The 72,089-nt window shown below is 44.2% G+C and overlaps 1 protein-coding gene, 1 long non-coding RNA gene and 1 pseudogene across 8 annotated transcripts; 2 read left to right on the top strand and 1 right to left on the bottom strand.

Annotated features, from left to right (window-relative positions):
* Positions 1 to 24,710: 24,710 nt before the first annotated feature.
* LOC125520587 (uncharacterized) lies at positions 24,711 to 46,326 on the top strand. 7 transcript variants are annotated; one of them, XR_015612272.1, is made up of 5 exons: positions 24,711 to 25,229; positions 26,064 to 26,610; positions 26,975 to 27,165; positions 27,266 to 27,380; positions 45,819 to 46,326. It is a non-coding gene; the product is annotated as an uncharacterized LOC125520587 (long non-coding RNA). The 7 variants fall into 7 exon arrangements; XR_015612274.1 differs by lacking the exon at positions 45,819 to 46,326 and adding an exon at positions 36,925 to 38,129; XR_015612273.1 differs by lacking the exon at positions 45,819 to 46,326 and adding an exon at positions 34,147 to 34,165.
* A 7,320-nt stretch (positions 46,327 to 53,646) lies between these two features.
* LOC125521104 (polyadenylate-binding protein 2) lies at positions 53,647 to 62,647 on the bottom strand. Its single transcript, XM_048686153.2, has 9 exons — positions 62,168 to 62,647; positions 60,580 to 60,698; positions 59,837 to 60,496; positions 59,678 to 59,755; positions 59,510 to 59,599; positions 59,204 to 59,338; positions 54,421 to 54,591; positions 54,124 to 54,330; positions 53,647 to 54,045 (listed from the first exon to the last, which is right to left on the bottom strand). The coding sequence occupies exons 1-9, from the start codon at positions 62,451 to 62,453 to the stop codon at positions 53,800 to 53,802; spliced, it is 1,992 nt and encodes a 663-aa protein (XP_048542110.1). The 5' UTR covers positions 62,454 to 62,647; the 3' UTR covers positions 53,647 to 53,799.
* LOC147959613 (uncharacterized) lies at positions 54,906 to 56,597 on the top strand (annotated as a pseudogene).
* Positions 62,648 to 72,089: the final 9,442 nt, after the last annotated feature.

The following is a 72,089-nucleotide window of genomic DNA, read 5'->3' as shown; positions in this document are numbered from 1 at the left end:
GAGCCACTGGTCGTCCGGTACCTGCCTGTGCGCAGCCGTGGGCCTTTGGCCTTGTACCCCTCTCCCACTTACCCTTCGTGGCTAAGACTATAAATAGACCACCTCCACCTCCTTTCTAAGGTCAGCGTTGTGTTAGCTCATTTGTGAGATAGAGCTTCGCTCATCCATATCGGATCTACTCCTTGAGAGAGACCGCGCCCCCTCTTCAGAGAAGATCCACCTTGGATTCAAGACCCCTTTACGGGAAGATCCCCATGTGGATTCAAGACCTCCTCACGGAGAAGAATCGGCTACCCTTTCTATCGTCCCTTGTTGGATTTGGATCGTGTATCTCTTTGTGTTTCTAGGATCTAGCATATGTGTGACCATATCTTGTTGGTTTTAGTGTTTCTCTCGTGTTTCCCCTCGTGATTCCCCTCGTTTTTCTCCTCGTGTTCTTCATGTTCTTCGCAGGATCTGCTCCTTCATGAAAGATCAGCCACATAGGGTTCTACCCTACATCATCTTGGTATCTAGAGCCACGTTGATCACGATTTCGGAGCCTCCCCTCTTCGTTTTCTAGCTTGATTTTGTTGTGTTCTTCCCTAAATTCAAAAATCCCCACCAAAATAGCCCCAATTTTTTTTGGGATTTGTTGGTTTGAGGAAGTTTTGTTGATTTTGATCCATGGATTTTCTTGGTTTCAAGTGCATCTAGCATCTCCCCAAGTTTCCCCATCTTTCATCCATGAAATCTCATCAATTCTGACCCCAAAATCATCAAATTCCGCCTAAAATTGCGTCCCGGATCTCAAATCCCGTGTTGACCCCGATACACTAAAAAACCGACGTTTTACGGATGTCCGACCTTTTTCGGACATCCGGAACCCCTAACCCAAGCCAAATTTACGGATTTCTGAGCCTGCCCGGATGTCCGGCCCCTGGACATCCGTCCTTTTACGGACGTCCGTAACTTGTAGATATCACCTTCGGCTGATTTTTGCTTCGGCCATAACTAATTCATCCGGAGTCCGATTTTCGCGTTCTTTAGCTCGTTGGAAATCTCTTGACATCCTCCTTCCCACAAAAATACCACCAACATCTTTTGACTCTATCAAATATTTGGAATTTTGGCATCTTTGCCTAGGGCCTCCACTACATCATCCGCTACACCACCACCGACTTCTGCAACCTAACCAATTTTGTTCCCCTTCGCATTAGTAGTTGTTTGAGTTGTGATTTGAGTCTCCTAAGGTGTTTAGGCTATTTAGGGACGGTTGCTTCTTCATCAACCACCACCACCACTACCGCATAGGCTTACCCACCATACACTTCCGCCACACCGACTTAACCCAATTTTGTTTGTGTTGTGAGTAGTTTCTCCTAAGGTGTTTCGGCTACTTAGGGACCGTGATTCCAACTCCGACACCGTGTATAGTACACCAACATACCCTCCACTTACGCATTGCCTACTCGCACAACCCATCATTGCCATTCCGCAATTCCATTGAGCTTCTGCAACATCACCACCACATCCCACTACCACCATTTGACATTTGACATTTGAGATTTTGAGTTCGTGGTTTTGCCGTTTCCTAAGGTGCTTCGGCTACTTAGGGACGAGTCTCCATCATCTTGGTATCTCCATCAAGATCACCGCCACTCATCATCGCCAAGTACGATAACCTCCATTTCATCTTGGTGTCGTGGTATCCCTCCATTGTATATTCCCTTGACATTGCATTGATAACCCCTAGCCCATTTTACGTCACTTGCCTATCGATACTAGCCATTTGAGTATTGTCGGCCACGTTACTTGTGCACATTAGTGATTTACACCATACATTGCATACATACCATATCATATTGGTATCATCATATCATCTCTTGTGCCTCAAGTTTGTTCTCGCATATATACAATTGCTATCTTGGTTTATGCATTGTGCAAAAGTGGCCATACACAAAAAAATAATAAGCTTTTAAGCAAAAGAGAAAGAGCAAAGAAGCTTGTAAGCAAGAGCCATAGCATCATACCACATTGCATATAATATTTTCATATCCGATCATCTTGGATCATACCACCAGAACATAATACATAGCATACTTGGGATAGAAAGTCGATACATATTGCATATCATAGGTTGTGCACAAGTGTTGTATCCGCCTATTGAGCAATCATGCTAGCGTCTCTCTTGAGTTGTGAAACACGAGAATTTTCCGTGGATTCCACATTTTGTGCTCACTCCTTTGTTGCACGACCCCATTTATCTATCTGTGTGTGTTTTCGTGTGCCATTCATTGTTATTGGTCTACTTGTTTCACTTGCGAATTTGGGAATCTCTTTCAACTTTATTGACTCTTGCTAACATATTGCATCAAATTTGTGTGCCACTATCCTCACCTAGCTCCACTATAAGCCTTATTTGTGTAGGTGTGAGAAATCGACAAGATCGGTACCAATTGTGCTATTTCCTCGTTACACTATTGAGTGATCATTGATCCATCTTCAACATCGGTCAAGGTACATTTGGTATAGTTCTTCTCTTTCTCCCACTCACATTTGCTCGAGTCTTGTGATGGATAGGCAAGGCATTTCATCTTCGGTCTACAACAACAACGACGAGTTCGATGCCACGAACAACTCCAATGAAGCCAAGATGCAAGCTAAATTGGAAGAGATCAAAACCCTCATCAAGTCCTACAAGCGGTCTTCCTCATCTTCGAGAAGACGCTCAAGAGCACATGTCTCCGAGCTACCATCTCCGGCAAAATCACATCGACATCGACACCATCACCAACAAGGACGTGAAGGTCAAGAGCTCAACACCAACAACCGCTCAACGACTTCACCACCTCCCTTGGCATCTTCGCCAAGCGACATCAAGGCATCTTCGCCTACGGACATACGGCATCTTCGCCCACAAGCACCTCAAGAGAAGCTCCCCAAGCTCAAGTCCACGACTTCCATGAGCTACTACAACCTCGACACCGACCACAAGATTCCTTTCTATGGGACTCTAGAACCCGAGGAGTATCTCGACTGGGAGCGGTTGATGGACGACTACCTTAGGCTAAATCAAGTTCCTCCCGAAGATCAAGTGAAGTGCGCCACAAGAAACTTCCACGACTACGCGTCGACATGGTGGCTTCACACACCTTCGGAGACCTACGACATGAGTTGGCCCAAGACGAAGAGAGCTATGCGGCGAGAGTTCGTGCCTCCAACCTACACGGAACAACTTCAACGCCAATTGGAGAACACCATCCAAGGATCCAAGTCCATCGACAAGTACTTCAAGGAGATGAAGATTGCCTTGCGATGAGCTGGCGTGGACGACCCCATTTCGATGAAGTTCCACTTCATGATGGGATTGCACAATGACATCTCCAAGACGATCTTCCTCGAGAACTACAAGTCCCTCGACGACAACTACATTGGTGCTCTCAAGGCGGAACAAGAACTCATGAAGGCTAAAGCTTATCCACCCCAAGCTCACTTCACGATGACCAAGCTCCATGAGAACGAGCATGAGGCTAGTACCACCACGATGTCCAAGCCCGACGAGCTCCAAGATGATGCTCCCAAGTTCGACTTCACCGACATACCTCTTTGTGGCATTGTTGATGTCGAGTCCTCCATGACTCTTCTTCAAGACGGTGCGGCGACAAGTACGACTACGGAGACCCTCAAGGACCAAGCTTTGGAGGCGAGTGACAAGGTGGCGAGCAAGGATGTTGCTTCCATCTTAGGAGGTGAGAGTGATGATGTGCAATCTTCGGCCTTCATCCATGGTGACGGTAATGAGATGGTTGAGCATGGGATTTTCCCTTCGACCATGGCGATGTATGATGACTTGAGTGACTTTTTCCACCATATTGAGAGTGAGAGTGACTTCATCGCTAGCCCCATATATGATGTGTTACCCCAATTCCCATGCGAGGAGAGCCACAACCCCCACCACTTGAGTGAGATGAGTGACTCCACCATATGTGAGATTGGGTGCACCTATTTTGAGGGAGTGAGTGAACCACCCCATAGAGAGAGTGAGATAGTTGATAGGTCATGTGAGGCCACTTTCAATACTAACGACTTAACCTCTACCTCTATTGTGTCTTCTCATTTGGTGCTAGGTCCCATATATGATGACGCGCCGATTCGCGACGACTACGTCCTCCCTTTGGACAAGACGATGGCCATGGTGGAATATGATGCACCCCCCACATGGTTCCATCAAGATGAAGATGACCACCATTTGGTCTTTACCACCTCACCTACACCACTTGAGTGGAATGAAAACGGTAACATAGGTGATGGTGATGCTCTAGTCCCACTAGTGTACATTCTTGACATTGATTGCTTACATGATGTTGATCAACCTATTACCATGCTTCATGCTAGTTCGACTTCCCCATGTGATGATTTGCCCATTTATGATGAGTATGATGATTCCCATGTGGAGTCTATTAGTTGTGATGCCATGTTACATAGTATTTCTTGTGACAATTCTCTAGGTCACATCATGTTTGACAACCCGCTTGCCTTGTCATATGCTATGCATAAGATCAACCATATGTCTTATTTGCAAGCTCTTCATAGTGACTATGCATATGCTATTAAAATTAACCCAATTTGCACATATGGCATAGATGACAAGCCTATGGTTATTGTCATTTGTTTCTCTTGTGATGATATTGACATGCTACCTTTGCATCATTTATCTCATATGACATGCCATAACCACCTAGCTTTGGATATGCATTGTTTTGGATGTTCTCCATTTTCTCCATATGATGTTTCCAATATTGCTCATGAGGAGACCCCCATAGTTTCCTCATACATTTTAGGAGATTTTGATTCATCCCATTCATTGCATGATCCCAATACTTGTGTGCACAATATGCTCCCCATGAATAAAAATGCTATTGTTGTGCCTTATACTTGTATGCTCAATTTGCATCCCCATCATGTTATACACAATAACTATTCTTTCATGATGGATGACATGTTCTTATACCATGCATCAAATTTCTTTGAGTGATGCTTATCTTGTGCTAACTCTCACGTGCACATACACATCGGATGATGTGTACATTTACCACACACACACAATCTCTTTCGTTTGTGTCTCTTTTGTGTAGGTACCCATGAATTCTTGTCAACCTCGCAATCCCATGAGTTGACAAAACGAGCTCTAGAGAGCAATGATGACTTGGGATCCCATGGAGTGTGTTTCCTACCACTCTCTTTGCGCAAAGACTTCATGCATTTCTTCTACATGGCCCTCACTTGGCTATGGGTTCTTGTCCATTATATATCCTTTGCCCATCTTGCCATATTCACTTTGCATGATATGCTCATTCCTATGCTTTCGCCATGCATTTGTGACCCATGCTTTGCATTACACATGATGATTGATTCTCATACTTGTATGTGTATTTGCAAGCTTGGTGGAGATATTGCTTGTTATTGCCATGTTTGCTTTGTGCCCCATGCCTATGATGGTACGTTCATCTTGCTTTGTGTTCGTTCTTGCGATATGTCATGTGCATTGCCTATACCTATTATTTGCTCTCATGACATGATTGCCATGATTTACTCTAGTATGTTGCATCTTCGCACTACTAGCTTGCACGACTTGATTACTATGTTTGCTTGCCTTGTTGCATCACCGATGACTCAACTTGCTCGCTTCATGCGGTTGATGAAAACCATCTACATGCTTTACACATGATTGTTATTGTTTGCTGTCATATATCTTCATATGTTGCCTCTCTCATGCTAGATGATTGCCATGTATTGAGTGCAATTATGCCTTTAGTCTTGATAATGAGTTTGCCCCCATAGCATTCTCGCATATATTTGGAGATTTTGACATTTTTCTTGTGAAGCATGCTTGTCTTGCCTCCTTGCACCATATACCTAGTGCCATGAATATAGCCAATGTTGCATCATATTATTCATGCACTTGTGCTTCTAATGGTTATGTGCAAAAGAAGAGAACCATCATGATGGATGATGTGTTTATCTACCATGTGCATATGTTCTTTGCCTTGTTTTGTGCATGTGTAGGAAACTTGGACCTCGTGTCAACTTCCAAATCATGTCAGTTGACCATTCGAGCTCTTGAGAGCGAACCACCTCCTACCACGATGATCCTACATCGCACTTGCTTGTACTTCGGCATTGTGAAGGATGCATAGTGATATCCTTCTCTTTTGAGAACCCCCAAACCATGAGCATGGATATTGCGGATCATACTAGTGTTGCTTGCACCATGAGACTTATTGTTCATCTTGGACCACTTGATTGCACACTTGTTAGAGATCTTGCTTTCACTTGTCATTTTCACCATTCCATGCATCATGATATATATGCCTTGTGTGTTGCATCCAATTCTTGGATTACTTGCTCCTCCCACATGTTTGGTTGCAATAATGTCATCACTTCACATATGCCATGTCCCATTGATTGCTACATGCTTGCCTTGATTGCCTCACACATGATGAACAATTTCTCTTTCTATTGTGTTGAGTTCCACACGATATTCACTACACCCAATGCACATTATGCTTGGATTGTCTTGCACTTGACCCATGTGTTTAGACACTTCATTTTATTTGGTGTTGTGAATGATTCCTATGCCTACCATAGACCTTTCATTGAGCAATTTGTGAATGCTTGCTATGAACTTGAGGTAGTTGCTTCTTCTCTTGTCACATATATTTGCATCAATACCTCACATTTACATGCTTGTCCCCATGATATCTTTGCCTATGCTCAATTTATGTGCTTATATGCCATATCACAATCCTTTGTCAAACCATATGCTTTGCATGATGACGACACTTGTTTGGTGAATCACCTCTTGAATGCTTGGTTTTGCACTAACGCTAACCACATTTTAATGGTACGGACGACGAGGAGGAGTGCGAGCGCAAGTATACAACTACACCATCCGCGAGGGAAGCGTGGAAGCGAAGATGGAAGAAGGAGATGTGGAGTCTACAGCGACCGGACGATCGGAAGCCAGCGGATGTCCGACACTCTAAAGCGCCAGGACGACCGACGTCCACCGGACGTCCGACGCGACCACGCCAGGACTAGCCAGGAGATCTACAGCGGCCGGATGACCAAAAACCTCCGGACGTCCGACGAGTCCCAGCGCCTGGACGACCGGCGCTGACCGGACGACCAGTGCCACTACACCCGAGAAGAATCAATGAACATCCGACGCGCGCCGGACGTCCGGACCATCCTGAGCAACCGGACGTCCGACCCCCACCGGTCGTCCGGTACCTGCCTGTGCGCAGCCGTGGGCCTTTGGCCTTGTACCCCTCTCCCACTTACCCCTTCATGGCTAGGACTATAAATAGACCACCTCCACCTCCTTTCTAAGGTCAGCGTTGTGTTAGCTCATTTGTGAGATAGAGCTTTGCTCATCCATATCGGATCTACTCCTTGAGAGAGACCGCGGGCCCTCTTTGAAGAAGATCCACCTTGGATTCAAGACCCCTTTACAGAAGATCCCCGTGTGGATTCAAGACCTCCTCACGGAGAAGAACAGGCTACCCTTTGTATCGTCCCTTGTTGGATTTGGATCGTGTATCTCTTTGTGTTTCGAGGATCTAGCATATGTGTGACCATATCTTATTGGTTTTAGTGTTTCTATCGTGTTTCCCCTCGTGATAACCCTCGTTTTCCCCCTCGTGTTCTTTGTGTTCTTCGCGGGATCCGCTCCTTTCTTGAAAGATCGGCCACATAGGGTTCTACCCTACATCAACGTGCCACCGGGATTACCAACTATTCGAGGGATTGAGCATCAAATTGAGTTAATTCTCGGTGCATCATTACCCAACCGTGCACCATACCATACCAATCCAGAGGAGACGAAGATGATTATGCGTCAAGTACAAGAGCTGCTCGACAAAGGATATATACGCGAATCCCTTAGTCCTTGTGTTGTTCCTATCATTTTAGTGTCGAAAAAGGATGGTACGTCGCGTATGTGCGTTGATTGTAGAGGCATTAACAATATTACTATTCGTTATCGTCATCCTACTCCTAGGCTAGATGATATGCTTGATGAATTGAGTGGCTCTACAATATTCTCGAAAGTTGATTTGCGTAGTGGATACCATCAAATTCGTATGAAATTGGGATATGAATGGAAACAACATTTAAAACTAAGTTTGGATTATATGAGTGGTTAGTCATGCCTTTGGGGTTAACTAATGCACCTAGTACTTTCATGAGATTAATGAACGAAGTTTTACGTGCTTTCATTGGACGATTTGTGGTAGTTTACTTTGATGACATATTGATTTATAGCAAATCTTTGGAGGAACATTTACGTGATGTTTCTATTGCTCTACGTGATGCACATTTGTTTGGTAGCCTTAGGAAGTGCACCTTTTGCACCGACCGAGTATCTTTTCTTGGCTATGTTGTTACTCCACAGGGAACTGAAGTTGATAAAGCCAAGATTGAAGCTATTGAGAGTTGGCCACAGCCCAAAATGGTCACACAAGTGAGGAGTTTCCTTGGCCTCGCTGGTTTCTATAGGCGTTTTGTGAGAGATTTTAGCACCATTGCTGCACCTCTCAATGAGCTTACAAAGAAGGATGTGCCTTTTGTTTGAGGTACCACACAGGAAGAAGCCTTCACGGTATTGAAAGATAAGTTGACACATGCTCATTTACTCCAACTTCCTGATTTTAATAAGACTTTTGAGCTTGAATGTGATGCTAGTGGAATTGGATTAGGAGGTGTGTTATTACAAGATGGCAAACCTGCTGCATACTTTACTGAAAAATTGAGTGGGCCTAGTCTAAACTATTCTACTTATGATAAAGAATTATATGCTTTTGTTTGGACCTTAGAAACATGGCAACATTATTTATGGCCCAAGGAATTTGTTATACATTCTGATCATGAATCTTTGAAACACATTAAAAGTCAAGCAAAACTAAACCGTAGACATGCTAAATGGGTTGAATACATTGAGACTTTCCCTTATGTCATTAAACACAAGAAGGGTAAAGAAAATGTTATTGCTCATGCATTGTCTCGTCGTTATACTATGCTTTCACAACTTGACTTTAAAATATTGGGTTTGGAGACCATCAAAGATCAATATGTGTATGATGCTGAATTTAAAGATGTATTGCAGAATTGTAAGGAAGGGAGAACTTGGAACAAGTTCGTCCTTAATGATGGATTTGTGTTTCGTGCTAACAAGCTATGCATTCCAGCTAGAACGTTCGTCTTTTGTTGTTGCAGGAGGCGCATGGAGGAGGATTAATGGGACACTTTGGCGTCAAGAAGACGGAGTATATACTTGCTACACATTTCTTTTGGCCAAAGATGAGACGGGATGTTGAGCGTTTTATTGCTCGCTGCACTACATGTCAAAAAGCTAAGTCACGACTCAATCCTCATGGTTTATATATGCCTTTGCCTGTACCTAGTGTTCCTTGGGAGGACATATCTATGGACTTCGTTTTAGGTTTACCTCGAACAAAGAAGGGGGGATAGCATAATTGTTGTTGTTGATAGATTCTCGAAAATGGCACACTTTATATGTCATAAAAGCGATGATGTTGTTAATGTTGCTGATTTGTTCTTTCATGAAATTATTCGCTTGCACGGTGTGCCAAATACTATTGTTTCAGATCATGATACTAAATTTCTTAGCCACTTTTGGAGATATTTATGGGCTAAATTGGGGACTAAACTGCTTTTTAGTACTACATGTCACCCCCAAACTGATGGACAAACCGAAGTAATCAATAGAACATTGTCTACTATACTTAGGGCTGTTTTGAAGAATAATAAGAAAATGTGGGAAGAATGCTTGCCTCATACTGAATTTTCTTATAATCGTTCATTGCATTCTACTACTAAGATGTGCCCTTTTGAAATTGTGTATGGTTTCCTACCTCGTGCACCTATTGATTTGTTGCCTCTTCCATCTTCGGAGAAGGTTAATTTTGATGCTAAAGAACGTGCTGAATTGATTTTAAAAATGCATGAGTTAACTAAGGAAAACATTGAGCGTATGAATGCTAAATATAAACTTGCTAGAGATAAGGGTAGAAAACATGTTGTGTTTGCACCTGGAGATCTTGTTTGGTTACATTTGCGTAAGGATAGATTTTCTAATTTGCGCAAATCAAAGCTAATGGCACGTGCTGATGGTCCTTTTAAGGTCTTAGAGAAAATAAATGATAATGCATATAAACTTGAGCTGCCTGCAGATTTTGGGGTTAGTCCCACTTTTAACATTGCAGATTTGAAGCCTTATTTGGGTGAGGAAGATGAGCTTCCGTCAAGGACGACTTTATTTCAAGAAGGGGGATGATGAGGACATCAATACCATTGTTACACCCACAGGCCCTGCTGCTATACAAACTGGACCAATTACTAGAGCTCGCGCACGCCAATTAAATTACCAGGTGTTTTCGTTTCTTGGTAACGATTCTAATGTTCATGAGAATATGATGCTACCTAAATTGGATACATTTGTTTTGCTTTCAAATGAAGGGCCTAGCTTGGATAAGAAAGATGAACCTTGGAGCAAGTTCATGCATGGAGATGATGACGTGCGCAAGGGGAACAAGAACGGAGTCACAAGTGATGATTCCAGGACTTTGAAGCCACCATAATGAGTGCATGAAGCCTTGGAAGAAATATACAAGATGGCACTTCATAAATTTCGTCCAGAGGCTATCCTAGGTGCTGCATCACCTTATTTTTGGGCCAGGCCCATGTATTTTCGAATTACTTAAGTATAGGTTGTTTTTAGAGTCCGTATGTATGGGGAAACAAGAGTTAGGGTTGGTTTCAGAGCCCTCCTCCAAGGGCCACGAAATTCCCCCCTCTTCCTCCATATATACAACCCTTAGGGCGTGGTTTAGACTTTGGGTTTTTTTAGATTAAAGTTCGCCATAGCTGCAACTTCGTGTACTTCGTTTGTGTTCAACGACTAGACAAAGGCATCACAGAACCCCACCTTGATCAATAAAGCTTTCCTCTTATATTCGCAATGTCTAGATTGCAATCTCAGTTTCTTGCTTGTTCTTCGTTTGCTTGCAGGAAACAGACCTTCGTGGTCAGGTTGATCGTGCTCCGGCGTGGTCAATAACCTCTCGGAGTTGGTTTAGGGATTGCTAAGGCCCGACGTCCTCGCACGTTCGTAGTCGGATCGTCAAAGTTGACTTCCTCCAAAACGATAGCCACCATCTCATCGAAAGACGAGACACCTTTACCTCTATAAACACCCGAGCCAAATCAGCGGAGGATCCACGGCACCGGACGACCGGCGACTGGACGACCGCCAGCTTCGTGGCGTCCGGTGCCACCTCAACCGAGCTAAAGTGAGCGGAAGTCCGGCGACTACCGGATGTCCGGAAGCCGATGAGCCACCGGACGACCGGTCCCCAGCGGACGTCCGGTACCTGTCTGCGTACAGAGATCGGGCCCATGGCCCATGTATCCCTCTCCCACTTACCCCTTCGTGGACCTAGACTATATATACTCCTCCACCTCCTCCTAGTTAGGGTTAGCGTTGTGTTAGCTCATTTGTGAGATAGAGCTTCGCTCATCCATATCAGATCTACTCCTCGAGAGAGACCACATCCCCTCTTCAGAGAAGATCCACCTTGGATTCAAGACCGCTTTACGGGAAGATCCCCTTGTGGATTCAAGACCTCCTCACGGAGAAGACGGCTACCCTTTGTATCGTCCCTTGTTGGATCTGTATCGTGTATCTCTTTGTGTTTCGAGGATCTAGCACATGTGTGATTGTTCTTGTTGGTTTGAGTGGTTCTCTCATGTTTCCCCTCGTGATTCCCCTCGTGTTCTTCGCAGGATCCGCTCCTTTCGTGAAAGATCGGCCACATAGGGTTCCACTGATGAGGACATCAATACCATTGTTACACCCACAGCCCCTACTGTTACATATACTGGACCAATTACTAGAGCTCGCGCACGCCAATTAAATTACCAGGTACTTTCGTTTCTTGGTAATGATTCTAATGTTCATGAGATTATGATGCTGCCTAAATTGGATACATTTGTTTTGCTTTCAAATGAAGGGCCTAGCTTGGAGAAGGATGAACATTGGAGCAAGAACACGCATGGAGTTGATGGCATGCGCAAGGGGATCAAGAACGGAGTTACAAGTGATGATTTCAGGACTTTGAAGCCGCCATAAGGAGTGCATGAAGCCATGGACGAAATATACAAGATGCCACTTCATAATATTCGTCCATAGGCTATTCTAGGTGTTGCGTCACCTTATTAATGGGCCAGGCCCATGTAATTTCGAAATACTTAAGTATAGGCTATTTTTTGAGTCCGTATGTGTGGGGAAACAAGAGTTAGGGTTGGTTTCGGACCCCACCCTCAAGGGCCACGAAATTCCCCTCTCTTCCTCCATATATACAGCCCTTAGGGCGTCGTTTAGACTTTGGGGTTTTGTTTAGATTAAAAGTTCGCCATAGCTGCAACTTCTCGTACTTCGTTTGTGTCCAACGACCAGACCAAGACGTCACAGAACCCCACCTTGATCAATAAAGCTTTCATCTTATATTCGCAATATCCAGATTGCAATCTCAGTTTCTTGCTTGTTCTTCGTTTGCTCGCAGGAAACAGGCCCTCATGGTCAGGTTGATCGTGCTCCGGCGTGGTCAATAACCCCTCGGAAGTTGGTTTAGCGATTGCTAAGGCGCGACGTCTCGCACGTTCGTAGTCGGATCGTCAAGGTCGACTCCCACAGAAAACGATAGCCACCATCTCATCGAAACATCGGGACACCTTTGCCTCTATCAAGTGGTATCAGATTTCCAGGTTGCTCGGTGAGATTTTTACAGTTTTTCGTAGATTAGATCGAGTCTGTTCTTCATACCTACAGTCCACGAAAAAGCCACAAAAAAAATTAGGGTTAGTTCATCATATCCGAACCAATCTGAGCCTTTGCATAATCTTTTTAGGGTTTTTGCTTTGTTGAATTTGCGGTTGCATCGTCGTGTCAAGTTGCTGGTCTTAGAGTCTAGTCTTTTAGAGTTTCGAGTTCTGGTCATAAGTTGTCACGCCGCCGCCGCACCATCATCATCGCCCATCTACCACCATTGCTTATCCGCCACCGTTCTGAATCCGTATCCGTATACCACCACCAATCCGTATCCATATACCACCACCAATCTGTATCCATATACCACCACCAATCTGTAACCATATATCCACCACCAATCCGAGTTCTTCTCATATTAGGTTTGTTCTTGAGATCAATCTCAATTCCGATTCGTGTTTCCTTGCCTGCGTAGGTCTCGGGAAAAAAGAGTCTGGAGACCCCCGGGCAGTTTTTAGGCCAAAATTTTCACGGGCAAAAATATTTTTTTCCCTATCCTATTTTTAGGTTTTTCTGAGTCTTTTGAGCCACGTGCCATCATAGTGATTTTTTGTCGCACTTTTTCGTCGTCGCTACCCTGATTTCCGAAAAAAAAAGTGAAAAAAAAAATTTCGTGCCCATCCTATCAGTTTGACGAGGGAAGAGTTTTGAGACACTCGCCATTATAGTAATTTTTCGCAAAAAAAAAGAGGAGCGCAAAAAAAAGCGAAAAAAAAGTTCCTGAGTGTGCTTTTCCCTTATTTACGTGCAGCGCCGTGATTTTGTTAGTGTTCTAGGCTCGCGTCTCTAGCACGGTCTAGCCTAGGACCAGCACAGTACCGTCGTTGAGCGTTTATTCAACTTTGCATCTCTGAATTGATTATTGCTGAGCCTTTTTGCTACCATACTATAAGCCTTCCCAGCTCCACATACCTCTACGTCGTGCGTTTGACTCTCCCTGGCAATCGCTCTATCCAAGCTTTTGAGAGTTTTGACTACAACGGTTGCCGATCACCGCCTGCTGCTGGGTAAGCACTGGTAAGAATTTGAGATTTGCTTGACGGATTTGTGACACCCGCCACCACCACCTCTAGTTAGTATTCTGTAGGATCATATTCTTGTGTGTTTTCTATTGTTGCTAACCATGGCAGGATCACAAGCCGACGAGACTGACTGGGAGAACATGACGAATCAGGAGTTGCATGATAAATTTCAGCAAATGATGAATGGACAGGTGCAGGATGTGCTAAACAGATTTGAAGAGGCCATGGAGAAGATAGATGACATGGAGAAGACGTTCGAAACAAAGCTCGATAACAGGTTTAATGAATTGCTCGCGCGTCTTCCACCACCACCACCACCGGCTGCACCTAACGCACCTCTACAACAACAACAACGACGACTACCTACACATCGTGAAACAGCCCTCCGCCGAGCGAGCCGTCTCCCTCTTGCACCTGGCCAAACTGTTGGTGCTGCTGTTGCTACTTCTGTGGCTCCTGCTGCTGATGCGGAGGAGGATGATTTTGCTGGCGATTACGAGGATGAGGTTGATCAAAATCAGAACTACGTGCCACCACCAGCACAGCAACCATCAGGTCGTCCACATGCAAATAATGGCAATGGTAGGGCTCACCCTCAGGTACGAGATCATGACCATCTCCCTAAACTAAAATTGAATATTCCACCATTTGAGGGTAGATATGTTCCTGATATATACCTTACTTGGGAGTTAGAAACTGAACAACGATTTACATGTTTACAATATCCCGAGGAGAGACGTGTTCCTGCTGCTGTTTGTGCATTCACTAGTTTTGCAGGTGTTTGGTGGTCTGAGAATTGTAGATTATATCCCATTCCTGCTACTTGGGCTGCTTTGAAAACTGCTATGCGTACTCGTTGGGTTCCACCATATTATCAACGTGAATTACTTCAAAAATTGCAGCGCTTAAGACAGGGAAAAAATTCTGTAGAAGAATATTATCAGGAATTACAAACTGGCATGATTAGATGTGGTATTGTTGAGGAGAATGAAGCTATGCTTGCACGTTTTATGGGTTGATTAAATAGAGAGATTCGGACGATTCTAGAGTATAAGGAGTATACTAATATCACTTGTTTATTCCATCTTGCTTGTAAAGCTGAACGTGAAGTGCAGGATCGACAGGCATTGGCGCGGACTAACTTTTCTGCAGGTCGACCTTCTTCATGGACACCACGTGCATCATCTACTTCCACACGTTCTGCTACACCGGCGCCTCCGTCGGCTGCCACCTCCAACCGTGATACAATAAAGCAGGCACAATCACCACTATCTGCCAAGAGCACACCTTCTGGGCCTGCAAAGAGCTCTTCTTCATCCATGGCATCAACAGGGCAAACACATGATATTATTTGTCGACGTTGCAAGGGTGGAGGTCATTATGCGAGAGAATGCCCATCTAAGCGTGTGATGATTGTTACTGAGGATGGTGGGTATGAGTCCGCTAGTGACTATGATGAGGAGACTTTGGCTCTTATTACACGTGACGAACACGGTGGAGACGATTCTGATCATGAGACGCAATACATGGCTCCTGAAGATGCTGACAGGTATGAATGTTTAGTTGCTCAACGTGTTTTGAGTGTGCAGGTTACACAAGCTGAGCAAAATCAGAGGCATAATTTGTTCCATACAAAGGGAGTTGTGAAGGAACGTTCTGTTCGCGTGATCATAGATGGAGGGAGTTGCAACAACTTGGCTAGCATCGAGATGGTGGAGAAGCTATCTCTCACCACAAGACCACATCCACATCCTTACTACATCCAATGGTTCAACAACAGCGGCAAGGTTAAGGTAACACGTACTGTTCGTGTGCATTTTAGTATCTCTACATATGCTGATTATGTTGATTGTGATGTGGTACCTATGCAAGCATGTTCCTTATTACTTGGTAGACCATGGCAATTTGATAAAAATTCTATTCACCATGGTAGAAACAATCAGTATACTCTTGTTCATAAGGATAAAAATATTACTTTGCTTCCTATGACTCCTGATTCCATTTTGAAAGATGATATTAATAGAGCTAATAAAGCAAAACAGGAGAAAACTAAGAGTGAAAATCAGATTGTGGCAAAAGAATTTGAGCAACAAATGCAGCCTAATAATAATAAACAATCTAGTGTTGCTTCTGAAATTAAATTGAAAAGTGCATGTTTACTTGCCACCAAATCTGATATTGATGATCTAGATTTTAGCAAATCTGTTTGCTATGCTTTTGTGTGCAAAGAGGCATTATTTTCATTCGAGGACGTGCCTTCCTCTTTGCCTCCTGCTGTCACTAACATTTTGCAGGAGTTTGCCGACGTCTTTCCACAAGACGTGCCACCGGGATTACCACCTATTCGCGGGATTGAGCATCAAATTGACTTAATTCCCGGTGCATCATTACCCAACCGTGCACCATACCGTACCAATCCAGAGGAGACGAAGGAGATTATGCGTCAAGTACAAGAACTGCTCGACAAAGGTTATATACGCGAATCCCTTAGTCCTTGTGATGTTCCTATCATTTTAGTGCCGAAAAAGGATGGTACGTCGCGTATATGCGTTGATTGTAGAGGCATTAATAATATTACTATTCGTTATCGTCATCCTATTCCTAGGCTAGATGATATGCTTGATGAATTGAGTGGCTCTACAATATTCTCCAAAGTTGATTTGCGTAGTGGTTACCATCAAATTCGTATGAAATTGGGAGATGAATGGAAAACAGCATTTAAAACTAAGTTTGGATTATATGAGTGGTTAGTCATGCCTTTTGGGTTAACTAATGCACCTAGTACTTTCATGAGGTTAATGAACGAAGTTTTACGTGCTTTCATTGGACGATTTGTGGTAGTTTACTTTGATGACATATTGATTTATAGCAAATCTTTGGAGGAACATTTGGAACATTTACGTGCTGTTTTTATTGCTCTACGTGATGCACGTTTGTTTGGTAACCTTGGAAAGTGCACCTTTTGCACCGACCGAGTATCTTTTCTTGGCTATGTTGTTACTCCACAGGGAATTGAAGTTGATAAAGCCAAGATTGAAGCTATTGAGAGTTGGCCGCAGCCCAAAACGGTCACACAAGTGAGGAGTTTCCTTGGCCTCGCTGGTTTCTATAGGCGTTTTGTGAGAGATTTCAGCACCATTGCTGCACCTCTCAACGAGCTTACAAAGAAGGATGTACCTTTTGTTTGGGGTACCGCACAGGAAGAAGCCTTCACGGTATTGAAAGATAAGTTGACACATGCTCCTTTACTCCAACTTCCTAATTTCAATAAGACTTTTGAGCTTGAATGTGATGCTAGTGGAATTGGATTAGGAGGTGTGTTATTACAAGATGGAAAACCTGTTGCATACTTTTCTGAAAAATTGAGTGGGCCTAGTCTGAACTATTCTACTTATGATAAAGAATTATATGCTCTTGTTCGGACCTTAGAAACATGGCAACATTATTTATGGCCCAAGGAATTTGTTATACATTCTGATCATGAATCTTTGAAACACATTAAAAGTCAAGCAAAACTGAACCGTTGACATGCTAAATGGGTTGAATTCATTGAGACTTTCCCTTATGTGATTAAACACAAGAAGGGTAAAGAAAATGTTATTGCTGATGCCTTGTCTCGTCGTTATACTATGCTTTCACAACTTGACTTTAAAATATTTGGTTTGGAGACCATCAAGGATCAATATGTTAATGATGCTGAATTTAAAGATGTATTGCAGAATTGTAAGGAAGGGAGAACTTGGAACAAGTTCGTTCTTAACGATGGATTTGTGTTTCGTGCTAACAAGCTATGCATTCCAGCTAGCTCCGTTCGTCTTTTGTTGTTGCAGGAGGCGCATGGAGGAGGATTAATGGGACACTTTGGCGTCAAGAAGACGGAGGATATACTTGCTACACATTTCTTTTGGCCAAAGATGAGACGGGATGTTGAGCGTTTTGTTGCTCGCTGCACTACATGTCAAAGAGCTAAGTCACGACTCAATCCTCATGGTTTATATATGCCTTTGCCTATACCTAGTGTTCCTTGGGAGGATATATCTATGGACTTTGTTTTAGGTTTACCTAGAACAAAGAAGGGGAGGGATAGCATATTTGTTGTCGTGGATAGGTTCTCGAAAATGGCACACTTTATACCATGTCATAAAAGCGATGATGCTGTTAATGTTGCTGATTTGTTCTTTCGTGAAATTATTCGCTTACATGGTGTGCCAAATACTATTGTTTCAGATCGTGATACTAAATTTCTTAGCCACTTTTGGAGATGTTTATGGGCTAAGTTGGGGACTAAGCTGCTTTTTAGTACTACTTGTCACCCCCAAACTGATGGACAAACTGAAGTAGTCAATAGAACATTGTCTACTATGCTTAGGGCTATTTTGAAGAATAACAAGAAAATATGGGAAGAATGCTTGCCTCATATTGAATTTGCTTATAATCGTTCATTGCATTCTACTACTAAGATGTGCCCTTTTGAAATTGTGTATGGTTTCCTACCTCGTGCACCTATTGATTTGTTGCCTCTTCCATCTTCGGAGAAAGTTAATTTTGATGCTAAAGAACGTTCTGAATTGATTTAAAAAATGCATGAGTTAACTAAGGAAAACATTGAGCGTATGAATGCTAAATATAAACTTGCTGGAGATAAGGGTAGAAAACATGTTGTGTTTGCACCTGGAGATCTTGTTTGGTTACATTTGCGTAAAGATAGATTTCCTAATCTGCGCAAATCAAAGCTAATGCCACGTGCTGATGGTCCTTTTAAGGTTTTAGAGAAAATAAATGATAATGCATATAAACTTGAGCTACCTGCAGATTTTGGGGTTAGTCCCACTTTTAACATTGCAGATTTGAAGCCTTATTTGGGTGAGGAAGATGAGCTTCCGTCAAGGACGACTTCATTTCAAGAAGGGGAGGATGATGAGGACATCAATACCATTGTTACACCCACAGCCCCTACTGTTACATATACTGGACCAATTACTAGAGCTCGCGCACGCCAATTAAATTACCAAGTACTTTCGTTTCTTGGTAATGATTCTAATGTTCATGAGATTATGATGCTGCCTAAATTGGATACATTTGTTTTGCTTTCAAATGAAGGGCCTAGCTTGGAGAAGGATGAACATTGGAGCAAGAACACGCATGGAGTTGATGGCATGCGCAAGGGGATCAAGAACGGAGTTACAAGTGATGATTTCAGGACTTTGAAGCCGCCATAAGGAGTGCATGAAGCCATGGACGAAATATACAAGATGCCACTTCATAATATTCGTCCATAGGCTATTCTAGGTGCTGCGTCACCTTATTAATGGGCCAGGCCCATGTAATTTCGAAATACTTAAGTATAGGCTATTTTTTGAGTCCGTATGTGTGGGGAAACAAGAGTTAGGGTTGGTTTCGGACCCCACCCTCAAGGGCCACGAAATTCCCCTCTCTTCCTCCATATATACAGCCCTTAGGGCGTCGTTTAGACTTTGGGGTTTTGTTTAGATTAAAAGTTCGCCATAGCTGCAACTTCTCGTACTTCGTTTGTGTCCAACGACCAGACCAAGATGTCACAGAACCCCACCTTGATCAATATAGCTTTCATCTTATATTCGCAATATCCAGATTGCAATCTCAGTTTCTTGCTTGTTCTTCGTTTGCTCGCAGGAAACAGGCCCTCGTGGTCAGGTTGATCGTGCTCCGGCGTGGTCAATAACCCCTCGGAAGTTGGTTTAGCGATTGCTAAGGCGCGACGTCTCGCACGTTCGTAGTCGGATCGTCAAGGTCGACTCCCACAGAAAACGATAGCCACCATCTCATCGAAACATCGGGACACCTTTGCCTCTATCATCCACCCTACATCACCTTGCGCATGCCATCATCTCCATGCTTGGTCTTGCTCCAGTGTTCATCCCTCTTACCCATGTCAGGCCCTTCATCTGTTAGCAAAACAAATGTATCCAATTTAGGCAACATCATATTCTTATGAACATTAGAATCATTACCAAGAAGCAAAAGTACCTGATAATTTAATTGGCATGCGCGAGCTCTAGTAATTGGTCCAGTATGTATAGCAGCAGGGGTTGTGGGTGTAACAATGGTATTGGTGTCCTCATCACCGGACGTCCGTGAGGCACCGGTCGTCCGGAGGCTCGCGGGTGTCCGGACGTCCGTAGATCTCCGAATGTCCGTGATTTAGGCTTTGTTGCCACGGCATCGGACGTCCGTAGGCGTCTGGTCGTCGGTCGCCGGTCGTGGGTCTTCCTCGGATTTCCGTAGATTCCGTTCTGTTGGCGCGATGTCGGTCGTCCGGAGGTGCTCGGTCGTCCGGAGCCTGGGAGGTGTCAGACATCCGGTCCAGGTCGGACGTCCGGCCACTGTAGCATGCGCTGGCCTGGTTTCCTTTGGCTGGTGTGACCTTCAGGGGCCGGACGTCCGGGCTGGGTCGGTCGTCCGAAGCCTGTAGCTTCTTCCGCAGCTCTTCTTCTTCACGTCCATCTTCCTCTTCTAATTCTCCTTGCTCCTTAGCTTCTTCATGGCTAACTCCTCGATACCTGAGTATGCATAATGTCTCCATTTGAGCTAGTAGCCATGTCTCATGTGCATCGAAGTGAACTTGTGAGAGGAGAGATGTCAGCTCAGTTTCGAGAGCTCTTGCACGGGCTCGTGTCATGGATCTGCTAGGCACTTGGTGAGACAATGGTAGATCCATGGGGATGACCTTGGGATGCTCCGCATCAAAGGTGGGTTAGAGGCTTAACATGGCAATATGGGAGGCATGATAAACAAGTGGTAGGTAGCGTGACATAGCGATAGAGCAAACAACTTAGCAAGCAAAGATAGAAGTGATATCGAGAGTAATGATCATCTTGCCTGCATAGTCCTTAGAGTTGTCGAAAGCTTGCTCCTCGTAAACGTACTCAACAGGTTCCTCGTTCACGTATTTGTCTCCCGGCTCTACCCAAAGCAAGAACACAAGCAACGGAACAACAATCAATCACGGTGCAATGCACAAGCAACATGATGCAAGACATGGCATGGAATGCAAGGTATGATGTGCAATGCATATGGGTACTCCCGAAGGAAAGGATGATCATGGCATCAACTTGGCAAACCAAGCATGCCACTGGAACGATTGAGTGATTTCGGTCGAAATCGATATTAAGATCACCAGAAACGGATGCACGATTTGCAAATGACAAGCAAAACAAGATATGATGCAAACTGCTTAAAACATCAACATGGTCACTTAGATGCAAGGTGAAACTATGCTACAACACCCAAACATGAAAACACAAAGCATGGCAGTTAAGTAAAGGTGAAGCTCTAAAAATTATGAATACTGGGCTACTGCTAGAAACCCCTAGAACAAGTCTAAAACAACATGGCAAGAATGCAAAAGTTAACAGCTTATGGGACTTAGCAGAAATGCATGCATCAAGATAGAAAAAGCACCAGGTAGCAAAGTTTAAGCATAGAAAACTATATACTACAGGAACATATTACATTACACAAGATCATGGCATGACAGTACTAAATGCACTTAATAAAACTCCCTTACTGAGCTTGATCTAAAAACCCACAGATAGGATGGTAGCACCAAGGCAAACATGGCAAATGATATGACTGTTTACAGACTCGAAAGAATTCATGACATGCCAATATGTAGATTCATGATAGCATCTTTGCAAGCTTGTGGCACTCATCACAGTGCACCAAATGACATGGAATAAAATCTAGCATGAAGTAGGCATGAAAAAGAAGCTATCCATGTGCAAAACCACCTCATAGCATACTTCAAATAAATCACACAAAAAAGACAAAAGAGCATCATGATGTTAAATGACATGTACATGAATTTGCTCAAATGCAAAAACTAACGCCACCACTGGATTGGTGGGATTTTTCTACCCCAAAAACATATATAATATGTGGGGGTTGCTGTAGAAAAATGCTCACAAGTTCAATAAGTCAAAAACTGCCTAAAAGGGAAATAGACAGAAATGGAAAAACCTAAAATGGACTATGTCCCAATCTAGACTTGCCAAATAAGGAAGGGACCAAACTGGAAAGGCCCAAAATGGATGAGGCACCCGATTTGGCTAGAGACAGAAGCGTGCGGATGACAGGTGGGCCCGTGGGTCCCATGTGTCATGTGAGAGGGTGTGTGTGGGTGTGAGGCTGACAGGAGGACCTGGCGATGCGTGAGGCTGACCAGTGGGGCCCGCGGACTCCCACACGGTGCTCGAGCAGAGGAAGCAGGGGAGGGCATCGGTGATGGGCAGACGCGGCGGAAGGCTCGTCGGAGCTGCTCCGGTGGCCTAGCGGAGCGACGGAGGAATGCAACGGATGCACGCGGAGAAACCGCACACCCGCATGGCACTTGACGCACCTAACGACGACGAAGGCAGCGCCGGCGGCGACGAACAGAGGCGGCATCGACGAGCTCAAGCACGACAACCACGGGCCCTAACGGAGCGACGGAGACGCGTGCTCGACTCAGCTGGACACGGCGGAGATGACGGACACGTGCAGAAGCGCTACAGTGGTCGGAGCACTCGCCAGAGGCGAGGTCCGACGGTGATGGGCTCGGGCGCGCACGGCTAGCGTGACTAGAGCATGCAAAATAGAGGGAGAAGGAGGTGGGGTGAATCGCAAGCTCACCACGAGCACGAAGACGCGCTCGGCTTGGCGAGAGGAGGTCGGGGACGGCGGTGATGTCGATCGAACACCCACGGCGGCCGGAGTCGAAGAAGAAGAAGAGGTCGATGCTGCAGAGGGCTTCGGCTCCGTAGTCAACAACGGGGACGTAGTCAACGACGGGGAAGAAGAAGGACATGCTAGTCGAGGCGGAGGTCAACGGGGAGCATGTCGGCGACGACGACACGCTCCTGGATGCGCTAGGGCGCGACGGAGACGGCGGATCTAGGGGTTAAGGTGCCCTGGCGGTGGCGAGGGAGAGAGGGAACCCTAGCGGAATGGTAGGGCAAGGAGAGGGGCTTAAAAGGGGCTAGGGTGAGCGGCGCGAGCTCACGCGCGGTCCCCATGGCAACATCGAGAGGAGGACGAAAAGGTGGGTGGCGTCTATAGGACAGGCACTGACTAGCGGGGCCAATCAGGCCACGTGGCGAGGGGCTAGTGGGGGTGCGAGTGCGCGTGGGTGAGAAAAAGCAGGGAGGAGGAGGCCGCGCGGGCTGGCGCGCGGGCTGATGGGCTGCGGAGCTGCGCTAGCTGGGCCGGCCAGGAGGTCGAGGCCCAGGTAGGCTGTTGTTGCTGCTCTCTTCTCCTTTTTCTTTTTCTTCAGACAGAAACACAAAAGGAAAAGTGCAGGGGAAGTGGAGGGGAGTTTTAGAAATATCACAATATTCCCATGAACCTGGTTTTATGCCCTATTTATTAAAATTGGTTTGGCATTTTTAAAGGTAGAAAAATATAACAAGTTTGAATTGAGTTCAAACTTGGGTCATTCTTGAACCTGACCAAAACAATTTCAGATAGGGTGAAAACTTGCAGAGGGGTTTAGGCCATGGTGCAAGATTTATAGGGAGAAGATGAACATTTAAGGAGTAGGGAAAATGACCCTTGACAAAATAAGGAAAGGAAGAGAAGGAGAGGTGGTGATGAGTGAAGGGGAAAAGTTGAAGCTTGGATCCACATGGAACATGCCACAATGCAATGTGCTACACATGAAGATGCACATGAAGATGATGATACGTAAAATGGCACCAAGCACAATGCAACATAAGAGGAGGCCATGATGCAACAATGAAAGGCAAAAGAAATATGACAAACAATGACAAGACAAAGCGAAGAGGAACAAAACAAAACCCAAAAAGAAAACCCAAAAGATGAAACCACTTGGTATTGAACAAGACAAGGTTGGATACATCTCCAAATATGAAAGTTTTACATATGGGGTGTTACATGCTTGCATCCTCTTCTTCTCTTGAAAGACGGCAACCTCCTTCATTGCTCGTGTCAACAAGTGCTCATCCCAAGCGAGGTCACGCACCAAATACATGTCTTCAAGCGAAACTAGATACTCAAGGTTAACCATATTGCCAGTGCCAGGGCACACAACTATTGCCAACACAATGAGTGGCCATGTCCTATTTATCATAACCTCATCCTCATCGCTGCAATCTTTGAGCAACTTGATAAAATGGGCAATTGGCGCCCTGTTTCCCTCTTTGTAAATGTTGTGTAGGTTATGTTCATAGCTCTTCTTTAGAAGCTTCATAGGTCTATCACCGGATGGCACATTGAAAATCCTTCTCACCATGAGTTTGCTAAAGTTGATGGATTTGTTCTTGTATTTGAACTCACGGAGTGAATGATTCGTAAACATCACAACAAACTCAATGAGCTCATGAGGCACCTTGAAAGGCTCGATGTCCAACAAGTCTCCAAATGGGTCATTCCTTATAATTCTCCATTTCTCCGGTGATAACTGCTTCCCAAGCTGACACAGCCGTTTTGAGTTAAACCTCAACTAGAACCCATAGAGATTGCCTTTCTTCTTATTCTTCTTGTAAACCTTCTTACTCCCCTCATTCTCACCAGTGCTACCTGCAACAACTAGAAAAAGAGAAAATAAAAAAGAACTCAATAAAAACCTAGTTCGAATCAAGCAGTGGCTAGAGAAAAATATATACCCCGCAAAAAAAAGAGAAAAATATATACATGCACACATTAAGAACGTAGGACAAAATCGAACCCAAAAAGAGTCGCGACTATGGCACTAGCTGGGCATGTGCACGTTGGACTAGCTAGGAGACAAAAATGATTTCCAATCGCTTCCTTCTCTGATAGGTTGAAGCGTTCGCTTCATCCAGAAGCGAGCCCCCACACGTCCTTCTTTCCTCTCCTCGGATGGATTCCTAGGGTTGCCGCCGCCTCGCCTCTCCCCCGCGCTCATGCCTCTCCTTCTCCCGCCCCGGGCACCACCTCCTCCGGGCCCCTGCCTGCACTCCGCCCCTTCCTCTTCTTGTTGTGGCAGACATCGCTGCTGAGCATGCCTGCGTCGCCGCTGCTGCGGAGGGCTCCTCGACTCCGCTGCATCCGAGGAGGGTGCCCTATGGAGGGCCCTAAATGTAGTAGGCGACTCCATCCCATGTCGCGTGCGGCGGAGGCCAGGCCAAATCCGCCTCCTCCAGACCATCCACTTCGTCACACAAAACGAAAAAGGTTGGCCCTAGTTCGAGCTCCGCCACCCCATCCCAGGTCGTTGTTCATCAGTGGCAGGCCATGCTCCGCCTCCTCAACACCCACTGTGTCTGCGACCGGACCTTGACGGCGTTTGCCCTGGACAGGACCTCAACGGCGACCTCTAGGTCAGGCCTCTCTCCCTTTCGAATCCCTTCTTTTTACAGTACGCTGGGAACACTAGGCATGCCATACACCCACTGGTTCGTGCTCTATCCCCACTGAGATGCGTGGATACTTATCTAAATATAAGGTGCCTAACATTATTGATTCATTTGGATGATTCAGAAGCTGGTTATTAGAATGTGTAAGTGTTGATGATACAAGGAGCACCACTCAACCAAATGGTTTCATTTTTTTATTCTAATGCAACATTGTTAGTTTATTTTCTTAGACTTGTTTATAAATGGTCAGTCTCTTGAGTTCCAGGAGTTCAAATTATCACACATATTAGAACAGAAGTCGTCACTTTTCAGTTGTTTTCCCTAAATCTAATGTGTTTCTGTACTAATCCCTAGGAAAAAATCAATACCATATTAGTAATTTGAGAATCGCTGAGAATGTTCTTCATTCTCTGATCTAGAAAGTTAATGTTGTAAATTTTGCACTAGGACTATACAGCTAATGATATGGATGGTGAGGTGCATTATAACCGTGATTTTACTTTTATTTGTATTGCTTCGACATCTGTAAATTTGTAGATTACTAATTGTTATAATGAAAGAAAAACATATATTTAGCTCAAATGTGAGAGCTATTTAGTGGTATGGTCTTTGGATTTTTGCATTCAAATGTTAGAGCTCCGGTGGTACTCACATATCGATGCATCATGGGGCTAGAGAAGGTCCTTCTATGGGTGATGTTAGATATGACATTTTAATACCAGATTCAAATTACTTCATCTTGTTTTCCTTCATTCATTAAATGAATAGGATGCTATTTGTTTGCATGACTGAATGCAGATATGAAATTGTCCTTGATGGATGATTGTAACTAAGCTCATGTTCTAGATATTAAAAAGGATCGACCGGATAATGCCCTTGCAATCACTGATTTCGCTATCAAGTCTACAATCCAGTGTTGATGTGTCAACACGGGAAGCAACGGCCAGCAGAGCGATTCGGATGAGATGCTTGCTACTAGTTTCCTCGCCATGCCGCGACCAGAGCCTCCGCCGGTCAGTACTGTTGCTGTCTTCTTCGACAACGGCGAGATCCGTAGCACATGCGAGTGGAAGACTGCGCTGCCAGTTTAGGTGTTGTTTCTCCAGGTAATATGATTCTCCGTCATGTTTTCCCAAGCACTAACAAATTCCATCATTTGTTTGGCTTGCATGTGAACGGGTCGATGGGAATTTTCTGGCTGTGGCTCTAAGCTGAATCAGCACTTGATCAACCTCAAGCCATTGTGATGGCTCCACTAGTAGGCACAAGATGGAAACTACCGGTTTGAGAAGGGGCTAGCCGAAATGAACAAGTGTCATCTACAACAATAGCCGCTTTTGTAAAGGTATGTTTGAATGTAGTTATACTTTGTCACGTGACATGATCTGTATCTATTACTTTCTTAGTAGGTTTTCTTATTTTCTGAGCATAATCTAACAGAGTAAATTTTATTGTTGCCTATTTAGTATTTACTCTCTTTACTGAATTTATTCTTCAATAATAAGGCAAGGATTAGATGATAAATGAACTGTCCATTTATTTTAACAGCCATCTCAGTAAAGAACCAAGTAGAATAGAAAATTAAATACAAACATAATCTTGTCAGAATCTGGGGATGTGGAAGGTCAAGCGTGGGTGATTATTCTAAATCCGGGTACATTGTCATTATTTTTGTTGCCTGAAGTGATGTTCTGTTGGTGATTATGTAGGATGGAAGTACACTTCAGAGGGTTGCGCACCTATGAAGCGGTTATTGATGAAGTCATGGACAAGGGACTTGCCAATGCTACACAGTCATGAAATCCTTATCGTCTTCCTTCTTCTTCCATACATGATATACAACGCTATCATTAGTCCAAGTTAAAGCAGTTCTTGTGATGCTTAATACTGTTGGCAGGAGGTACAAAAGTGTTTGATCTGTCAAGCATGGATGTAGGTTCTATGTTGCACCTACTGTTAGATCTAGAGTATCACCAGTTGAACCTTCTATTCATGTTCAGTGCTGACGGCAACCACAGGAGGGGGTCGGGGTGATCGAAGAGTAAGGCGTGGGTGACTCCAGCGAGATGTTTCTAGAGCGGATGTCAATGATGCGGCAATGAGAAGACCCTCACTGTGAGCCCTATCCCTCTCATTTAGCATCTCAATTTTTGGTTCCCGTGCTCCTGTTTCTCTGTTCTTCATTTGTGGTGATGGATCAGAAAGCCCCAGATAGTATTGTTTTAGTGTTCTATGATTGAAATAAATTTATATACTGCGGACGAGCACATAAGAAATATAGGGAAAATCTTAAAAGAATTGATCACTGTTTGCAAATTTCAGCTTCACAATTCATAGATCCTGGCGTCTCGCATTAAGAAAGCACAACAATAAAAGCCACATTCTACCGTCATTGCAGAGTGCAGGCATGGAAGGGGTGGTAAGCCAAGAGATAGTCGTGACTCAAAAAATTGTTGAGTGTGTGGATGGGGTAGCTCAAATATAGATTCTGAAAAGAGGAAAAGGCGCTAAAGTTGTCCTGGAAGCAATTATTTTTCATACATGTTTTCATACTGATAAGGAACTACTCAAAAGAGAAGTTTCAAGGAACTAATCAACAAAGTGCAGTACATTGAAATACCTAATTCAGCATGTTGGTGATACACTGATCGTGGATGGGGTATGATTTTTTGCTTATATGCTGCAACATGTTGAATTAGGTAAGATGAAGCTAAGGTGAACAAACTCAAACCACGATCAGTGTATCACCACCTGCCAGTGAAGCTCCATTTTTCTATAGTTAAGCCACGACAATGGTTTAGAAAACAAACCGACTCTACCATACTTGATTATTGCATTCCAAAGTCCAAACACTATAGAAAAAGGTTTTTCATTTACGGGAAACAGTACTCTTGTACTGCATATATTCATAAATCTATAGAAAAGGTTTTGACTGTTCAGTACAAGAAAACATAATCTTAATATTCTATAATCCCGAGTTATCCAAGTTCAACCACCATCAATGATTAATGGGATTCAAGCTGATTCAGTCAGAGTTGCAAAAACTTGTACATCTCCTGGATAACAGTTTTGGTGATACTCTGAAATGAGTTTTCCTGCAAAGACATGCGTGAAAAGTCTGACCAAAAAGCAGAGAGGTGTTACTAAGGGAGTGCTCAAGCATGGAAACGAAAAAAGGAATAGTCAAAAATGGAATTTGGTGTTTTTCCCTGCGTAGACACGATTCCTGATAAATACATGAAGCACTGAGGCACCATTGTGCTAGCAAACTGCATATCCCTATTTAATCGAACCAGCTATTGTCCTGTTTTTACACCCATAATGCACTTCTAAGATAAGTGTATCTATATTCTGGAAATTTTTATTTGTTCAACATTGTCTTGTGGCAGCAACTTGTCATCACATTTAGAAGAGAGACCCGACCAACTATAGGCCATGCATAAACAAACTAGACTCTACAAAAGACAAAAAACAAAATTCTATAGGGTCCTACTACTACCTCTGATACAGGCACCACGGATGATACTTTGGTACCATTGCAGTGCCTTGTTTGCTTGTTGGGTTGCTTGTTGTTCGATAAGAAAATGAATTGGATTTGTGAAACGATCGAGAAGAGGTGTGTAGAGGGGGTGAATAGACTCCTAAAAAAGAAAAGTTACAAGAAAAGTTACAGTTCTTATTTTCTTCAAGTTAAGGTAGAGTTTTAGCACAAGTTTAAACATCCATAATAAATTCAAGCAAGCATGGTAAGTGTATATGAGCAGCAGAAAGTAAAGCATGCAATTTGCAAGAAAGTAAAGGGATGGGATTGGAGTGTGCAAACGCAATTGGAGACACGGAGATTTTTGGCGTGGTTCCGATAGGTGGTGCTATCATACATCCACGTTGATGGAGACTTCAACCCACGAAGGGTAACGGTTGCGTGACTCCACGGAGGGCTTCACTCACGAAGGGTCCACGAAGAAGCAACCTTGTCTACCCCACCATGGTCATCGCCCACGAAGGACTTGCCTCACTAGGGTAGATCTTCACGAAGTAGGAGATCTCCTTGCCTGTACGAACTTCCTGGTTCAACTTCACACTCTTGACGGAGACTCCCAAGTGACACCTAACCAATCTAGGAGACACCACTCTTCAAAAGGTAATAGACGGTGTGTTGATGATGAACTCCTTGCTCTTGTGTTTCAAATGATAGTCTCCCCAACACTCAACTCTCTCTTACTGATTTGGATTTGGTGGAAAGATGATTTTGAGTGGAAAGCAAATTGGAGAAGGCTAGAGATCAAGATTTATGTGGTTGAAGTGGATTATCTTGACCTCAACACATGAGTAGGTGGTTCTCTCTCAGAAAATGTATGCTGGAACTGTAGGTATGTTTTGATGGCTCTCCTCATGAATGAAGAGTGGGTGAGTGGTATTTATAGCTTCCACACAAAATCTAACTGTTACACACAAATCACCAAACTCGGTGGGACCGAATCAGACAACTCAGTCGGAACGATTTAGTTCATAATGTGACCGTTAGACATTTTGGTGGGACCGATATGATCAACTCAGTGGGACCGATGTGCTAGGGTTAGGGTAAAACCTCATCTTGGTTTGACCGATTATGAAAACTTGGTGAGACCTATTTTGGTAATAATCAAAACAGAGGATTGGTCAAGCAAACTCAGTGCGACCGATTGCATATCTCGATGAGACCGAAATTATTGCAATAGGCGACAAAGAGTTTGCAAGCCCATCTCGATGAGACCGAGATCACATCGATGAGATTGGATCGATTAGGGTTTGTGGCAGTGGCTATGTCAAGACAACTCGATGGCGCCAGATAGAAGTTTCAGTGGGGTTGAGTTTGACTTGTTGTTTGGGACATATGTGGATATGGGAAAGTGGTTGAGGGTTTTGGAGCATATCACTAAGCATTTTGATCAAGCAACCCATTAAGCAACACCTCATCCCGTTTTAATAGTATTGGCTTTTCCTATGGACTTAATGTGATCTTGGATCACTAAAAGTAAAATGTAGAGTCTTGAGCTTTAGAGCTTGAACCAATCCTTTGTCCTTAGCATTTTGAAAGGGGTTCCACATCCTTTTGTCCACGCCACTCCATCTGTTAAACTTGTCTGAAATATACTAAATGAAAACATTAGTCCAATTAAGAGATATGTTGACATTAATTACCAAAATCGCCCAGGGAGCACTTGTGCTTTCAATCTCCCCTTTTTGGTAATTGATGACAACATACATCAAAACTTTAGATAAAGATATAGAAGATAACAAGTAAAGCTTTGGAAAGACATGTAACATGCATAGGCTCTCCTATATGTATGCATCCATGTCAATATGGAATGTAAGATCATGTGAATGCATAATCATGCCAGAGTAGGCAAAGTGTTACATGTATCTTGGCTATATGCATCAGGGCAAATGATATGAATATATGAAGTGTAACTTCATGTTCATGATTCCTTCGTGCAAACAATATGTACATTAGGAAGAAATCTTCATGCATATGAGTGTGATGCATATACTTACCTTGTGCTCTTGAGTTGGCTTAGAAAAAGATGAACCTAAGTAAACAAGGTTAGATAACACAGATACATCTACTAGACAGAGCAAACAATAGAAGCCACAAGAGTACCAAGATCGGGATGACATGTAGAGTGTGAGTACTGGGTACTCTATTAGATATAGACATGTCCCCAAAGGTAAAAGATATATAATAAATTCAAAGACTTCCTTCCCTAACAGTCTTTCTTCCCCTGAATTTTTTATTGGATAATGGGAAAATATAGGGAAACAAAATCAGAACAAAATAGATCATAAACATAGACATGTCTTTCCCTTCTTAAATACATGTGACTTCCCTCCTCTTGAACACCAAGCATCTGGGGCCTTTGATGTGATTACCTTTCTCTCCCTTTTTCTCTCTCTCTCCCCCTTTTGAAGAGAATAAGCTTTGATGTGATCTATGTGATCTCTCTCTCCCCTTTGGCATCAATTTCCAAGAAGGGATCTTTTGAAGTGTGAGTCAAAATAGGTTTGGTCCTTGAGTCACAGAGCAAAGCATCATATAGATTGTGATGCTGGTAGAGGTCATCGAATGGAGTTGGAACAAAGGTGCAGGAACAAGTGGCAAATTGTTTTCTCTGCAGTGAAATCAGTGATACCGAGTTATATTTTTTGGTTGCATCGAAATGGTTCGGCTTGACCGAAAGAGACGAATCGGTATGACCGAGTTCAAGACAGAGGGAACATTTGTCACCTCAGCTCACTAGGCAAAAAGGATCTCACAAAGATTTGCAATGAATTAACTGAAGGATTTGCAATGAATTGGATGCAAGAGATGTAGAACAAAACAGAGAAAAGAAAATTTAGATGAAGTTTTTTTATAAAGGAAGGGGAATAAATATGCAAGGGACAAATGCAAAGAACAAATGCAAAGACCCAGAGAAACACCAGAGAACTTCATCCAGAAGCGGGCGGTGACAAAGTCACCTATGTTAGAGTATATTGACTAAGGAGTCAAGTGAGAACACTTGATCATAAGTCATACTCATCATTTAAGCTCAAAATAGGGTTATCATTTTTCGTTTAAGCTTTTGATCTTGTTGAGCTGCTTTGACCCATGACTTGGAGTAAAGCTTCTCTAAAATGGAATAACATACCTTGAGTGGTGGTGTTGAACTTGATCATGTAGTTGAACTTGTGTGGGATGCTGAAGGTTGATGTAGCTCATTAAATTTGGAGCACCACTTGTAGTTTGAGTTCATCTACCTATATGGATTAGTTTTGCAAGGAAGAGCACTTATGTATCCAATTTGACAATCATGAATTCGATATCAAATGAAATTTGATATATAGAAGTGGTCAAAGGATATGTTGAAAGGTTTCATGCTTCCTTGTCTTCAACCACCATATTATAGACTTGGTGATGTAGAGATTGCTTAAGATGTGAGTGATTTGCAATCTCATAGATTTTGATTCATCCAAGTACCTACAAGGGTTAGATAACATGCAAGGGTGCAAATATATCCAAGACATATCATCATCATCATAAGAGAAACATCAAGGATTAGTCAAAGGCTCATGCCTTGCATGTATCCAAATGTAGTTTCTACTCCAAGTTTGAAGCATCAATGATATTCAATTCACCTCTCAAACGGCAAAATACTTTCTCATCAAGAGGTTTGGTGAATATATCCGCCAATTGCTTGTCGATACGAACATGCTTAAGGTCAATATCACCTTTAGCAACGTGATCTCGAATGAAATGATGACGAACTTCAATATGCTTAGTTCGAGAATGTTGCACGGGATTATGAGCAACCTTAATAGCACTTTCATTGTCACAAAGCAATGGAACATGTTTCACATAGATCCCATAATCTTTAAGAGTTTGGGTCATCCAAAGTAATTGAGCACAACATGAACTGGCGCCAATGTATTCCGCTTAGGCGGTGGATGAAGATACCGAGTTTTGTTTCTTGGAGGACCAAGACAGGAGAGATCTATCAAGGAATTGACAAGTACCCGAAGTGGACTTTCTATCAACCTTGTCTCCGGCATAGTCTGAATCGGAGCAGCCAACAGGATCAAAAGAAGACCTCTTAGGATACCAAATGCCAAAATTTGATGTATGTATTAGGTATCTCACTATCCCTTAGCCTTAAGATGACATTCTTTGAGGGCTTCTTGATATCGTGAACACATGCACACACTTAGCATGATATTGGAACGGGATGCACATAGATATAACAATAAACCAAACATAGAGTGATAAACCTTTTTGGTCAACCGGTTTTCCATCCTTGGTCAAGTTAAGATGTCCACTAGTAGGCATGGGAGTTTTCATACCTTTGCTTTCTTGCATGTTGAACTTCTTGAAAAGTCCTTGGTATACTTTGTTTGGGAAACAAAGGTACCCTCTTTAGTTTGCTTGATTTGCAAATCAAGGAAGAACTTGAGTTCACCCATCATAGACATCTCAAAATTTTCCGACATTAGCTTTCCAAACTTTTCACTAAAATGAAGGTTAGTCGAACCAAATATGATATCATCAACATAAATTTGGCACACAAATAATTCACCATTAACCCTTTTAGTAAAAATAGTATAATCAATCTTCCCAATCTCAAACCTTTTTCAATAAGGAATTTGGTTAAGCATTTATACCATGCTCTAGGAGCTTGCTTAAGACCATAAAGAGCTTTGTGAAGTTTGTAAACATGGTCAGGTTTCTTAGAATTAACAAAGACGGGAGGTTGTTTAACATAAACTTTCTCCTCAATTTCACCATTAAGGAAAGCACTTTTAATGTCCATTTGGTACAAGATGATATCATGGTAATTAGCATAGGTAAGTAAGATGCGGATGGACTCAAGTCTAGCAACGGGGGCATATGTCTCACCGTAGTCCATACCTTCGACTTGAGTGTAACCTTGGGCGACGAGACGTGCGTTGTTGCGGACGACTTGACCATCTTCATCTTGCTTGTTGCGAAACACCCATTTGGTATCAATGATGTTGTGGTTGTTGTCGGGCTTCTCGACCAATGTCCACACTTGGTTTCTCTCAAAGTTGTATAGCTCATCATGCATGGCATTTATCCAATCCGGATCTTCCAATGCTTCTTCAACCTTCATAGGTTCAATGCTAGAGATGAATGAATAATGTTCACAAAAATTAGCCAAACGAGTTTTAGAGCGAGTGATTCTCTCGGTTTGAATATCATTGAAGATTTGTTCAATGGGATGGTTTCGTGAAACTCTTGCTCGAACTCGTGGGAGCTTTTGTTTGGATCAGGGTGGAGCATCTTCTTCATCATCTTGTTCTTCTTCTTGGCCTTCTTCATTGTTGGCATTGTCGTTCTCTTATCTAGGTGGAGAAGGAGGTTGATGAGGTTCATATTGGTGTACTTGTTTTCTTCATTTTGGCGTGTCCCACTTGTGGATGCTTCCATGTCAACTCTTGGTTCACCTTGTCGTGAGGTAGAAGCTTGCACTTGGATGGACGAGGTACTCTCCTTCACCTCCATTGGACGAATCTTGCCAATAGACAAGTCTTGGATTGCTTCCGAAGGGTCTTTGTCTCCTACATCAATTGGCAATTGCTCTACTTGCGAGCCGTTAGATTCATCAAACTTCACATCTACCGTCTCTTCAACTTTTCGGGTGAAATTGTTGTAGACACGGTAAGTGTGAGAGTTTGAGCCATAACCGAGTAGGAAGCCCTCATGAGATTTAGGAGCAAATTTAGAACGACGATGCTTATCAAGAATGTAACACTTTGAACCAAACACTCGAAAGTATCCAACTTGGGGTTTGTTACCGGTGAGAAGCTCGTATGCCGTCTTGCCGAGTAGCTTGTGAAGGTACAAGCGATTTGTTGCGTGACAAGTTGTCTCAACTGCTTCTGCCCAAAAGTGTTTTGGCGTCTTGTACTCATCAACCATTGTTCTTCCCATCTCGATAAGAGTTCAGTTCTTCCTCTCAACAACTCCGTTTTGCTGAGGCGTGTACGTAGCCGAGAACTCGTGTGAAATCGCTTCTTCATCAAGAAAGGTATCCGCATTTGCGTTCTTGAACTCCATTTCGTTGTCGCTGCGAACCTTCTTGATCTTCACTTCAAATTGATTTTGGGCCTTCCTAGCGAAGTTTTTAAAGATCTTTTGGACCTGCGATTTATCATTGCTATGTCTTGAGCACTGCGTTGGTTTTCTCTTGAAGATGAAAGGGTGATGCAGCAAAGTAGCGTAAGTATTTCCCTCGGTTTTTTAAAACCAAGGTATCAATCTAGTAGGAGATCACGCTCGAGTCCCACGCACCTACACAAACAAATAAGAAACTCGCAACCAATGCGATAAAGGGGTTGTCAATCTCTTCACGGTCACTTACGAGAATGAGATCTGATAAATATGATAAGATAATATTTTTGGTATTTTTATGATAAAGAGAAATAAAGATGCAAAGTAAAATAAACAACAATAGAAATAACTAAGTGTTGGAAGATTAATATGATGGAAGATAGACCCGGGGGCCATAGGTTTCACTAGTGGCTTCTCTCAAGAGCATAAGTATTACGGTGGGTAAACGAATTACTGTCGAGCAATTGATAGAATTGAGCATAGTTATGAGAATATTTAGGTATGATCATGTATATAGGCATCACGTCCGAGACAAGTAGACCGAAACGATTCTGCATCTACTACTATTACTCCACACATCGACCGTTATCCAGCATGCATCTAGAGTATTAAGTTCATAAGAACAGAGTAATGCTTTAAGTAAGATGACATGATGTAGAGGGATAAACTCATGCAATATGATATAAACCCCATCTTTTTATCCTCGATGGCAACAATACAATACGTGCCTTGCTGCCCCTGCTGTCACTGGAAAAGGACACCGCAAGATTGAACCCAAAGCTAAGCACTTCTCCCATTGCAAGAAATATCAATCCAGTAGGCCAAACCAAATTGATAATTCAAAGAGACTTGTAAAGATAAATCAATCATACATAAAAGAATTCAGAGAAAAATTAGATATTGTTCATAGATAATCTTGATCATAAACCCACAATTCATCGGAGCTCGACAAACACACCGCAAAACAAGATTACATCGAATAAATCTCCAAGAAGATTGAGGAGAACTTTGTATTGAGATCCAAAGAGAGAGAAGAAGCCATCTAGCTAATAACTATGGACCCGTAGGTCTGAAGTAAACTACTCACAAATCACCGGAGAGGCCATGGAGTTGATGTAGAGGCCCTCCGTGATCAATGCCCCATCCGACGGAGCTCTGGAAAAGGCTCTAAGATGGGATCTCTCGGGTACAGAAGGTTGCGGCGGTGGAATTAGGTTTTCGTGTTGCTCCTGGATGTTTGGGGGTACGTGGACTTATATAGGAGGAAGAAGTAGGTCGGTGGAGCAACGAGGGGCCCACGAGGGTGGAGGGCGTACCCAGGGGGTAGGCGCGCCCCTCGCCTCGTGGCTTCCTCGATTGTTTCTTGACATCCACTCCAAGTCTTTTGGATCACGTTTGTTGAGAAAATCACGTTCCCAAAGGTTTCATTCCGTTTGGACTCCGTTTGATATTCCTTTTCTACGAAACACTGAAATAGGCAAAAAACAACAATTTGGGCTGAGCCTGCGGTTAGTAGGTTAGTCCCGAAAATGATATAAAAGTGTAAAATAAAGCCCATTAACATCCAAAACAGATAATATAATAGCATGGAGCAATCAAAAATTATAGATATGTTGGAGACGTATCAAGCATCCCCAAGCTTAATTCATGCTCGTGCTCGAGTAGGCAAATAACAAAAGAAGAATTTTTGATGTGGAATGCTTTCTAACATATTTCTCAATGTAATTTTTCTTTATTGTGGCATGAATATTCAGGTTCGAAAGATTCAAGATAAAAGTTTAATATTGACATAAAAATAATAATACTTCAAGCATACTAACTAAGGAATCATGTCTTCTCAAGATAACATGGCCAAAGAAAGTTCATCCCTATAAAATCATATAGTTTAGTCATGATTCATTTTCGTCACACAAGAATGCTCTCATCATGCACAACCCCGATGACAAGCCAAGCAATTGTTTCACACTTTAGTAATCTTAAACTTTTTTCAACTTTCACGCATGGGTGGAATAGAATATAATGAAGGGGGTTATGTGGAGAAGACAAAAAGGAGGAAGTCTCACATTGACGCGGCTAATCAATGGGCTAGGGAGATGCCTATCAATTGATGTCAATGCAAGGAGTAGGGATTGCCATGCAAAGGATGCACTAGAGGTATAAATGTATGAAAGCTCAACAAAAGAAACTAAGTGGGTGTGCATCCAATTTGCTTGCTCATGAAGACCTAGGGCACTTGAGGAGGCCCATTGTTGGAATATACAAGCCAAGTTCTATAATGAAAATTTTTCACTAGTATATGAAAATGACAAAATAAGAGACTCTCTATCATAAAGATCATGGTGCTACTTTGAAGCACAAGAGTGGAAAAGGATAGTGGCATTGTCCCTTTTTGTGGGGGGGCTTCTTTTTTTCTTTCTTTTTTGCCTTTGGGGGGTGAAAATGCTCTATTAATGATGATCATCACACTTCTGTTTATTTACAACTCAATGATTACAACTCGATACTAGAACAAGATATGACTATATGAATGCATCCGGCGGTGTACCGGGATGTGCAATGACTCGTGAGTGACATGTATGAAAAATTATGAACGGTGGCTTTGCCATAAATACAATGTCAACTACATGATCATGCAAGGCAATATGACAATGATGATGCGTGTCATAATAAACGGAACGGTGGAAAGTTGCATGGCAATATATCTCGGAATGGCTATGAAAATGCCATAATAGGTAGGTATGGTGGCTGTTTTGAGAAAGATATAAGGAGGTTTATGTGTAATAGAGTATCATATCACGGGATTTGGATGCACCAGCGAAGTATGCACCAACTCTTAAGGTGAGAAAGGGCAATGCACGGTACCGAAGAGGCTAGCAATACTGGAAGGATGAGAGTGCGTATAATCCATGGACTCAACATTAGTCATAAAGAACTCACATACTTATTGCAAAAATCTACAAGTCATAAAAACCAAGTATTACGCGCATGCTCTTAGGGGGATAGATTGGTAGGAAAAGACCATCGCTTGTCCTCGACCGCCACTCATTAGGAAGACAATCAAATAACACCTCATGTTTCAAATTTGTTACACAATGTTTACCATACGTGCATGCTACGGGACTTGCAAACTTCAACACAAGTATTTCTCAAATTCACAACTACTCAATTAGCACAACTTTGATATCACTATCTTCATATCTCAAAACAATCTTTACAAGTCTTCTTTTATTTTGGTTTCCGTAGTCGGACCTTGATTGTACCTGGTTGATGTAATGCTTTATTCATGTAATTGTGTGAAGTGGCGATTGTAAGCCAACTATGTATCTTTTTCCCTTATGTATTACATGGGTTGTGTGAAGATTACCTCACTTGCAACATTGCTTTCAATGCGGTTATGCCTCTAAGTCGTGCTTCGACACGTAGGAGATATAGCCGCATCGAGGGCGTTACAAGTTGGTATCAGAGCCTTCCCCGACCCTAGGAGCCCCCTGCTTGATCGAATAGCTGGCGTTGTTGAGTCTAGAAAAATGTTTTGAGTCATTTAGGATTATATATGGGAGAGTTAGGAATTCTTTTTACTCCCCAGTCCCTTCGTCGCTCTGGTGAGGCATCCTGACGTAGAGTTTTGACTCTCCTCTTCTCAAATTTCACTAAAAAAAATTTAGGATCATGCGGGTATCTTGGAATCGTTCCGATGGTTTTGTGACAAGAACATTGTTCTTGGTGCCTCCTGACATTTTGGGGTTGTGGCAGTGTCCTGGGGAGTTGAGCTCCGAGGTGTTGTCGTCACAATTTTATCGTTGCAGTTCTGGAATACCTGAGTTTAGTTTCGCCGACATCAAAAATCTCTTTTATGCAGTTGTTGGTGAGATAACCTCGACGCCACCCAGTACTGGGGCGGGAGTTCGGGAGTATTGCCATAACTCGTATAACGGATGCTTTTTGAAGGTTGAGGTAGACGATTTCCGAAGGTTTCTTGGTTATGTGTTGAAGGATGGATACAGTTGGATGTAGGATTTGCTAGTTTTGGGTGAGATATTATGCTTCCCCTGTATCCCCAACACCTTATTGCATAACCGGAAAATTTCGGGAGTTTATAAGTGGGAATTCAAGTAGCTCTTAGGATATCTTTTCGACAGATGTATGATACGAAATTGGGGTTCGACGTCTAGTGGTCCGCCAATTCACGGTTGGTTTTACAGTGGTCGCGTTGTGTCTTAAAGAGTCCTTGGCTATGCCGACTCGGGGACGCTTCGTGTCATGTGCACTGCCTTGTACATGATGGTGTTGTACGATCGAGCCCGTGTAGGCCCCACCACGAAAACTTCGGACGAAATCTCTATCATATGTTTGTTCTGGCTTATTTTGAAAGCCAATCCTTTGTTTTGTTTTGAGTTGTGGTATTCGAGTTGCTTCAGAGACAAATGTGGATTCCATCCCTTTTCTAAGCGGTGTTCTCATATTTGTATGTGAATACTAATCCTTCATGATCATCGAGATTGACATGTCAATCTTTTTTAACCGGTGTACTTCTCTTCAAGTGGATCCGATCATTGCAACATCCGCAAGATCAAGTATCAGTTCTTCTCAACGGTGTTTGTTTCATCCGTCCCCAACTTGTCTTTGTTTTCCCGCCCACCCACCCTTTTTCTTGAAGGAATCCGATGTCTTAATCAAGTATCCTTTATTCTTGTGAAGTCTCTTCTTTCTTTTCAATCAATGTTCTTATCCGATTATTCTCATGGTCATTCTAACGGGGCCTCAAGTTCATCATTCTTCTTTTTTTTCTCCGGTGGTTTTAATTCAAGCTTTGTTCATCATATCTTTTTCCTCGTTTCAAACACCTTCTCATGCCGGTGCACCTCATATTCATTCATTTTCTCGCTATTCAATTGTTCTGGAGTGCTCAAGATATCTTGAAGATTCGTGTTTCTATTCTGTTTTCGTCAAACTCTTTTGAGGATGTTATATCATTTAATCCTTTTAATTCAACTGGTGCAATCTCTCTTTTCAAGTAATCCTTCAACGGTGTATCTTTTGAGTGGGCCTAACCCACAGGTCTTTTCCCAGGATCTTACCTGACTCTTCTTATTTTCCCGGAGCTATCCTCAAATTATTTTAAAGTTTGACGTAAGAATGATTCATCATCAGTCATATGTATTTCTCCAAGATCTTTCAAATTCTTTTCATTGTTGGCTCAACCTTTCCATTCTTCATTCTGGAGTGCCTCTACAATTCTTGGTGTTGTTTCTCGTCGTCATTCTCTGTATTTGAAGACCGAAGAAGAGTTTTTCCTCCATATCCTATCCGTTCTCTCAGAGATTTGTGGTTCTAGTTCGAGGCCATCCTCTCATAATTGTTTTGATTGTGAGAATTCTTTTCACTCATCCGGAGCTATTCAAGATTCTTTTCAGTTTGATTCTCCGAAGCCCATCATTTCAGAAGATTTATTCATTCTCAGCTTTCTGTTATCATTCTCCAAATCTTACCGGTGCATTGTTCAAATATCCTCTAATCAGTTCATGATCTCTTCGTTCTCATGGATCTAAATTCTCTCAAGCATCTTCGTTTTTTGCTAATTCTTACCGGTGATTCTTCCCTTTTACTTCATTCGTTTTCCAATTCTTATGGTGGTTCATTCAAGAGTTTTCTCTTCCTTCTTTATCATATCAATTTATTCGTTGTTTCAACCCTTCCGGTGGTTCGTTCAATACCTTCCCAAGTTGGCGCGACATCTATCTTAATCTTTTCTTCGAGAATAAGTGGTATGCCACATCCGTTGATTGTCATCAATTTAATTGGTGAAGGATACGCATAACGTAATTCTTATTTTTGTTCATCCAAGTGATTAATTCCTTATTCCAGAGGTTCATCAAATTCTCGATTCAAGTTGTCCATCTTTCTTTTCTGGAGTTCAAATTTATTTCAATTATACCATTCCAAAGCTTCATCTAATCATTACAAGGATTCACCATGTGTTTTCAACTTCTCTTGCCTTCTGTTTGATCATTCCTTTGTTTACCAGAGTTCTTCATGAAGGTTCTACATGTTGGTTCATCAAGGATTTAATTCCTTCTCGAAGTGATCATCAAGATTCTTTTTAGAGGAGTTCAAGCATTCTTCATCGAGCTATCCGGAGTGCTTTTCTTTCTACCGTATCATTGGAGGTGGTATTATGTCATTCTTGATAATTTGAGTTCATGTTTCATGTTCCACATGTTGTTAAGAATGAGGTATTTTAAATCCATCAATCCCTTCGTTGGAATTATCTTGGGCTATATTTCACCAAAAACCGTCCCTAAGGATTGTTGCTATTTATGGTGCTCATATAGGACCCAAGTTCTTCTTTCATCCTTCCGGTGAAATAAGCTTTCTCGTCTCCTTGTTCATACCAATCCAATTCTTTTCTCGTGAGTGGCAGGTTGTCACCTCATAATCTGAGATGTATTCCATAAGACCATATCAAGATTATTCTTTTCGTTGTTGGTTTTCCAACAATTCTGTTCTAGCATTTGTTGTAAGTGTGCTCTCGTTTTTCCCTTCATTCATTCCATTCTTACTTTTGTTCCGGAGGCATTGTGTTGCTGCTCTCTTCAAACCTTCTTCTTGTTCTTGTCAGGATCATGTTCTTTTCTTGGTTTATCCATTTAACCGGAGTGTTGTGTCCCTTTTTGCTCAAGCTCTCTCATTTTATCAAGTCTTCATCTCTTTTCAACCGAAGTGCTACCCGAATCGGTTCTTTCTTATTCCTCTTTCTTAACGGAGTGCTTTAAACTTTGTTCTTCTCCGTTGCTTTCTTTCTTTCATTTTGCTCAACCTCTCAAGGCTCATGGTTTCATTCGTTTGTCAAAGAAGCAACTTAGTTTTACCTTTTCTCTTGCTCTTCCGTTTTTCCCTCCGGTGCCATTCTAGATCTCGGGACGAGATCCTCTCGTAGTGGTGGAGTGTTGTAACGCCCTGAGACCGATGCGCCAGGTGTCTGCTAGTTATTCGCCGGCGTTGCCATGTCATTTGCTTGCGTGTTGCATTTCATCATGTCATCATGTGCATTGCATCATCATGTTTCCAAAACTTGCATCCGTCCCGGTCTCCCAGTTCCTTCCGTTGTCTGTTTTGAGTCCAGCCACACTCGCACGCGCCCGCGGCACGTCCGAATATTATTTTATAAGTGGCCAGATAATGTTCTCGGAATGGGATGAGAGTTGGCGTGCGGTCTTGTTATAGTGTAGGTAGACCGTGTGCCAAGTTTCATCGCAATCGGAGTCCGTTTGATGCCCCAACGGATATTTATAGCGGCAATATAGTCGGTCAAAACGTCGGATGTTTTCGGTCTCCGGAAACAGATGCCGGGCCCTCTCTCTCTCTCTCTTCTCACCCTCGCAGTCTCGCCACAGCCCACCTAGTCCATCCTCCTTCCCCTCTTCGCTTCCGGAGTTTTCCGATGCGACCGCACGGTCCGAAACCCTCTCTGCTCAGTGCATCGAACCCCTCACATGCGCGTCCGAAATTGTCCCGGACCCGACCCGGGCAGTCGTCACCGTTGGATCCGGATCATCCCCAAACATCTACAAAACATCTCTGTTTTGTTTATTGGACTCCCTAACCAATTTATTCTCGACCGCCTGATTACGATCGGACGGACCGAGTTAATCCCTCCCCTAATCCCCTACCTATATAAACTCTAGCCTAACCCTAAAATCTAGCCCGCGTGTCCCATCAGTCCATCCGCGCCGCCACCTAATGCCTTCCTCCTCCTTGCATTCCGTGCCAAGCCAATCAGATCCACCTTCTCCTATACTCCTCTCGATCCCCACCAATCAGAGCCCCCATGGCCCTTCTCGACCAACAGAGCTCGCCCGCCTCCTCTGCCTTGACCCCGACGCCCTCCGGCTTCGCCGTAGCACCGCTGGACCAGCAGCCCTCGCCGCCCTTCTCCGTTTTCCTTCGTCCTTCTTCCACCTCCCTTTTTTCTTTCTTGTTGCTGCAAGGAGTTGGAGCAGGCATGGCGCCCGAGCGCCTCAAGTTCGTCACCCGCCGCCGGCCTGCTACCTCCACCGCCCGGAGCCGTGCCTTCGTTCGCCGCCATGTCCTTCCTGGAGCCCCGCTGCAGCCGCTCCTTGACGCCCGCACCGTCCGCTCGCGTAGGCCACGACCAAACCCGCCGCTTTCCGCGCCTCCATTGACCCTGGATCTGCTGTGCTGCCTGCAGCTGCGCCAAGACGCTGCCGCTGCTCTGCTTCCGACGAGCAAAGGACGAGGCGCCCGTTCGCCCAGCGCCGCTCGTCGCCTTCGCCAAGTCCCCTGTGCTGCCGGAGCCCCATGACCCCGCGCCAAGCCTCCTCCCTGCCTCCTCGACCACCACGCCGACCCGTTCGCTTCTCTGTTTCCGGAGACAAGACGCGTCGAGCCTTCGTTGACCTCCATCGAGCGCCGAGTCTGCGGCGTCGTCGGTCTCCAGGTCGCCACCCTCCTCACCGGAGTCCCTCAAGCCGCCGCCAGACACGCTGATGCGGCCTCCTGCATCGCCGGTGTCGTCTGCATCGAAGCAGATGCAGAGCAGGATGAGCGTCCTGAACCGCCCTGTATCACTGTGCGTTGATCGCGCCCCGGCCCAGCTGCTCTCCTCCAGTGCCGCGCAGGCCCAGCTCCCTTCAGCCGCGCAAGCCCAGTTCCCACGCGAGGCCCAGATCCCGCACCGGCCTGCCACTGTTACACCGACCGGGCCTCGGCCAAGGGTGAGCAGCCCCCCCCCCCCAACGCCTCTCATATTTTTTTCCGCCGATTGGGCCATCCTGTTTCAGCCCATTGTATTTTTTTATGCGCTGCAAATTTTGCCATTTAACCAGAGACTGCCTGTTTTATAGAAAACCCCTCATAGTTCATGCATATAATAACTTAATAAGTAAGCATCATATGGAAAAACTTAATATATGAAACTTGCTTAGAATTTTGTCTAGTTTCATAATTTGCCATTTTCATCTATGTTTAAAATGTTTAAAATGCGGTTTGATTAAATTTGCCCCTATGCCATGTTAAAATGCTTTATTTCATAACTAAATAACCGTAACTCGGAATTTAACAAACTTTATATGTAAATGGGGTAGAATTTTGCCTAGTTTAACATGGCGGCCTTACTTTGCATGTTTAACAACTCTAAAACATGGTTTAGGGCAGAACAGTACCAAACCTTAAAATATGCACATGAGGAGTTTCCGGAATTGTTGTTTGTTATTTTCGGTCTCATTTAAATTTGACTAGATAGTTAGTTACTTATGCTTCACCCCTTGCTATGGTTGACAACATTTAATTTTGTTGGGTACATAAACGAGATCGAACTAAATACTTGAATGTGGTGTTTCGTCAATATGCAACGGAGTTGTATGTTGAGCTCCACTTAATTTGTAGGATTGTTTGTGCATTTTGCCATGCCATGCTTCATTAAACCGGACATGCATCATACTTGATTGTGCATCATGCCATGTTTATGTGGTGGTTGTTTACTATGTTGTTTGCTTTCTTTCTGGTGTACTTCTTCTCGGTAATCCGGTAACGTCGCGTTTGTGAGGATCCGTTCGACTACGTCCGTTTGTCTTCTTCATGGACTCATTCTTCTTCCTTGCGGGATTTTAGGCAAGATGACCATACCCTCGAAATCACTTCTATCTTTGCTTGCTAGTTGCTCGCTCTTTTGCTATGCCTATGCTGCAATACCTACCACTTGCTTATCATGCCTCCCTTATTGTTGAACCAAGCCTCTAACCCACCTTGTCCTAGCAAACCGTTGTTTGGCTATGCTACCGCTTTGCTCAGCCCCTCTTATAGCGTTGTTAGTTGCAGGTGAAGATTGAAGTTTGTTTCCTTGTTTGAACATGGAGATGTTGTTCCTTATTGGAACATGTTTACTTGTTGGGATATCACAATATCTCTTATCTAATTAATACATCTATATACTTGGTAAAGGGTGGAAGGCTCGGCCTTATGCCTGGTGTTTTGTTCCACTCTTGCCGCCTTAGTTTCCGTCATATCGGTGTTATGTTCCCGGATTTTGCGTTCCTTACGCGGTTGGGTTATAATGGGAACCCCTTGACAGTTCGCCTTGAATAAAACTCCTCCAGCAATGCCCAACATTGGTTTTATCATTCGCCACCTAGCCTTTTCTTTCCCTTGGATTCTGCAGACTCAAGGGTCATCATTATTTTAACCCCCCCCCCCCGGGCCAGTGCTCCTCTGAGTGTTGGTCCAACCGAGTAGACTGCGGGGCCACCTTGGGGCAACTTGAGGGTTGGTTTTACTCGTAGGATGTCTCATCTGAGTGTGCCCTGAGAACGAGATATGTGCAGCTCCTATCGAGATTTGTCGGCACATTCGGGCAGTGTTGCTGGACTTGTTTTACCATTGTCGAGGATGTCTTGTAACCTGGATGCCGAGCCTGATCGGATTGTCTTGGGAGAAGGAATATCCTTCGTTGACCGTGAGAGCTTGTGTTGGGCTAAGTTGGGACACCCCTGCAGGGCTTTGAACTTTTGAAAGCCGTGCCCGCGGTTATGGGCAGATGGGAATTTGTTAATGTCCGGTTGTAGAAAACCTGAAGTTGACCTTAATTAAAATACATCAACCGCGTGTGTAACCGTGATGGTCTCTTTCCGGCGGAGTCCGGGAAGTGAACACGGTGTTGGAGTTATGCTTGACGTAGGTTGTTCTAGGGTCACTTCTTGATCATAGTTTCCTCGATCGTGCTTTGCCTTCTCTTCTCGCTCTCTTTTGCGTATATGTTAGCCACCAAATATGCTAGTCGCTGTTGCAGCTCCACCTCATACCTTTTACCTTACCCATAAGCTTAAATAGTCTTGATCACGAGGGTGTTAGATTGCTGAGTCCCCGTGACTCACAGATACTTCCAAAACCAGCTTGCAGGTGCCGTTGAACCGTGCAGATGACGCAACCAAGCTCAAGGAGGAGCTCGATGAAGATCTTGCCCTTTGTGTTGTTTCGTTCTAGTTGATCAGTAGTGGAGCCCAGTTGGGGTCGATCGGGGATCTATGTAGCATTTGGGGTAGTCTTCTTTTATTTTGGGTTCCATAGTCGGACCTTGATTGTATCTGGTTGATGTAATACTTTATTCATGTAATTGTGTGAAGTGGCGATTGTAAGCCAACTATGTATCTTTTTCCCTTATGTATTACATGGGTTGTGTGAAGATTACCTCACTTGCGACATTGCTTTCAATGCGGTTATGCCTCTAAGTCGTGCTTCGACACGTAGGAGATATAGCCGCATCGAGGGCGTTACAGTAGCCTTTGTGATATTAATGTTTTCAGGGACTTGGTATTTTGCTAAGTCTTTGTTCTACTGTTATTTTTATGTCATGTAAACATGATGCTACAGTGATATTCATGCTTGTTTTGAGTTTCTTCAGTAAGGATGTTTTGGACATATGGTTATGCTCTATCCATCCATGCCCCTGTTTGCAATTATGGAGTGCCCTAGCATGTCTTAATCTGCTCTACTTTTGTTATAAAATGTTCCTGGTAGATTATTTACATGTTAATCAATTTTGCCATGGTTGGTGCTAGTGATCCATGCATGCTAGGACTTTCTCTTGCAATGGTTGGATTCTTAAACATGCCTTCTTGCTATTAGTATGCTTGATTTGTCATTCAATGCCTTGTGGTGAGTGATTTGAGCTCACAAAGTTGCCTTCATAATTCTGTTTATGCCATGCTCTTATTTCTGCCAAGTCTGAAACTGATAATAAAACTTGCTATGTTTACATGGGCGCCATCATATCTTCTGTGCCTTTTTGGCTCGTGTTCGGTAAGGGACTTTTGTTCTATGTATTTAGTAGATTCATTCCATGCCTTTTATTGCTATGACATGTTCCTGTAGCATGTTGTTTGCTTGCTCTAAACATGGCTTCCTGATATTATTTTCTGGCATGTTAGTATTTTCACTATCTGTGAAGCTGATATTTTTTGCATTTTTGCCATGCTTGTTTGAACCTGCTCTTGTGTGATTTAGCCATAGCTCAGTGTTCATGTTTTGTCAAGCATCTTGAGTACATCACTGCCATATGCTTTGTTGCTATGTTGGAGTGTAGTAGCTTAGTTTCTTGTTGCATTCTAGATGGCATCGTGCTGTTAATCGCAAAATTGTGTCATTCTTGTTTTGCTTGCTATTTGCAAACCGTGCCTCCGTTTCTGGTGATCTTTATATCGATTTCAACCGAAATCATCTCATCTTTCCAGCGGCACACTTGGTTTGCAAAGTTGATGCCTTGTTCAATCTTTTCCCTTCCGAAGCATGCATATGCATTGCATATCATGTCTTGCATATCATGCCATGTTTTGCATCATGATGCTTGTGCATTGCACCGTGGTTGATTGTGTTCCTTGCTTTTGTTCTTGCTTTGGGTAGAGTCGGGAGACGAGTACGTGTTCGAGGAACCTGTTGAGTATGCTAACGAGGATCAAGCTTTCGACAACTCTGAGAACTTTGCAGGCAAGATGACCATACCCTCGAAATCACTTCTATCTTTGCTTGCTAGTTGTTTGCTCTATTTGCTATGCCGCGATACCTACCACTTGCTATATCACACCTCCCATATTGCCATGTCAAGCCTCTAACCCACCTTTCCTAGCAAACCGTTGTTTGGCTATGTTACCGCTTTGCTCAACCCCTCTTATAGCATTGCTAGTTGCAGGTGAAGTTGAAGTTTGTTCCCTGTTGGAACATGGATTTTGTTGGGATATCATTATTATATCTTATTTACTTTAATGCACCTATATACTTGGTAAAGGGTGGAAGGCTCGGCCTTATGCCTAGTGTTTTGTTCCACTCTTGCTGCCTTAGTTTCCGTCATACCGGTGTTATGTTCCTTGATTTTGCGTTCCTTACGCGGTTGGGTGTTATGGGAACCCCTTGACAGTTCGACTTGAATAAAACTCCTCCAGCAAGGCCCAACCTTCGTTTTACCAGTTACCTCACCACCACCTATACTTTTCCCTTGGGAGTCACGCTCTCGAGGGTCATCTTTATTTTAACCCCCCCCCCCCGGGCCAGTGCTTCTCTAAGTGTTGGTCCGAACCAGATCCACTTGCGGCGCCACCTCGGGGAAACTTGAGGGCTGGTTTTAGCTGTACGTAATGTTCATCCGGTGTTGCCCTGAGAACGAGATATGTGCAGCTCCTATCAGGATGTCGGTGCATCAGGCGGTCTTGCTGGTCTTGTTTTACCATTGTCGAAATGTCTTGTAACCGGGATTCCGAGTCTGATCGGGTCTTCCTAGGAGAAGGAATATACTTCGTTGACCGTGAGAGCTTGTGATGGACTAAGTTGAGACACCCCTGCAGGGTTTGAACTTTCGAAAGTCGTGCCCGCGGTTATGTGGCAGATGAGAATTTGTTAATGTCCGGTTGTAGAGAACTTGACACTTAACTTAATTAAAATGCATCAACCGCGTGTGTAGCCGTGATGGCCTCTTTCCGGCGGAGTCCGGGAAATGAACATGGCTTTGGAGTTATGTTTGAACATAAGTAGTTTTAGGATCACTTCTAGCTTCTCGACCGTTGCGTTGCTTCTCTTCTCGCTCTTATTTGCGTAAGTTAGCCACCATATATGCTTAGTGCTTGCTGCAGCTCCACCTCACTACCTTTTCCTACCCATAAGCTTAAATAGTCTTGATCGCGAGGGTGTGAGATTGCTGAGTCCTCGTGACTCACCGATACTTCCAAACAGTTGCATGTGCCGATGATACCAGTGCAGATGACGCAACTGAGCTCAAGTGGGAGCTCGATGAAGATCGTGTTCGTTGTGTTGTTTCGTTTCTAGTTGATCAGTAGTGGAGCCCAGTTGGGACGATCGGGGATCTAGCAATTGGGGTTGTCTTCTTTTATTTTGGTTCCGTAGTCGGACCTTGTTTGTATTCTGGTTGATGTATGTTTAACTTGTATTTGTGTGAAGTGGCGATTGTAAGCCGACTCTTTATCCCTTTCTTATTCAGTACATGGGATGTGTAAAGATTATCCCTCTTGCGACATGCCTACCATGCGGCTATGCCTCTAAGTCATGCCCCGACCCGTGGAAGATATAGCCACATTGTGGGTGTTACACATTTGAAACTTTAATCTTGGTTGTGTAGGCACTTCTGAATGTTTGGAAGTTACGTGTCCAATATGCTCTCGGTTTGTATTTAGCTCATGGGTCTCTAAGATTCCAATTAAGGCATGACTTTTTTATACAACAATTACAGAGGAGAAGGTCGTCCCATTTCCTTTAGTAGATACAATGGATGACACAACAGAGGTAACTAGCATTTCTTTCGATCATCTAGGTGCCTCAAAAATGCTTCCGAAATTTCAATGCTTTGGAGCAAACTCATGTTCCTTCATTTTGCTTGCAGGGTTGAGGACTTGAAGTGGATCTTCACCAATCATTTTATCATATGCTTTGACAATCATTGGGGAAGTTGGATTGCAAAACTGCGGGCTTTTCTGTTGACGATATGACATCTTAATCCTTCCTTTTTGTTACTAATAATTGTTGTTTAGGTTTACAAGATCTAACAGGCTACCACAGATTAATTAAGTAGGATGTTGGAGGTTAGTTAGGGTCATGATGCACGTCCTTCCTACGAACCTAGGAATAGTCATACATGTTTGTTAGAGCATCTTCAGCCGAGCCCCCAACACGCCCTTCCCGGGCGATTTTTTCGCGCCGACGCGTGAAAAACGGCTCAGCCGCGTCCCCAGAAGCCCAATTTTTGCCGGCTCAGGCCGAATTCGGCGCCGGTGGACCCATGTCGAACCCGGCGCGCTGGGGGCGCTCGGGGACGTCGGGCGAAATGGTTTTGGCGCAAAAGAGCCGCGGGCCCACCGAATCAGCGACACTCGCCTCGTCGTCCTGCGAAAGCCTCGGTTTCCCACAGGGAATCAATGCCAAGGCTGCCGCCGGTCAGCCTTCCATTGTTTCCTCACGGGCCAGCTATAAAAAGCGTCCCCCCCCCCCCCGTCGTTGGCCACAGACGTCGTGCTCTTTGTCTCTCTCTTCGCCGCCGACGAACCTCTCTGTCTCTCTCTCTCTGCCGCCGACGAACCTCTCCTCTCTCCCAGCCCTATCAACGACAATGTGCGAGCGGTTCCCCGGCGATGGAGCGGCGGCCAACGGCTTCGGCCGCCGCTCGTTGCAAACGTGGGAGGCGCACCTGCTTTTCGAGGCCAAAGTTCCGGCGCCTCCAGACATGTGCATTGGGCCGACAGGATGGAGGCTCTGCGTCGAAGGCGTCCCCATCCCCCCTGCCAGAAGTCGTCGCGCGCCCAGATTACTTCGCCGGCGAGGTCGACCGCGTTCGGTCGTCGCTAACCGAGGAGCAGCGCGCCTCCCCGCAGTACGCCACCCACAACCACGAGGCATGGGCGGCATACTTCCAGCGCCGTCAGGAGCAACGCCTCGCCTCCACCAACGGAGCGCCGGTGGTGGCGGGCGGCCGGTGGAACAGCGAGGGCCGACGCCTGTGGTGGTCCGTCCTCGACCGGACGCTCCACGAGGTTCACGCGCACCTCGAGGGCGGCAACAACCCGCCGCTCACATACCCTCGAGGGACCGACCGTCGCTCCGGTGTCCCGCCGCGGCGCCGGGCAATGGATGCCAAGGAGGTTTGTCTCTGGTGCGTTGTCCTCGTCCCGTTCCTCCTCCCGCTCCTCTTCCCACTCCTCCCGCTCTCCGGCAATGTTCGGCGTCAAGGCCGAGCCCGCAGCGGAGACCTCGCTCGGTCGGCGCACCCGCTCGGCCGGCATCGTCATCAATGAAGGCGGCCACCCCTCGTCCTCGGCTCCTCCCTGACTCGTCAAGCCGAAGACAGAGCCAGGGCTCCCCGTCGTGAAGACGGAGCCCGGGTCGCCAGCGGCGTCAAGGAGGAGGCGCTCGACGATGAAGCGGCCCTCAAATGAGCGCGCGACAACTGGGTGCAAACGAAGAGGGAGCGCCGGTGCGCCGTGCTCGCGCGGTTCGAAGCTCGCCGCCGTGGTCGGGACGAGGGAGGGATCGTCGTCCTCGACGTCAGCGACAACGACGACGACACGCCACCATCGCCTGTCCGCCATGGAGACGCCGGGCAGGCGTCCAGCAGTGGCGGCCGCGCCATCAAGAAGGAGAAGGCTGCCGACGACGACGACGAGGACGGCGGCGACGTCGGCGACTTCGCCGCGTTGATCGAGTTCTTCGCCCCGTAGATTAGTTTTTTTTAATAATTTATGTAAAACGCCGAACATGTTTAATATGAATATCAAATTTGCCGAATTTTAGTCGAACTTCGCCGAATTCAGCTTTTTTAAAATAAAATAAAAACGCGTCCGGGGCAACCCTGGGGCAAGCGGCTAGGAACCCGCTCGCCCCCGTGCCGATTTAAGCGTCGGCTCGCCCCTAGGGGGCGCGTAAAATCGCCGCCTGGGGGGCCAACGGCTGAAGATGCTCTTAGAAATGCAGATTCTGGTTTTCATTAGAATCACAATATTGTTTTATTGCCGGTGGTGACACAGAGTTTACATTTTGAGATGTAGGTTTTGCTTCCGGTGACACCCTAGGAATTTTCTTTTAAATTTGAATTTAAAATCAAACACTTGTTAATTTTACACTCATTTACATATTTATGTTAGTGTAACTGTCTCACCCACTGATGCAGAGCTCCCAGCCTTCTCAGCCTGGCATTGGCACATCAATAAGGGCTTCAAAGAGGAGGTACAACCTATTATCTGCTGAAATGATCTGGATCAAGTGGATGTCGGCGTGGCACTGGACCTATGCTTCAAGTGGCAGCGACGACACCGTTCTGGAAGAAGTGGGGGCGGTGGGCCACGCCCGTGCCGTCGCTGACACTCCAGCTGCACGGTGCCAGCTGGGAGTCGCTGACGCTCCACTTGAACAGCATGGGCTGGGAGTTGTCGTGTGGTAACTACGTGTTCGAGACGCGATGATCACATTTCATTGAAAAAACGTTGCTTCAGTTCAATACCACTAACACGTGAGTGTGTTTCACCTGATCCATAATACAAGGTCTACCTTTGTAGAAAACACTATAACGACGTTGTGAGCTTGTCACATTGTGCCGGCACAAAGGGCAACACGTTCCTGAAGCTGATAAAAGGGGCTGCTGGATGGGCGTACCCTACCTGACACCGCTTAGTCACACAAAAATCGATGTGTGCATTGGTATAAAAAATAGGAAAGAGAAAGGGTGCGTCCCACCCGGCACCGCCGAGCTTCTGCTCAAGTGGCGCGCCTCAACCGCTAGTCAGTATATATGAGGCTATGGATTTAGTTAGTTTACTCCGTAACAACAGATAGAAGACATGTTAATGAAATAAATGTGACTAATTTTCATGTAAAAAACATTAAATGACTAGAGCTAACTGTTGAAAACAAACAAGCAGGGCAGTTTTTTTCTATGCCAAGTCTTTACCTAGAGGTACTACTATAAATCTCAGTTAAAAATCTAAGACTCTTGTACCTCGAAAAAAGTCACCCGAATGTTGCATTATGAACTTATCATAGACCACAACATTTTGCATCTGAAAAGTGGTTTGGGCATACAGCTGCAACCGTCGATCAGGCAAGCTGCAAACCACTTGTGAAAAAAGCTACATACCAACTAAACAGAAAAGGCTACAACATGCGGACATTTCAGCTACAAGCAGAAGTTTGTGGCCCGGCAATCGCTACAACCGACGAGTGGGGAAAGATACAACCCACAGATCAAAATGTTACAACCGGCAAACGAAGAAGCTCCGATGGTCACGGAGCAAAATCTGCAGTGTGCACCATGGCATTGAAACCAAGGTCACGGCAAGCTGCCGTTGTCACAACCTAACATATATATGAGAACAAAAAGACCGTAGTTCATGGAGGAACAAAAATCCCTAAACCCAATCCCAAATCCCTAGCCACCATAAACATCAAATCCACCACCCTCCCTCGACCCGCGGGAACACCACCCCGTCCCCGGTCCGCGCCGGCCCAGAGAAACACCAACGACCACCCTACACCATAACCCTAACGCCAATGGGGGAGGGGGAGACAAACAACGAAAGGGAGAGCACGAGGGAAGAGTACCATCGGGGGGAGGGGGAGGGCATAGGTCGCCGGGGAACCGAGATCCGTCCTGGGCCGCCGCCGCCGCTCCTGACCTCCGGGCGCCAATGACCCTGTCACCCGCCGATCGCCGAACACAACCACCCTGTCTCCTCGCAACGAAATGCCCCGTGCACGCTTCAAAAAAAATATGGGTCTGATAACACATCGCACAGGCAGCGTCCTTGGATCTCTTGAGATCCAACGTGCTGGACACAATGACCCTGTTGCCCGCCGATCGCCGAACACAACCGCCCTGTCTCCTCACAACAAAATAACCCGTGCACGCTTCAAAAAAAACATGGGTCTGATAACACATTGCGCAGGCGGCGTCCTTGGATCTCTTGAGATCCAACATGCTCCAGCGCAACGGTTCGGCCGGTTTAAACCGACCAGATACGGAGCAGAAACGATCATCCAACAAGCAGAAACGATCATCCAACAAGGACAAGGTGAAGATGCGTTGGGCCAGGGGGCTAGTGCCAACCAGTAGTGGCGACTGATGCCAGGGGGCTAGTGCCAGCCAGTAGTGGCGACTGATGCCAGCGTCACTTCAGCAGGCACAAGCAAATCATTTTCCAAAATTAAACAAGCAGCACCTAGGACAAACAGAAATCCACAAATATATCATTTTTCAATCTCAATATTTAAACAAATATAAAGAGTACAATGTTGAAATCCATAGTTAAATCTATTTGAGTAAAACTAGACACTTCCAGGTCTGAAGCACCAAGCACATACAGAAACCAGAAACAAGCAGCATTCCAACTAAGAAGCAACAAAGCCATCGCTCAGCGAAAGAGCAGCCAGCTGATCAGCTGGAACATTGGTCTGCTGCTGCTGAGCACTGCGGAGAACCTCCATAGCTTCAGCGACCTTAGACTTCAGAGCATCAGGTGACTCAATTAGATGAAGAACCTCAGTCTGGTCCATCTCCAGAAGCATACCGGTAACCTTGGCAGCCTGGTCATGCTCCAGCTGATCAACAAGTGGATACAAGCTTTCACCAAGCATCTGCACAAATTACAAGTTATTGTCCGAGTTCATAATGCCTTATCACTTGATGCGGAGAAGGCAATAAAAAAAACTAACCAATCGTTGCTGCTCCGGCGGAGAGTTAGCAAGTGCAGATGCTAATGCTCCACTAGAAACTTGCTGCGGTGCTCCAGTGTCACCAGGAGTCATCCTTCCCATCTCATACAGCGATGGCCCCATAGCTCCAACACCACGGAATGCAGCATCAGGCATGCCACGGCCAGACGCATAACGGTAACCACCACGGCCACCCCTCGGAACCATCTGCAGCGAAAAATGTTTAACTCAGCTGTTCAGGCATGGAGGCAGAAAATAAAGGCCACATTCCTTTGGAAGGAAAGGAAGAACTATTACCTGCTGATGACCCATTGGCATTGGCTGTTGCATTCCACCAGCACCTGCGCGCCTTCCAGATGGGCGTTGTGGTTGCTGACCTTGCTGCACCATTGGCATGACGAAATTTGGCATTGGAGCAACACCAGGTCTCATTCCAGGAATCATATGTTGCTGGAAACCAAATCCAGGCTACAGAAAGAGAGCATATTAAAAATTATCATCCAAGTGAGAATGAATGAAATAACAGAATATTTGCAACATGAATGAAATTTTCTTAAGCATAAGTTAATTCATTATATCGCCAGTCGGGGACCTCCTATGAATCCAATGACAGTCGGGGACGGTCGGCTGGCCCTGTTTTGGGAGGATCGCTGGATTAATGGGAAGTTGCCTGATTTTTCACCAGGTCGCCGGGGAACCGAGATCCGTCCTGGGCCGCTAATCTTATATATTTACTAACGACTAGATAGTATTAGAATGGATTCCTTGTGTTCCACGCCCTGATGAAGCACCTACCTTCGGTGGTGCAGCTACTATGGGCCTCCTCCGGCGCAGGTTAGCGGTGCCCCACATGAAATCACACCACAAAATAAAGTAGGCTTTTGATTGATTATTATTATTTTATATCTGATGATACGATATATGCTGTTTTCGTTATTTATAGGAACCAAGGGGCTAGTAACATCACATTCCATGCTGTGAGCAAAAGGACAAGTCCACAGTAAAATTACCTCAACACTGATCAGTGAACCTATGAAGCAACCAGAAACCAAAAAATATGTTGCCAATAATATGAAGGAGGTGTCTACGGACTGAAGCATCACTTGGCTGGGACAAGGTTTTAATGTCGAGCCTTGCGAAAAAGTTCCGGATGATGTTCGAAAAAAAATTCTCAAAAATCTGGGGATCCAAGCAGAAAAAAAAATGATGCAAAGAAGAGGAAGTTTAACATAGAAATGGAACAATGATGTTCGAAGGAATACTCCTGCTGAGAACAATGAAGATGAAGCTGGGACAAATCAATTCACTAACAAGCACAAGAGCTCAAACAAAAGTGAACCGATTTTACAAAAAAGAAGAGTGAGAAGAGGTTTGTGCTCAAATTTGTCGGGTCTTCAATAACAATCCTATCTCATTTAATGTTGTCAAGGATCCAGAATGGATAAAGATGACTGGAATGATTGGAAACTTCGGCAAAGGTTTTAAATCTCCATCATATCATGAAGTGAGGGTAAAATCTCTCAAGCTGGAGGTTGAGAGAACAATGAATTTGCTCTCTGAATTCAAAGAAGAGTGGAAGAGGACAGGATGTACAATTATGTCTGATGGCTGGACAGATAAAAAGAAAAAGTCCATATGCAACTTTTTAGTGAACAGCCCAAAAGGTGCAGTCTTTCTTGCCTCAGTCGATAATTCTAACATTTCTAAGATAGCCAACCAAGTATTTAAAATTTTTGTTGATACTGTTGAGGAAGTAAGATAAGATAATGTTGTTCAAGATGTAACACATAATGGCGCTAACCATATGGCAGCTGGTGAATTGTTGATGTAAAAAAGAGAAGAAAAAATGGACTCCATGTGCAGCTCATTGTATTGATTTAATTCTTAGGATTTTGAGAAGATTACGATGCATCAGACAACAATTACAAAGGGCCAAAAAATTACTACTTACATTTATTCTAGAACAATGGTTCTTACTTGGTTGAGAGAATTCACAGGAGGGCAGGATTTAATTAGGCCAGCAGTGACAAAATTTGCTACTGCCTTTTTAACTTTGGGTTGTTTGCATGAGCACAAGGGCGCAGTGATCAATATGTTCACTTCAACAAAGTGGAGTAGTAGCAGATTTAATTCTGCGTAAGGGACGATTTTTGAAGAAATTGTTCTGGATAGCAGTGGGTTTTGGCCTAATGTTGCCTCATGTCTCAAGGCTGCACTCCCAATTACAAAATGGTGGGTTCGGACAAGAAGCCAGTAATGCCGCTGATGTATGATGAGATGGATCATGCAAAAGATAAATAAAACAAAATTTTAACAATGTCAAGAAAAGGTATGTTACTATACTGACTCCGTAACTCATAAATGTGGCTTCAAGATATGCTATATTAACCTTGTTTTAGTTAACTTTGACCATTTGAAATTTTATTTTGATCAGCTACACACCAATACTTAATACTCCCTCCATTCCATATTAGTTGTCGCTGATTTAGTACAACTTTGTACTGAATCAGAATCAGCGACAACTAATATGGAACAGAGGGAGTATCATCAATGAAAGATGGCGTACACAGCTCCATATATCTCTGCATGCTTGAAAAGATGGTTCCTGATTTAGATGAAAGAGTTAAGATAGAACTGCAGATTGATTCATTCAGGATGCCGGGGGCCTATTTGGAATGCAATGGCTATTATGACAATTACTAAAAAAAAGCCAGCTTATTGGTGGGACTCGCCAGGAGATGATTGCCCAGAGTTGCAGAGGTTTGCAATTAGAGTTCTTAGCTTAACTTCTAGTTCGTCAGGTTGTGAACGGAACTGGAGTGCATTTGAGCAAGTAAGAATCAATGTCATGTGTTCTCTAGGAAATATTATATAACACGTGTAGCAATGCTAAGTTCTCAAACTTGTGTAGGTTCACTCAAAGAGAAGAAATCGTCTGCACCAAGATAAGATAATTGATTTAGTCCTTGTCATGTACAACTGATGAGCAGACTGCAGAAGACAAAGACAAGTTGTGGAATATGACATTGACGATGTCTCTTCTGATGATGAATGCATAACTGAAAAAGAAGAACATGACCTTCCTCCACAAAAGGACTGGTTGCATTCTTTTAATAGCATTGCTCGTAGTGAAGCTGCTATGGACAAAGAAGATGAAAGTGACATTGAAAATGATGTAGAAAATATTGTTAGTCGCCTAGCTGAAGCATGTATGAGAAGTTCTTTTGATGAAGCAAGTTAATTATTCTTGTTCCTTTTACATCGTTACTGACTATTATTTTGGAATTTTTGTAGGAGATGGTGATCTTGGGTTAGATCAAGATCTTGATGCATATAATTATGACGATACTGACTGTGAACACAACAATGTCAACGACGAACGTGGTCTTGGCGGCAACAATTCAGGACCTTCCTCATACTGTGTTGGGAGTTCTAGTACTGCAGTACCACCCATGAACGAGTACAAGGATATCAATAGACGACTCGTACTAAAGTTGTCTTCTATTTCTAGTACGTTAAACCTTTGTTGCTCAAAAACTTGGATTGGATGCCCTTTGTTAGCTTTTGGACATGTCAGTATGCCACTTTTAATTTGATGTTCAGAACATGTTGGTACATATTTTTCCTTAACGTGTATGTCAATCTCATATAGACAACATATTCATGTAGAAGGACTGACACTAATTAATCAAAATAGGTTCTAACTGGTCACATAAACACTCATGCAACCATTTAAACAAATGGGAAATTACAAAAAAGTAACTTTTTAAAGCAGGTAGAATCTTAGGACCTATGCCAATTCTATGATTTGCGATTCTATGGGAACACCTACGATCCGATTGAGGATCACAATTTTGACAACCTTGGTTGAAACTTTAAATCTCAAACATAAAAAACACTATTGTGAATAATAAATAATTACAATCCAACAGTAAGTATAGCTAAAAAGTTAATTAATCACTACTGACCAACCTAGGGCCACTTTGATTCAGAGGATTTTCATAGTATTTTTGGAGGATTAAAGTCCTTAAAAAAATTCCTTCATTGGTCGTTCCATTCGTATGATTTTTTCCCAAGGAATCATTTGTACTACATTCCATAGGAAATCTAGCATCCGCTCTTAACATCTTGGAAAAAAACTTTTGTTTCTCCCATGATGCAATAAAGAAAATAAAATCATGTAGGATTCGAATGGGCAAGACATTCCAATGCTATGGTTTCCCTACCCTGAGAATAGGCCCTAAAATAATGTAGTTTAGGATTTGCTGCACCACAGCCACATTATGTAAAAAAATGTGAGAACTCCTCCAGCAAGTTGATAACCAACAATCTGGCATCATTTTCCTTGTACTCCTACAACATTATTCCCTTTGGATATCAAAAATAGCCAACAGTTGATAACCAACAATCTGGCATCATTTTCCAAATATGCAGTTGTCCATCATAACATATCTACTTACTTCGCTCCCTAATTTCATTCAAGAGATCCTGAGGAGAAGAATTGGGTTTCCACCAAGCTGAAACAATATGCGGATGGTTCTAGTAAACCAAAACTATAGATTTTAGCTATTTGGCTTCCTAATTCCTTATTTTAACAAAAGAAGATTTAGTTAAAATTGGAAATCAACTTTTTTGTATCTTTTGCATGTAAGACCAGAAAATTGAAAAGACACGAAGCTATCACACGATAAAGTGTTTCAAAACAAAAACAATGCTTCAATAGTACAAAATTCAAAATGACAAGGAACCAGCATCACCAATTAAAAATCCTAGAAGTGAAACAGAGATTTCTGAATCAGAATAACTCATTGTGTCACTGCCAATTTCAGAAACCATTAAATCCCTACTTTGTAGGAAATCTGGAATAGCCCCTAACGTTAAAATCAGGCTTCAAATTTGCCAAAGATAGCATTATCGTATCACTGGTGAATCTCAAATCATACCATAGAAGAGACAAAAAATTAAATACGGTGAGATAGACAAACTAGATGTCCTGTTAAATTGTCATGGTGCATACTATGTAAGATGCTAGCTAAGCCACTCATATGCACACGGAAAAAAGATTGCTCTACTGACATACCTGTGGGTTAACAAAAGCTGGAGGTGGTTGGCCATAGAATAGCTGTTGGCCCATTCCAGAAACACCAGGGGGGTACATGGGCATGCGCGGAGCAACGGGCGGTGGCATCACAGGACGCATTTGTGAAAACTGCGCCTGAAACGTCAATGAGAAAATGACAGGACATTTTAGAGCGAAAATAACATCCAGCGTGCATATGTTCAATTAGACAGTAGAACAGACTAAATATTATGATTCTTGACAAGTGATACATTCCATGACACATGTCACATAACTTTGGAAGTAATTCATATACAAGACCATTACCTGCAGCCTGGCTCTTCTTTCTTCCTTGCGTTGCGCAAGTGCTACGTAAAGAGGCTTACCGCCAACCATTTTACCATTCATTGCCACAAGCTACAAGTACAACAAGATATATTAGTAGAACTTTTCTCTAGGCAATCTTTAAATTGGATTTTTCAGATGTCAACTTACAGCTCGTGAAGCATCTTCGGAAGATTTAAATGCAACAAAACCAGATCCTTTGTTGACCCCATTCGAATCCCGCATAACCTATGGCATGATTTCAATTAGCAGCAGCAAAGTATATGCATAATAATAATGTGCAGAACAAATTAGGGACAAGAAGTGAACCTTGCAAGAAGTTATAGTGCCAAATTCGGCAAAAAGTTCTTTTAATTTCTCATCGTCATCAACACTACTATCCAAGTTTTTCAAATACAAGTTAGTGCCTTGGTTCCTGTCAGCTGTCTCTTTATTGCTTTTCTCAAAATTTTCCTTCAATTGCATCTCCCTTTCAGACTTCTTCTGAGCTCTACCAACATATAATTCCTTATCATCAAATTTCTTGCCATTCAAATCCTCAACAGCACGTGCAGCATCATCCGGATTTTCAAAGTTCACGAATCCAAAGCATCTGGATTTACCATCATCGGCTCGCACTACAATAACACTAGTTATAGGTCCAAAATTACCAAACAATTCTCTCAGATTATCTTCGGTGGTAGATTCTGATAGATTCTTTACATAGACATTATTGAACTTGGGACTGCCAAAAACATTTTCCCTTTCCTGTTTACGAACAAAAGGCCCAACATAAACCTTTTTGTCATTCAAAAGCATCCCATTGAGCTCATTGATGGCATTCTGTGCTGATTCGTCCTGCTCATACTGAACAAAACCATAACCCTTGGATTCTCCAGATATTTCTGTAGCAACTTTGCATGAAAGAATGTTTCCAAAGGCAGAAAATGTGTCATAGAGCGCTTTGTTATCTATTGACTTGTCAAGATTCTGTGAACAATGAAAGAAGCATTGGTAAGCAAAATAGTTTGTTGTGGAAATCAAAGAAGAAAAGCATTGACAACTAGTAATACCTTGATAAATATATTTGCAGCACCACTTTTACGTGAGCTGGGGTCACGGTTAGAATACATTATCCTTATAGGCTTCCCATTAACAGGAGTGAAGTTCAGCATTTCCAATGCCCTTGCAGCTGCAAGCAATTATAGTTAAGGAACAAATAGACAGCGTCTATAAAATAGAAAGATTCAGTACACAAGAAATTAAGACCAGTTTATAAGCAGTAAGTTTGACATGATAAAGCAATTAGGGGTGCGTTTGGTTGCCTCGTTATCCCTCTATGGGATAGGGATAGCCATTTTTTTAAGGATGTCAGGTGTTTGCTTCATGGACAAGGAGGGATACGGGCAGCCAGATTCGTGGAATATTCTCAAAAATCTCAGCTCCGCAGATCCGTGAAAAAGTGGCGGATGTAGCCATCCCTGCGTCCGAATCGTTTTCTTCGCCCCGCCTCCCCTGTCAGACACCGAACCCCTCTTATCCTTTCACCCCTTTCCAGATCTCTCTTTTCGTGGGCGGCGACGGTGGCGACTGCAGATCGACGCATCGAGGTAGTCCGGTGATCTGCTTGTGTCCCTCTTCTCCTTGGCAAAGCGCCGCATGCCAGGCAGAGGAGGTAGCGCTGGTGGAGTTGGCTGGCAGATCGGGGCGCGGGCGCGGATGTCGGGCATAGCGAGCAGCGGATGCGACTTGTGGAGCAGAGCACGCAGGAGTGGCTGCCGGAGCGGAGAGCCCGTGTGCGGCGGCAGAGTGTGGCATGCGTGCGTGCATGCAGGCACAACAAGGTATGCTGTGCATCCGTGGTGGACAAGTGAGGTGTTCGTGAGTGCCTTTCTATTCCAATCTCAGATTTTCTTGTTGGTTTTCTGCTGCAGGAGCTTCAAGAAAATAGGGGACTACACGAGCTGATGCATAATACTTTCCTCCTTGATTTTCTTCAATGGATATCCTCAACATTTCATCCTTCAAACCAAACATGATCTGGGTTATGCTCACTTACCCAACCAAACAGAAAAAATGGCTATCCCTAGCCAGTTGGTTGGGGATACCCATATCCATTTATCTTGTCCCTTGAACCAAACACATCCTAGAGCATCATATATCTCCAATCATGTTTAGGACTTGCTAAACCATGTTATGCCAAATCAGAAAACTATAAAACCATGTATGTTTCTGCATAAATGTCTGTTCAAAACAGCACTGCTAGTTTGCCCAACACAGAATGAATTGCAAATACTGTTCGGTGCAAACGAAAATTCTAAATGTATATCACAGAAATTTGCCCGGATTCTGCATGTTACTGCCAACGAAATAGATTTGAATAGTTTGAACTTACTAGCGCTACTAGCTAACTGCATAGACTAGCACCTATATCAAAATAACTGACTTATCCTCATTTAGTCACTACTGAATCTACATTCTCTTAAAAATTTAAGGGAGAGGCTCCACTGTCACTGTATATCCCCGATGCATAAAGGGGTCAAGCATGAAGCCATGACCATAAGCATATAAACACTATTTGTACTAAATCAACTTCAAAGACATTACAAGCAGGCCAATCACGGGATTTGACCAACAGATGACAGGCAGGAACAGACATACCATCGGCAGGGCTGCTGAAGTTGACGTACGCGTAGCCTAGGGACATCCTGGTGTTGACGTCCCGGCACACGCGCACAGACACCACCGAGCCGACCTGGCTGAAGACGTCAAAGAGCTGCGCGTCCTGCACACTCACGTCCAGATCCCCCACGTACAGGGAAGTCGCCGGGAAAGCCGCAGCAGTTGCTGGTGCGGCTGCTGCCGCAGCCCCAGCCGCCGGAGACGCGCCGCCCTCCGTCGCGCCAGCCGCTGGCGCTGCCGACGCCTGAACCTGCGCCGCCATCATCAACAGGGTAGGAGAGATAATAGATAAGCGGATCCGACCGAAGGATAGGTTCCTGATGATTTTTTTCAAGATTTTTGGGGGTAATTTTGCGGATTTTTTTGGGTTTTCTAGGGTTTGGTAGGAATGGGAGGGAGAGGGTTTCGCTCCCAACTACGGCGCTCAAGGGCCCAGGCGGCGGCTGGAGGGGGACGGCAATAAGAAGGTGGAAGAGGGGGGGTGTGGGGATCGGAGATGCCGTGATGACGGTTGGATTCGTGAGGTGGCGCTCGGAGTGGGATTGACGGGTCGGATGAGGAGGAGGTCAGAGTCAAAAGCAGATGGCGTAAAGTTCTCTTCTCAGCAGTCGCCCTGTAAACCCTAAAAAAAAAAAAATCGCCCTGTTTTTTTTTAGCAAAAAACAATCGCCCTGTTTGGGCTTTTGCTTCTCCTTTTGCAGCTTTTCCACTTTGGCCAAAAAAATCATGCTCCAGATTATTTTGCATCAGTTAGGCCCTGTTTGTTTAGGCTTTTGCAGCTTTTCCACTTTGGCCAAAAAGTCATTCTCACATAGGCCATGCTCCGGGTTATTTTGCATTCGTTAGACTACTTTTATTTAAGGATAACATCAGTCGTGCCCTGTTTGTTTGGGCTTTTGCTTCTATTTTTACAGTTTTTTTACTTTGATCAAAAAATTATAAAAACTTCTAAATAGGAGCCATAAAAGCACCCGAAGCATGGCTCACCTGAGAATGGACGAACAAGTTTTTTTTAAGGGGAAATGGACGAACAAGTGTTTGCTGCTTAGCATGGTTCATCCCAATGTCGAGCCCGTTCTTTCCCCGATCCACCAGAACCCGATGGACCTCACTCCACACCCAAAGAGATCTAACCTAGCTGCCACCCCTTACCCCACTTTCCTCTCGCAACCATGACAACCATGGTGGCCGGACAACTCACCAGAAAAAAATCCCTAACCTAGCTCCTACCCGTACCCCTCTTTCCTCTCACAACCATGGCGAACATGGTGGTCGAACAATGCATGTATGTTCGTGTGTTGCCTAGGCCCTAGCACGTGGCCACCGCCCCTACTAGCCTGCTACTCCTTCGTCTGCCACCATCTCTTCTCCATGCATTCTCCTCCCTTCTGATATGGAGCATCACACATTCATCCCCATGGACCTACCATCGTCACTACAAGCACCAGGTGGACCGATGACAACAGTAGACGTGCGAGAGCGATCGAGACCGAGGTGACATCTCTTGATACGGAGCATCCCAAGGTCATCCCCATGGACCTACCATCATCTCACCAAGTGCCTAGCGGACCCATGACACAAGCACGTGCAAGAGCTCTCGAAACCGAGGTGACATATCTCCTCTCACATTTCCACTTCGATGCACATGAGACATGGCTACTACCTCAAACAGAGACATTGTGCATACTCAGGTACCAAGGAGCTAGCCATGGAGAAGCTAAGGAGCAAGAAGGATCGGGAGCGGAAGATATGCGTGAAGACGGAGAAGAAATCAGCCAAGTCCCAGGTTGGCCGGATGATCCGGATGAGGTCCCAAACGATCCGGGCTCAGCCCGGATGATCTCGACCCCAGCCCGGACGATCCGGACAATTGAAGACCCGAGAGCAACAGGAGCTACCCTGAAGCCGGATCATCCGGACCCAGTCCCGGATCATCCGGACATACCCGCACATCCGGACCAGGACCCGGACATCTAGACCTCTCGCAGCCCCCTCGACACAGCCGGACGATTCGGACGCCGACCCGGATCATCCGGACCCCCGAAGCCCGAATCATCCGGACCAACATCTGGATCATCCGGACCGTGCCTGCGTGCATGATGTTGGGCCGAGGCCCATGTACCCCTTCGCCCCTTTGCCTATATAAACGACTCCTCCTCTACTTTTCTAGGGTTAGCATTGGTTTAGCTCATTTTAGAGATAGAGCATTGCTCATCCACATCGGATCTACTCCACGAGAGAGACCGCGGCTGTAACACCCATGATGCGGCTATATCTCCCACATGTCGGAGCACGACTTAGAGGCATAATCGCATAGTAGGCATGTCGCAAGAGGGGTAATCTTTACACATCCTATGTACTGAATAAGAAAGGGATAAAAGTTGGCTTACAATCGCCACTTCACATAATACATAAATATAGCATTACATCATCCAGAATACAAATCAAGGTCCGACTACGGAACCAAATAAAGAAAGACAACCCCAATTGCATAGATCCCCGCTCGCCCCAACTGGGCTCCTCTACTGATCGTCCGGAAAGGAAACATAGTAACGTCCTGAATCCTCGTCGAACTCCCACTTGAGTTCGGGCGCGTTCCCTGCACTGGCATCATCGGCACCTGCATCTAGTTTTGGAAGTAACCTGTGAGTCACGGGGACTCAGCAATCTCACACTCTCGCGATCAAGACTATTTAAGCTTATGGGTCGGAAAAGGTGGTGAGGTGGATCTGCAGCAAGCACTAGCATATATGGTGGCTAACTTACGCAAATGAGAGCAAGAAGAGAAGCAAAGCACGATCGAGAAGCTATACAGATCAAGAAGTGATCCTAAAACTACTTACGTTCAAGCATAACACGAGACCGTGTTCTCTTCCCAGACTCCGCCGAAAAGATACCATCACGGTTACACACGCGGTTGATTCATTTTAATTAAGTGAAGTGCCAGGTTTTCTACAACCGGATATTAACAAATTCCCATCTGCCCATAACCGCGGGCACGGCTTTCGAAAGTTCATAACCCTGTAGGGGTGTCCCAACTTAGCCCATAATAAGCTCTCACGGTCAACGAAGGATATTCCTTCTCCCAGGAAGACCCGATCAGACTCGGAATCCCGGTTACAAGACATTTCGACAATGGTAAAATAAGACCAGCAAAGCCACCCGATGTGCCGACAAATCCCGATAGGAGTCACACGTATCTCATTCTCAGGGCACACCGGATGGGCAAGACGTCGGGTTGGCATAAACCCTGGTTGCCCAGGGAGCGTCGTACATCGCCCAGTTTGGACCAACACTCAGAGGAGCACTGGCCCGGGGGTTTAAAATAAAGATGACCCTTGAGTCTACAGAACCCAAGGGAAAAAGGCTTAGGTGGCAAATGGTAAAACCAAGGTTGGGCCTTGCTGGAGGAATTTTATTCAAAGCGAACTGTCAAGGGGTTCCCATTGTAACCCAACCGCGTAAGGAACACAAAATCAAGGAACATAACACCGGTATGGCGGAAACTAGGGCGGCAAGAGTGGAACAAAACACCAGGCATAAGGCCGAGCCTTCCACCCTTTACCAAGTGTATAGATGCATTAAAGTAAACAAGATATAATAATGATATCCCAACAATATCCATGTTCCAACATGGAACTAAGTGCATCTTCACCTGCAACTAGCAACGCTATAAGAGGGGCTGAGCAAAGTGGTAACATAACCATACAACGGTTTGCTATGACAAGGTGGGTTAGAGGTTTGACATGGCAATATGAGAGGCATGATATAGCAAGTGGTAGGTATCGCGGCATAGCAAAATAGCGAGCAACTAGCAAGCAAAAATAGAAGTGATTTCGAGGTTATGGTCATCTTGCCTGCAAAGTTCTCAGAGTTGACGAAAGCTTGATCCTCGTAAGCGTACTCAACGGGTTCCTCGATCACGCAATCGTCTCCCGGCTCTACCCAAAGCAAGAACACAAGCAAAGGAAACAATAATCAACCACGGTGCAATGCGCAAGCAACATGATGCAAAAACATGGCACGATTTGCGGGATGCGATATGCAATGCATATGCATGCTCCGGAAGGAAAGAGTGATCAAGGAATCAACTTGGCAAACCAAATGTGCCGCTGGAAAGATGAGTTGATTTCGGTCGAAATCGATATAAAGATCACCGGAATTGGATGCACGGTTTGCAAATGGCAAGCAGAACAATAATGGCACAATTGTGCGATGAACAGCATGATGCCACCTAGAATGCAACAAGAAACTAAGCTACTGCACTCCAACATAGCAACAAAGCACATGGCAGCGATCTACTCAAGATACTTGACAAAAAATGAACACTGAGCTACGGCTAAATCACACTAGAACAGGATCAAACAAGCATGGCAAAAGCGCAAAAGATATGAGCTTCACAGACTTAGTGAAAATACTAACATGCCAGGAATTAACATCAGGAAGTAATGTTTAGAGCAAGATAACAACATGCTACAAGAACAAGACATAGCAAACCAAGGCATGGCATGAATCTACTCAAAGCATAGAACAAAAGTCCCTTACTGACCATAAGCCAAAAAGGATCATAAGATATGATGGCACCCATGTAAACATAGCAAGTTTCGTTCACATATTCAGACTTAGCAGAAAACTGGAGATGGCAAAAACAGATTTATGAAGGCCTCTTTGTGAGCTCGATTCACTCACCACAAGGCATTGCATGACAAGATAAGCATATCATCAGCAAGATGGCATGTTCAAGAAGCTAACCAAAGCAAGAACAAACTCATAGCATGCATGGAGCAACTACAACAACCTTGGCAAAATTGATTAACATGTAAACAATCTGCCAGGAACATTTTATAGCAAAAGTAGAGCAAAATTAAGTCATGCTAGGGCACTCCATAATTGAAAATAGAGGCATGGATGGATAGAGCATAACCATATGTCAAAATCATCCTTACTAAACATACTCAAAAGAAGCATGGATCTCACTTTAGCAACATGAATACATGGCATAAAAATAACAGCAGAGCAATGACTTGGTCAAATTCTGAGTCCCTGAAAACAGCAATATTACGAGAGCTACTTTGCATGCTTATGCTAGTCACCACAAAGATCACAAAAATACATGGCATACACCCCTGTAAAGATGACATGGCATAGACCAAAACACATGTAGAGCTCAAGTCCATATGCAGCACACAATAATTGTAGCAAAAATGACAAATGCTCATAATGTGCTAAGATTCAGCAACTAACATTTTATAGCACTCTTGCATCAACAATTTGGGCATCAAGGTGGACTCAAACAAGCATGGCACAATGGAACAAAATGAATAGCACATCATGATGAACATTTCGGTATCTCATGCATGCAAAACGGATCTACGGGTGAGAAGTTATGGCATGATGAAGTAGGCATAAAAATAATCACAGAGAAGGGACTTATTGGAATTTTTCACCTGCCAGAAAACAGATCTAGGGTTCATGGGCACGTGGTTTGAGGTTCATCGGAGACGGAGTTCCAGCCGGAGACGAAGAAGGAGGAGGCCGGAGAGGTTCGGGGCGACACCGGTGAGGGAGGAGGATGCGGCCGGCGGCGAGCTCCGGCACGGGCGGCGCGCGCGCGACGATCCTGCGAGGTCGCGGCGGCTGGGCGGTGGAGCAGCGGCGGCCGGGTGATGGAACAGCGGCGGCCGGGCGGGCGACGATGGCCGGCGAGGAGGCAAGGCAGCGGAGATGGCGGCGCTCGGAGGCGGCCTGGCGCGCGGGCGGCTTGGGCGACCGCGGGCGACGCGCAGGCTGCGCGGGCCAGCTGTGGGCCCCGCGGGCCTGCGGCGGGCGCAGAGGAGAGAGAGAGAGGCGGCCGGCTGACGTGGCAGCGGCGGGTTGGAGGAGAGCGGCGGCGGGGTGACGTGGCATGCTCGGATTGGCTAGAGCGATGTGGAGGCTGGCGGTGGACATGTCCGACGCGGCGCGGACGCGTCCGGTTGCACGGTGGAGGTGAGATCTAGGGTTAGACCGTGATTTTGGATGAGGTGCACATATATATATAGGTATAGGGAGGTAGGAATGTCCAGATGAGGTGCGGTTTTCGGCCACGCGATCGTGATCGAACGGCCGAGAGGATGGAGGGGGTTTGAATGGGTTATTGGGCCACTTTGGAGGGGTGGTGGGCTGCAACACACACAAGGCCTTTATGATTCCCTGGTTAACCGTTGGAGCATCAAACGAACTCCAAATGGCACGAAACTTGACATGCGATCTACCGGTGGTGTACCAAGGCCGCTTGGCAAATCTCGGTCCATTCCGAGAATGTTCAACACCCGCTCACGAAAAAAGGCAAAAGGAGGGCGCGGGAGGACATAGGAGTGTCGGATTGCAAAACGAACAACGGGGAAAATGCTCGGATGCATGAGACGAACACGTATGCAAATGAGATGCACATGATATGAAATGCATGACATGAGCAAAAGCAAAACGAAGACAAAAGCCCAACCACGAAGGAAAACTCACAACGCATCTCCGGAAAAGGCAAGAGTAGGAGTTACAAATATGGAAAGTTGTATCCGGGGCGTTACAACACTCCACCACTACGAGAGGATCTCGTCTCGAGATCTAGGATGGCACCGGAGGGAAAAAAGAAGAGGAAGATAAGAGGTAAAACTAAGTTGCTTCTTTGACAAACGAGTGAAACCAAAGAACCTTGAAAGGTTAAACCATATTCGAGAAAAAATACAACAAAGATGAACAAAAACACTCCGTTAGAAAAAGAAACAAGGAAGAACAAATTCGGACAGCACTCCGGTTGAAAAGAGATGCAAGACTTGATAAGATGAAAAGAACTTGAGCAGAGGACACAACACTCCAGTTAAATGGATAAGCATGAAAAGAACACGATCCTCACAATTTGAGATGATGAGAGGAGAGAAAAACAACACAATGCCTCCGGAAGAAATGAAAGAATGGAATGGAATGAACTGAGGGAAACAAGATCTTGGGAGAGCACGCTTACAACAAATACTAGAACTGAGTTGTTGGATTATCAACAACGAAAGGATAAGCTTGAAGTGGGCTTGTGGAAAACATCTCAAAAATTATGAGGTGAAATTCTGCCACTAACGGAAACTATGGATTTGGATTGATATGAACAAGGAGACGAGAAACTATTTCACCGGGAGGATAAATGAAGAACTTGGGTCATTTATAAGCACCATAAATAGCAACAATCCTTAGGGAAAGCTTTAGGTGAAATATAACCCAAGATAACTCCAACAAAGCGATTGATGGATTGAGAAGAGCTCATGCTCGAAGAGATTGATGGGTTTAACTATCTCATTCTTGACAAGTGTTGAATCATGAAACACGAACTCAAATTGTCACAATGACATAACACCACCTCAAATGATAAGGTAGAACGGATTGCACTTCGGAATGCAAGATGAAGAAAGCTTGAACTCCTCAAAACAAGGCATGTGTTGAACACCATGTTTATTTCAGAGTATAGCTTGGCGGATCTTAGCTTCGAGAGAAAACTTGAAGAACAATTGAAGAATGAAAAGAATCCTTGATGAACCACCATGTTGAGCCTCCATGAAGAACTCCGGATAGGAAAAGAAAACATAAAAGAATTGAAGGTTTGAAGCGAACAAGATTGAAGCCTTGCAATGATTAGATGGAGCTTCACGGCGAGATAATGCAGAAAAACTTGGAACTCTGGAAAAGAAAGATGAACAAAAGAAATCAAGAATTTTGATGAACCTCCGGAATAAGGAATTGAATTCACTCAATGAAACAAGAATAAGAATTACATCATGCGTATCCTTCACCACTTTAGATTGATGACAAGCAACGGATTTGGCATACTACTTATTCTCGTAGAAAGGATTAAGATAGATATGGAGCAAACTTGAGACGGTCTTCAACGATCCACCGGTAGGATTGAAAACAACGAATACATTGATATGATAAACGAAGGAAGAAGAATCTAGAACGAACCACCATAAGAATTGAAAATGAACGAATAAAAGATGAAGAAACACCGGGAAGGATTAGCAAATAAACGAAGATGCTTGAGAGAATTTAGATACATGAGAACGAAGAGATGACGAGCTGATTAGAGAATACTTGAATGATGCACCGGTAAGATTTGTAGAATGAGAGTTGAAAGCTGAGAATGAATAAACCCGCAATGATGGACTTCGGATAATCAAATTGAAAAGACTCTTGAATTGCTCCGGATTGGTGAAAAGAATTCTCACAATCGAAAACAATTATGAGAGGATGGCATGAAGCTTGAGCTTCGCATCTCTGAGAGAACGGATAAGATTTGGAGGAAAAAACTCTTCTTCGGTCTTCAAAATCCAAGAATGACGACGAGAAACACCACCATAAATTGTTGAGATACTCCGGAATAATGAAGAATATAAAGGCTGAATCAACAATGAAAAGAATTTGAAAGATCTTGGAGAAAGACATTTGACTGACGATAACTCATTCTTACATCAAACTTGGAAAAGAAGTTGAGGTTATCTCCGGGAAAAATTAGAAGAGTCAGGTAAGATCCTGGGAAAAAACTGTGGGTTAGGGCCCACTCAAAAGATACACCGTTAACGATTACTTGAAAGGGAGATTGCACCGGTTGATTTAAATGGCTTGAATGAGATAACATCCTCGAAAGAGCTTGACGGAAAGCAGAGTGGAAACACGAATCTTCGAGATAACTTGAGGACTCCGGAACAATTGAATAGCGAGAAGTGGATGATCATGAGGTGCACCGGCATGAGAAAACATTTGAAACGAGGAAAAGATATGATCAACACCAAAGCTTGAATTGAATCCATCGGAGAAGGAAAATAATGAAGAATGATAACCTTGAGGCTCTGTTAGTATCTTCCTGAGAATCACCGGATAAGAACATTGACGGAAAAGAATGGAGAGACTCTCACAAATAAAAGGATACATGATTAAGAAATCTGAATCCTTGAAGAAAAAGGGTGGGAGGGCGGGAAAACAAAGGCAATTTGGGACGGATGAAGCAAACACCGTTGCAAAGAACTGAGAATTGATCCCGCGAATGTTGAAATGATCAGATCCACTTGAAGAGGAGCACGTCGGTTGGAAAAAGAATTGAGATGACAACCTTGATGATCAAAAAGGATTAATATTCTCATAGAAATATGAGAGCATCGCTTAAGGAAGGGATGGAATCAACACTTGACTTTGAAGCAACTCGAATACCACAATTGAAAACAAAAACAAATGATTGGCTTGCAAAATAAGACGGAAACAAACATATGATAGATCCCATATCGTATCATGTGTCTGTTGAAAAGATATCCTACGTGATACTAGAATTCCCACTTATAAACTCCCGAAACTTTCTGGTTATGCAATCAGGTGTTGGGGATACAGGGGAAGTGTCGGGGATATACCCCGTGGTATGACCCGGCTGGGCCTTGGTAAACTGGCGGATGGTAAACCGACGGAGAGTTAAGACAGAGAGTCAAGACAGATGGCTAAGAAAGACGGTAAACCGGCGAGTGTTAAACCGGCAGAGTTAAGACAGATGGTAGCACCGACAGGTGTTAAGACAATGTTAAACCGGCAGACAATGTTAAACCGACAGACAATGTTAAACCGGCAGACAATGTTAAACCGGCAGACGTTAAGAAGCCCATGAAGAGAAGTCATAATAGTTAAGTCTTAAGTTCGAGTTGGACTCTACATGTAACCCGCCCCTTCAACATATATAAGGAGGGGCAGGGCTCCCCAAAGAGGGAGGAGGGAGAGGGAAACAATCTTAGGGCTAGACACAAAGAGGAGAGCCGGTTTACGACGACTCCCTCGTGATGATAATGAGACCTAGCCTCAAACAGCATGTAGGGTTGTTACCGGATGATGTTTCCCGGGGCCC

The sequence above is a fragment of the Triticum urartu genome, chromosome 7A (assembly GCF_056163025.1).
Source record: "Triticum urartu cultivar PI428250 chromosome 7A, HENAU_Tu73, whole genome shotgun sequence".
In the NCBI taxonomy this organism is placed as follows: Eukaryota; Viridiplantae; Streptophyta; class Magnoliopsida; order Poales; family Poaceae; genus Triticum; species Triticum urartu.
The sequence above is the reverse complement of the archived record's forward strand: the minus strand, read 5'-3'. Positions and strand labels throughout refer to the sequence as shown.

Excerpts from the sequence above, each read along its gene's own strand:
- LOC125521104 (XM_048686153.2), bottom strand. The coding sequence starts at position 62,453 with ATGATGGCGGCGCAGGTTCAGGCGTCGGCAGCGCCAGCGGCTGGCGCG. Across the intron at positions 60,497-60,579 it reads CTGCAAATATATTTATCAAG|AATCTTGACAAGTCAATAGA; the intron begins GTATTACTAGTT and ends CATTGTTCACAG. Across the intron at positions 59,600-59,677 it reads CCGAAGATGCTTCACGAGCT|CTTGTGGCAATGAATGGTAA; the intron begins GTAAGTTGACAT and ends TTGTACTTGTAG.